General features: G+C 35.6%; 4 protein-coding genes and 2 pseudogenes across 6 annotated transcripts in view; 4 read left to right on the forward strand and 2 right to left on the reverse strand.

The window, feature by feature from the left end:
* The first annotated feature begins 10,710 nt into the window (after positions 1-10,710).
* On the forward strand, positions 10,711-15,948 carry LOC142609799 (uncharacterized; annotated as a pseudogene).
* A 1,790-nt stretch (positions 15,949-17,738) lies between these two features.
* On the reverse strand, positions 17,739-26,376 carry LOC142634781 (polygalacturonase-like). The gene is made up of 12 exons (XM_075809047.1): positions 26,295-26,376; positions 25,901-26,034; positions 20,956-20,997; positions 20,735-20,860; positions 20,484-20,621; positions 20,029-20,199; positions 19,481-19,507; positions 19,054-19,261; positions 18,848-18,929; positions 18,318-18,426; positions 18,092-18,217; positions 17,739-17,992 (listed from the first exon to the last, which is right to left on the reverse strand). Exons 1-12 carry the CDS (start codon positions 26,374-26,376, stop codon positions 17,762-17,764), a joined length of 1,476 nt encoding a protein of 491 aa, XP_075665162.1. The 3' UTR covers positions 17,739-17,761.
* On the forward strand, positions 26,267-30,691 carry LOC142622142 (uncharacterized; annotated as a pseudogene).
* Positions 30,692-33,206: 2,515 nt separating this feature from the next.
* LOC142622354 (polygalacturonase-like) lies at positions 33,207-42,101 on the reverse strand. 3 transcript variants are annotated; one of them, XM_075795805.1, is made up of 12 exons: positions 41,946-42,087; positions 39,481-39,542; positions 36,845-36,912; positions 36,620-36,745; positions 36,369-36,506; positions 35,895-36,065; positions 35,336-35,362; positions 34,919-35,126; positions 34,717-34,798; positions 34,182-34,290; positions 33,957-34,082; positions 33,207-33,854 (listed from the first exon to the last, which is right to left on the reverse strand). In XM_075795805.1, the coding sequence occupies exons 3-12, from the start codon at positions 36,854-36,856 to the stop codon at positions 33,624-33,626; spliced, it is 1,230 nt and encodes a 409-aa protein (XP_075651920.1). In that variant the 5' UTR covers positions 36,857-36,912; positions 39,481-39,542; positions 41,946-42,087; the 3' UTR covers positions 33,207-33,623. The 3 variants fall into 3 exon arrangements, with proteins under 3 accessions (XP_075651920.1, XP_075651919.1, XP_075651918.1); XM_075795804.1 differs by having other exon boundaries at positions 39,457-39,542; positions 41,946-42,068; XM_075795803.1 differs by lacking the exon at positions 39,481-39,542 and having other exon boundaries at positions 41,946-42,101.
* A 15,715-nt stretch (positions 42,102-57,816) lies between these two features.
* On the forward strand, positions 57,817-58,910 carry LOC142634786 (uncharacterized). The gene is made up of 3 exons (XM_075809051.1): positions 57,817-57,906; positions 58,230-58,322; positions 58,434-58,910. The coding sequence occupies exons 1-3, from the start codon at positions 57,817-57,819 to the stop codon at positions 58,908-58,910; spliced, it is 660 nt and encodes a 219-aa protein (XP_075665166.1).
* Positions 58,911-67,101: 8,191 nt separating this feature from the next.
* Positions 67,102-72,089, forward strand: part of LOC142622183 (uncharacterized) — a 6,422-nt gene continuing 1,434 nt past the window's right edge. The window contains exon 1 of the mRNA XM_075795614.1: positions 67,102-68,056. Within this exon, the coding sequence (XP_075651729.1) occupies positions 67,442-68,056 (615 nt within the window). The 5' untranslated portion in view covers positions 67,102-67,441. The remainder of the gene's footprint in view (positions 68,057-72,089) is intronic.

Raw genomic sequence — 72,089 nt, forward strand, 5'->3', positions numbered from 1 at the left:
ATGAAAATATAGTTATAATGCACACGAGATGCAATGTATGAAGTTTTTAAGATCAAATCTTCAAAACCCATTCCAAAAATTTTGTAAAAAACCTCTTTGATTTTTGAAAAACCCCAAAACTTTCAATAATCCAAAAAACTTTGGTTATAAATCATGAGATGCATGAATATGAGGGATTTAGACACTTACCAATTGAAGAAAACTTGATTAAGGTCGAACAATCCTTGAGGAAGAGGTTTAGGGTGAGAAAGAGAGGTTTTGGGAGGTAAAGAGGTGAAAGGAATCAAGAGAGATCGAGAGAAATGATGTCCGAATCACGCTAGCTCTATATATAGAAGCTCAGTAGATCTCGACAGATCAAGAGGTCTTGAGAGGTTTCGAGCTTTAAAAGGGTTGACAGATGCAGCTATCAAGCAAGTGTCCAAAGGTGTCCATAGCAAAACAAGCTTGATGGATAGAGGAGCTATTGAGGAGACAAGAACTTTCTCAATGGATCGAGGAACTATCAAGAAGCTATCGAGATTGCGATAAGAAAAAGCTGAGGAGCTCGATAGATAAGCCAGGTGTTGAGAGGAATTGAGGAGTTGTCGAGATTGCTTAAAAACAGTTTTTCCAAGAGGAGAAAAACACAGATATAAATGCAATCAAACATGCAACTCAATCAAAGATCCAAACAACATTTTGATCTCTCAAAAACATCTCTCAACAAAAATTGTTAAGCACATAAATCCCAAAACACACACACACACACACACACACACACACACACACACACACACACACACACTAAACACGTCTAACCAATTTTATATTTCAAAAATAAGTCAAGATAGTTTAGTGAGCACACATTAACACATGTAAACCTTGTGATGACCAAATCACATTGTACCTACACATGTATCAAAAGTAGCAAAGAATATTGCGTGTTGTATATGAGAAACATTGCGAAATTTCATAAATTTCTCTATGTTATGATGATTTGAGATATGAGTAAATCAATTTAACTCACACACAATCATAACTAATTGATGGGGACTATCGCATTCGAGGTACATCCTATAACTCCCACATTTCCTAGAATACATGCTTGCAATCATATATAAAGCATTTTGATCTTTTTGCTTTTATTGTTTCTTTGTATATTTTTTTTTATTAAGCATGTTGGGAAATTTAGACCCCAGTTGATAGAATTAATAAGTTTTAAACCCAAGTTATTAATTAGACTTATTATGCATAAAACTTGTTCAAACAAACAATTATCAATATCATGTCAAAATCAAATGCAACAGAAAAATAAATAAGACAAGATATGATGACTCAGGAAAACCAAAGAAACAAACTAATTTCACAGTAAAAAATCTAGGGGAAAACCTTCCTGAAAAGCAATCCGCTATAGTTAAGAGAAGTTTCAGATCTAGTATCAAACCTTTTTCCCTAAACTCAATAATCCACGTAGATGAATTCACAGCAGAAACCTTCTACCACTTCAGAACCTCTGAACTCTTCAATATATGAACGCCACCCTTTTGATGCACGGATTCCAGTACGTGACTCACTCCTTTGCACAAATCTCAGTACGTGACTCACTCACCAACTTTGAGGAAGAAGAATATTGGCTGCAAAGTCCTTCACTTCATTAACAATGAAGATCAAGAAGCACTTGATTACAAAACTCTAAGGCACAAAGACGCAGTAGCTTCTTTTTGAGAGAATAAGACTTCAGTCACCTTTTGCATGTGTTTTCCTTGTATTCTCTTATGTGACGGCCTTTAAAATAAGCCTTATATATATTTAGAGTTGTGAGAAAAGAAACCTTACACATACATGTCAGCATGAGCTGAAAATCAGATTTGGAAATCTGAATTTCATAAAGCTCGATAGATACAGCTGTCAAGACCTCGATAGATAGCTATCTGTCGAGCAGCTATCGAGCTTTAATGAATCAACATTTCTTCACTTGTTTTTTGGACAGATTTTCATCGTTTCAATACTAGACTTGAACTCTTGTTCTTTGGAGTATTAAACACATTCTAGATCTACCCAAATACAAGTAAAATGCATTTTGTCAAAGGATTAGCCAAGTACATAAAATATGTCCTTAACAATCTCCCCCTTTAGCCATCTGTGACAAAACCACAATAACAAATGAACATATGAGAGGAGTTATAAATCACTCAACTCATACTCACTTGTTAAGTATAATAAAATCTATCATAACACAAACTCTTGAAAAATTTTGTAAAAAGAGAGCTCATGGCAAGTAAGCTTTGACAACTTGTATTTTTAAAACATTTAAACATAACTCATCAAGGCATCTTTGTGTGAAGCAGAAATAATAGATTGCATAAAAATAAAGAAACATGTGTATAAAGAGAGAAAAGAAACAACACATGTAGAGATAGGTGAAGAAAACATACATCATCACATATATATCAAAGATAAGTACAATGTATGTAAACATGGTCACTAGACCTAAGGTACAAGAACAAGGAAGTAAACACTCCCTCTAACAAGATGAAATATATCTCCCCCTTACAATGACATGTATTTCTCCCCCTAACTTGTAGAATCTTAAAAAAAAAAAACCAAAATTTCTCCAATTTCTTCCCCTTTTTGTCATGATTGACAAAGGGTACAAGAAGCTATAAAACTTCACCCGAGAAATATAAAGATGATCAAGGATGATCAATGGAGCACAAAGAATCCATAAAAATGCATGAATGTAATGAAATAAGATTCTATGAATGGAAAGATCAAAGAAATATGCAAAATATGTGAGAAACAATTCATGCAAGAGAATCTCGATTGATCGAGAGGTGTCGAGCAGCTATCGAGCAGACCTTGATGGATCGAGAAGCTATCAAGGAGATAAGAACTTTCTTGATGGATCGAGAAACTATCAAGATTGCAATGAGAAAAAGTTAAAGAGCTTGATAGATAGCCTAGTTGTCGAGAGGTGTCGAGGAGTTGTCGAGATTGCTTTAAAAACATTTTTTCAAGAAGAGAAAAATACAGACATGAATGCAACTCAACCAAAGATCCAAACAACATTTTAACCTCTTAAAAACATCTCTCAACAACAATTTTAAGCTCATAGATCCCAAAACATACACACACACACACACTAAACAAGTCTAACTAATTTTATATTTCAAAAACAAATCAATACAGTTTAGTGAGCATACATTAACACATGTAAATTTTGTGATGGACAAATCACATTGCACCTGTACATGTATCAAAAGTAGCAAAGAGTTTTGCGTGTTGTGTGTGAAAACATTGCAAGATTGCATAAGTGTCTCTATGTTATAACGATTTGGGGTATAAGTAAATTAATTTAACTCACACATGATCATACCTGTTTGATGTGGACTATTACCTTCGAGGTACATCCTATAACTTCCACATCTCCTAGAATACACACTTGCAATCATGTTTTATAGCATTTTTTTTTTTACTTTTATTTTCTTTGTATATTTTTCTTTTTATTAAGCATATCATGCATGGGTATATGAAAGAGAAAAAAGAAATATCGAATTATGTTAGGCTTTTTGATATTGCACTTTTGCTATGCCGAAGCATACAAATGTCATTTCATGATTGGCGAGTAACAGTGGTGAGATGATTATTTATGCTTTCTCTTAAGATTTTCTAGTCATTCTCGTCAAAAAGAGTGATACAAGTGTTAAGTACAAGAGATCACTTAACCTTACTCATCACAAACAAAGAGCCACAAAGCTTACTTAGTTATGCATAGAGATGCTCATCTAAGCTACAAGAGATACAAAATTTAGAGAACTCTGTTTGAATGGCCATTTTAAGGTTCACAAGAACCAATGTACACATACACACACTGTTTTTATATTTTTCTGATTTTTATTTTTATTTATTTTGAACACAAAATAAAATAAAAACTAAACAACCAGACAAAAACAGACAAACAACAGGAAAGCATGAAAGAAAGATGCAAATACATGAAGGCATGACAGAAAGGTGCAAATGCATGAAAGCATGATTCCAAAGCAAATAAGAAATCAAGCAAAGAGAGTCCTACTGTAGATAGAAAAAATTAAAGCAAAGGATAAAAAGAAAAGACAATTAAGTCTTAGGCACTTTTCTCACCCACACAGCACGAGCTTTTGGCCATGAAGATGAAAGGCATGTTTTCTAGTATGTCTACTAAAAGAAATAGAAGAATTAAAATTTTCCTGAAATTGAGTTAAAAAGCTCAAAACTTTTAATAACTCTCCAAACAAAGGTATAGGTCCTTGAGAGGAAACCTGTGACCGTTTGGACACTTGCTTTTGAGGATATAGCTTAAAGCAATTAGGACGAATGTGTCCAGATACACCACAATGGTGACAAACATGAGGTCTAACAAAGGATTTAGAATTATCCAGATCAGTTTTGGATTTCATACCTTTATTACCTTTGTCAGATTGGGGCACAGAGACAGTCTTTGAACCAAAAACCGTGGAGGAGGAGGGACCGGAGGAAACAGAATTTCCTAAGCCAGTCTTATCAGAACTAAGCTTTTGAGCACTCAATATCTCATCAAGCTTTGCACTAGACATCTTCTCTATTTGAGTTCTAGCTTGACTAAGCTCAACCTCGAGATTCTTGACCTTCTCTTCTAATAAGGTGTTCTCTACAACAAGAGTCTCAACTAACCTTGTAGTCTCATCTAGTTTGATTAATAGATCAACTTTTTCAGTTTTTATCTCATTAAGCTCTTTTCTGCAAAGATGAGAAGTATTTTCAGATTTTATGAATTTAGTGCATAGCTTATCGTAGGCTTCCTGAATGGTCAACTTCTTGGGTACTTCATCATCAGAAAAATCCTCATTGTCACTAGTGCTCTCCACAATCACCTTATCGGTTGCGACAGCAAAGGCCATAACGTGATCACATTCATCCACATACTCATCAGAAGAGTCATTCTTAATGTCACTCAAAGTAGCAACCAACCCTTTATCTTCTGACTTCTTAACCTTTTCCCTCATAAGGTAGTTTGGGCACTCTATCCTTATATGACCAAAACCCTTGCACTGATGGCATTGGATGAGGGGTTTCTCATTCTTACCCTTCCTAGAGGATTTAGATTTCCTAGGAGGTTCACCCTTATCCTTTTTTTTAAATTGAAGAAGCTTGATAATCTCATCAGTTATGAAGGTCAGATCTTCATCCTCATCCTCATCCTCATCTTCATCTTCATCTTCAAAGTCCTCAATCTTTTCCTCTATACCCTTAAGAGCCAAGCTTTTACTCTTTCCACCTTTTCCCATTAAGCCTAATCCCATCTCATAGGTTTGAAGGCTCCCTACAAGCTCAGTCAAAGGAAGTTGATCAATGTCCTTTGCTTCTTCAATGACAATGATCTTGGCATAGAATCTTTCAGGTAATGACCTAAAAATTTTCCTAACAATTTTGAATTCTGCTATAGGCTCTCCAAGATTGAAGATAGAATTCACAATATCCTTAAGTTTAGCATAGAACTCATCAAAAGTCTCATCCTCCTCCATCCTTATTTCTTCAAAACTACTAGTGAGGCTTTGAAGCTTCACAGTATTTACGACCTTAGTACCTTCATAGGTGGTCTTAAGAATGGTCCATTCTTCCTTGGCAATTTCAGTGGATGATATTTTCTTGAATTCCTCATTGGTTACCCCACAAAACAAAGCATTCAAGGCCCTACTATTGAAATTTGCCGCTATGATTGCTGCATCATCCCAATCCACCAACAATTTCTTTGGCTTAATCCAGCCAACCTCAACAGCTTGCCATACCTATTCATCTAGAGCCTACAAAAAAACTTTCATACGAAATTTTCAGTATGCATGATTAGTGCTATCAAATAAAGGAGGAATAAAAAGAGATTGTCAACGATCCATGACAACGGGGGTCAAGGATCACACTCAGGAAATTAATCCAATCAGAGTGTACCCGCTCTGATACCACTTGTTGGGAAATTTAGACCCTGGTTGATAGAATTAACAAGTTTTAAACCCAAGTTGTTAATTAAATTTATTATGCATAAAACTTGTTAAAACAAAAAAAATATCAATATCATGTCAAAATCATATGCAGCGGAAAAGTAAACAAGACAAGATATGATGACCCAAGAAAACCAATGAAACAAACTAGTTTCACAGCAAAAAACTTGGAGGGAAACCTTCCAAAAAAAAAAAATCCACTATAGTAAAGAGAAGTTTCAGATCTAGTACAAAAATTTTTCTCCTAGTCTCTACAATCCCCGTAAATGAACTCACAGCAGAAACCTTCTATCGCTTCAGAACCTCTGAACTCTTCAATATATGAACGCCACCCTTTTGATGCATGGATCCCAGTACGTGACTCACTCCTTTGCACAAATCCCAATACGTGACTCACTCATCAACTTGAGGAAGAAGAATGTTGGTTGCAAAGTTCTTCACTTCATTAAGAATGAAGATCAAGAAGCACTTGGTTACAAAACCCTAAGGCGCAAAGACGCAGTAGCTTCTTTTTTAGAGAATAAGGCTTCAGTCACCTTTTACATATGTTCTCCTTGTATTCTCTTATGTAACGGCTTTTAAAATAAGCCTTATATATGTCTAGGGTTGTGAAAAAAGAAACCCTACACATACATGTCAGCATAGGCTGAAAATCAGATTTGGAAATCTGAATTTCGTAAAGCTCGATAGATACAGCTGTCGAGACCTCGATAGATAGCTATTTGTCGAGAAGCTGTCGAGTTTTAATGAATTAGCACTTCTTCACTTGTTTCTTGAACATATTTGCATGATTTCAATACTAGACTTGAACTCTTATTCTTTGGAGTATTAAACACATCCTAAATCTACCAAAATACAAGTAAAGTGTGTTTTGTCAAAGGATTAGCCAACTACATAAAATATGTCCTTAACAAAGCATATTATGCATGGGCATACAAGAGAGAGAAAAAAAATATTCAATTATGTTAAGCTTTTTGACATTGCACTTTTGCTATACCGAAGCATACAGATGTCATTTCATGATTGACGGGCAACAGTGGTGGTGAGATGGTTATTTATGCCTTTCTCTTAGGATTTTTTAGTCATTCCCATCAAAAAGAGTGATATGTGTGTTGATTACAAGAGATCACTTAACTTTACTCATCACAAATAAAGAGCCACAAAGCTCACTTGCTTAGTTGTGTATAGAGATGCTCATTTAAGCTATAAGAGATACAAAGTTTAGAAAATTTTATTTCATTGGCCATTTAAGGAATATAAGTACCAATATACACAAACACACATTGTTTTTGTATTTTCTATTTTTCAATTTTTTTCTTTATTTTATGAAAACAAAATAAAGCAAAACTGAAAATAAGCAAACAAAAACATGTTAAACAAAACAAAACAATGCATAAAACTAGACTGACTCAAAATAGTAAAGTAAAGCACACAAGCAATGCATAACCAAAAATAAGAAGGTGAGAGAAAAAAAAAGTGACAGAATCACTTAGAGCCCTTTTCCTTCCACACCTTGGAAGAACATTTCCTTTTAGTAAGCCTTGAATCGGCGGTGAGGGGGAAGAATTAAAACCGTTCAAGTTCGAAAGGAACATGAGGGTTTTGAGAAGATCTCCAAGAGGAGCAAAAGAGGATGGAAACTGATTTTGGTTTCCCGATGTGATCATGCTATTGCTCTATTGAGTGGCTAACCATTTATAGCAATTAGGTCAAGTATGACCGGTTGCTCCACAGTGATGATAGAGATGCTGCTTCTTCTGTTTAGGCTTTTGAGAGTTAGCTTTCTTAGCCCTAGGGTTTTTAGCTTCTTTCCTATCCTGCTTAAGGGGTGCTCCTAAGATAGATTTACCTTGTCTATGCTCTTACTAGCTACATCAGTTTTGACATTAGTGTTCTCAATATCAACATTATCACTAGGAGGAACAAAAAGAGTACTAGTAGAAGTAATATTAGAAGAGAAATCATACCCTAATCCAATTCGATCGGAAGCAGATTTCGGAAGACTGAGCATCTCATCGAGCTTAGCGCTTGAAGTCCTTTCCAGCTGAGCTCTAACTTGGAACAGTTCTTCCTGAAGTTTCTTGGTTTGCTCAGCCAGGAAGTTGTTCTTAAACCTCAGTGCTCTTATAGTCTAATTGGCTTCATTAAATTTTGTGGAGAGTTCTTCACGTTTAAGCTCTACATCACTGAGCTTCTTGGTAGTCAACCTATACAACTTTTCATGTTTCTCCGAGAACTTGTATAGCTTTGCATATGCAGTGTGGATCTCATCTTGCTCATCCATCTTCTCAAATTTTGACTCCACCAAGTTTTCTTCTTTTTCCACATCTTCTACAATCCCTTCAGTAGGATTGACAATGGGGGTGAAAGCATGCAGGATTCCGTCATCCTTATTTTTGGAATCATCCTTAGATTCAGTGTCGCTTAATGTAGCAGCAAGCGCCTTGCTCTTCCTAATGGTCTTGAGATATGTGGGGTACTCCTGTTTCATGTGTCCAAAGCCTTGACATCCAAAACACTTAGGTCTTGAGGAAACAGTGAATTGACCACCATCCCTTGCATCCTTTTTTCCTTTGTCTTGGCTCTTGAATTGAGAAGAATTGGATTGCCTACGGTCCTTGTCGAAGCCCTTTGCATTGGCATTCTTCATGAACTTCTTGAACTGCCGGGTGATGTAGGACTTCATTTTAGAATCTTCATCATTGAAAGACTCATTAGTGTCACTACTCTTGGCCTTCAGTGCCATACTCTTGCTCTTGCTCTTACTCTTACTCGATTTTCCGATCCTTGTCAAACCCAACTCATAGGTCTGCAAATTTCTAACAAGTTTTGTCAAAGGAATTTTATCAATATCCCTTGATTCCTCAATGGCAGTGATCTTGGCATGGAATCTCTCGGGTAGAGATCTGAGCACTTTTCCACACAATCTTGTGTTCAGGAATGGCTTCCCCAAGATTAAAAGCTAAGTTCACTATGTCCTTGAGCTTGGCATAGAACTCATTGAACAACTCATCCTCCTCCATCTTAATCTCTTCGAAGCTTGTAGTGAGCCTCTGAAGCTTCGAATCCTTGACAGCCTCGGTTCCCTCATAGGTTGTCTAAAGGATGATCCATGCTTCCTTAGCAGTTTCAGTAGAGGATATCTTCTTGAACTCCTCATTAGTGACTACACTGACTAAAGCATTCAATGCCCTGCTGTTAAAGTTTGCCGCCTTGATCTTAGCATCATCCCAATCAGTCGGCGCTTCCTTTGGCTTGGTCCAGCCAATCTCTATAGCTTGCCACACCTTCTCATCTAGAGACTGTAAGAAAGCTCTCATGAGTACTTTACAGTATACATAATTAGTACCATCAAATAATAGAGGTATAATAAGAGATTGTCCTCTATCCATGACAAATAGGGGTCAATGGATCACACACAAAGATTAACCCTAATCAGAGTGTGCCTACTCTGATACCACTTGATAGGCCAAAAATGTATTGACCCTTTGTGATGAATTAATTGATTAATCAGCCAAGTTTATTAATTAATCAAATTAACATGCAAACGCGTGGTAGTACAAACAAATCACCAATTAACTAAAGTATGCAGCGGAAAATAAATTGACACAGTGATTTGTTTATGAATGGGGAAAACTTACACTGCAAAAACCTCACCGAGTGATTTTAAGATCACCATTCCCGAGAATTCACTATTATCACAACAAACGATTACAAGTAAAGGAATCCTAGTACCTTATACCAACCTACAGTTGAACCCTTACCCCAATATCCAATTGGACTTGTTCTGTAGTGACAATCTCTCCTTTTAATGCACGGCTCCCAATACGTGACTAACCAATTGCGTGGATCACAATACGCGACTTCAATCACCAATTAAAGAAGATTGTTAGCTGCAAAGTTCATCAGTTCATCAGTTCATCATTCGATGAAAATCAAGAAGCTCCTTGGTCGCAAAACCCTACGATGCACAAACACAACAACTTCCTTACAAGAAAGATGAACTAGGACAAATTCTGTCTTCGGTCACAATTTGTATGAACAAACTTTGCTCAACACTTGTGCAACTTGTGTCACCTTTGACGGCCCTTAAAATAATTCTTTTATATGTCTAAGGTTGTGAGAAAAGAAAGCTCAAACATACAATCACAAATTGGATGAAAAACAGACCAGAAATTCTGAGTTTCATAAACCTCGACAGATACCCTAGCTGTTGAGCCACGAGTTGAAACAATTCTTTTAATCTTCGATAGATACTAGCTATCAAGTTTTAATGAACATCACTTTTCACACTTGAATCTTGGACAAACGTGTATGGTTTCGATACTTGGAGTTGAAATAAGGTTTCTTGAAGTATTAAACACATCTTAAAACTACTCAATTATAAGTAAATTGCGTTTTGTCAAAAAATTAATCAATTACATAAAATAGTAATATATGTTATTAACTTGAATCTCATATGTCCTAACATACTGAATTAGTATGTTTTTGTTTTTTTCTACCACGAAAGTAAGAACAACTCAAATCCAAAATAGACATTAATAAATTGATAAATATATGTACCTTCTATTCTTCAAAATAATAATAATAATAATAATCCACAAAATTAAGAAAAACTGAATTGACACGTTTCTGCTTTGGGACCCAACGTCTTTTCCCTTGCCAATTGCCACCCATAATTCTATTCCCCATTTCCCAAACCCGTTGTATCATTTCATTCCTTCACTTTCAGGCAATGTGAGAAACACTGGCAGTGTCGTGACAGCCCTCTGACTGACACTGACAACAGAAAGTTTCTCTTACCGAACTACAAAAATTTGCAAAAAGAAAGAAGCCCATCCCATTCCAATTATCAAAGCACCAGTCATAATCTTCTAATTCCATAAAAAAAAATAAAAAAAACCCCCAACAATTCCTGAGAGAGATTAGAGATATGAGTAGTAGGAAGAGAGTTTTGGTAGTGGGAGGCACTGGCTATTTGGGACAACACATATTGCAATTTGCAAGGCTTTTCAGAGATCCAAGGCACCCCATTGAATTTGATCTTGCATTCACCTACCACTCTAACCTTCCTCAACCTCTGCTTGATGTCCTTCCTCATTTGCTTGCTTTCCATGTTGATTTGAAACTGGGCAAGGATTTGAACCCATTTCACACTCATTTGGCCAGGTCTGGTCTGTTCTGTTTTCACCCCAAAACAGCAACTATGTTCGCTATTGTTAGTCTAGTTTTGATTTCTGGATTGCAAATTAGAGAAATTTATGAATTTAGTTGGTGGGTATTTTTGTTCTTAACTTCATAATGTGGTCTAGGAGATCTGTTTTAAGAAAAAAAATGTCTTGAGCTTTTTTTAGCTTATTAGAATGGATTATGGGCATTTTCTGCATGCTGCATTATGTGTTTAAAAGTGCACGTGAAACAAACAACACAAAGTACCTGTACCTGGGAATCTTTAGTCGTTTTTATGGATTCTATTGATTCATACTTTTTTTTTGGCCCCAGGAAATTTATTGGAAATCATGAAAGTAGTATAACTGAATTGCCATCTTCCTTTTTCATTGTCAAGTTCAGAATTGAGAATTATCCAACTTTTAGTTACCAAAAATGATGTCCATATGTCTTAGTCATTAGTGGTCTAGGCAGAATTCAGAAAATCTGAAATTCTAAAAAGCTTTGTCTGCTGACAATTACCATATATGTGATATAAATCTAATTTGCTGTTTCTGATTTTTTTTTTTTTTTAAATTTATATAAAAAAAAGAACAGATTTTTAAATTTTAAAAACAGATGAACTTCTATCTATATTTTCAAGTACTTACAAGTATGTCATGCTTGGAATGCCAGCCTGATGTGGTCGTGAATTCTTCGGCACTCTCGGTACCTCATGTCTGTGAAATGGATCCTGCTGCTGCACTCTCTGTTAATGTGTCATCTTCTCTTGTTGATTGGTTATCAAACTTTAAAGAGGGTAGTACCCTTTTGATTCACTTGTCAACTGATCAAGGTAAGTACTGCTGAAATTACTGGAGGATATAAAAGTAGAAAATGTAATTACTATGAATTGTTATGTATTCTTATTGTTTGTATATATGGTCCTGAAGTCTTAAGATACCAAGAGTGCAGACCTATGGCTTATAAGAATTAATATATGAAGCTTGATCTATTTATCAAAAAATATCTGAAGCTTGAGTTTAAGCCTTATTAAGCAATGCTGCAACACAAACCTGTCACTACTGAGTTTTTTTTTTTGTTTATAAAAAAATAGCTTAAGGGATAATTTAAATTTCATTTTAGAGGTGGCTGCAATTCTTTAGTCAACTCAAAAGCCTAAACACCAAACATGGCAAGATTAAAGTACTTTCATAGGCCTTTATTGCAATTGAGTGAATTGACCACAACACTTTTTGGCTTAATTCCTCTTTTCTCAAGTCTCATCTTGTACTCATTTGATTTAATTGACCCTACCTTTTGAAATAGCTCTATTAGATATTGGGGCAGTTACGAATTATGATTTTTTTTCCATGTCATTGACAGCATGCACATAAGTTATGACAAACCAGTGCAAGTAAATACAGTAAATAACCTTTCTTGTGTTCTGGTCCAGGCATTTTCTTTCCATTATTATTAGTCATCTAAGCTTAGTTTCTCACACCTGAAAAATTGTTAGTACCTTGACTAGCTAGATTGTGAAATTACACATGCACCTAGTGGATCTTGAATCCTTGTCCTCACCCTCCACCTTATTCTTATGGCAAGAGAAAGTGCTATTTGAGCTCTAAGTCATTGACCTTTTCTATTTTTTATTTAGCTGGACAAAACAAATCTCAGATACAGCTATTCCCTATCTTATCCATTTATCTTTCTATCTGGCCTTAAAATATTTGTGGCTAGATTGTCTATGCTGTAAGTTCCCAAACAGTTTATGAAGGGGTAAAGTCCTTCTACAAGGAAGAAGATGAAACTGTCCCTGTGAATGTTTATGAAAAATCAAAAGTGGCAGCAGAGCAGTTTGTTTCTGAATTTTGAGAAGCAGTATCATTTTTGGGCCACAGACTAGCTCACCTGTTCCAAAATCGCTTCCAATTTAGGTGTGCACGTAGAATGTAGACCTTATGTTGTACATCACAAGTTTATTGGCTATTATCTTAGCTGCATCTGATTAGAGACTGCTAAATGTACATAGCGGCTTTATAAGTGAATGGAAGAATACATTGTCTTTCTCGCACCAGGTCTGAGTGCTTGTTACTGATGGCTATGTTCTAAGAAAATGCATTCGTTTTAAAGTTCTCTTATTGTTGCTTTCAGTATATAGTTTGCCCATATTGTTCTGCAACCTGCCAAATCCTTGCTCTGAAAATGATCCCTTTCTTTATGAAAGTGTCATCCATTCCTTGTAGTCGTCATTCCCAGGTTTAAAGTTTAAACACTTCTGTGTTAAAATTTTGCCTCTTTATGGTTTATAAAATTGGATATAGCATTAATAGAATGATTCGAAACTGATCTTGTTTGCCAGTTCACTGTCTTAAAATAGAGAAATACCAAAAATAAAATAAATTTGCAACCATAGGTAATCCGATTGATTCACCTACTTAACTTGATCTTATAGATGCTATTACAAGTTGTGTTTACTGGCTTTTGACTGATTTATAAACGATTTGTGGGGAATTCTTCCTGCTTTGAACTGAATTGCACAAACATGCAGAGTTTACTCCATTGACGTGTTGCACACCAAAACTAAATTATACTGTTCACTATTCTTGGATAACATTTTTGCGGCCAACATGACAAGTGACAACATAACAAAAGGTTGGAGTTACAGATAGTGGAATTGATTTGTTGGAGATAGGACTAATAATAATATAAGCACTAGCAATTTTTCATGTAATTGGAAATTACCATCCAGTGGAAACATCAAAAGCAAGTACTTGGAAAATGTTTTCTTTTTTTACCAAAATTATTTTAAGTGGTCTAAGGAAATTGAAGCTATAGTTTTCAGTTTACGTAATGTGTGAGACGAGTCAATAATTTTTCAAAGTCGTATATTGTTGTTACTGACTTTTCAACTGACAGGTTTAAATGTGTGGCCATGAGACAGGTCTGGCTTGGAGAGAGAGATAGGGGAGGGGGGGGGGGGTTACCTTTTTATAGGATGAGTACACTACAGATATAGAAAGTTTTATTGGGATGATTATATTTTTACAGCCTTAGAAAGCAGTTGATAAATGGGATATTATGATTACTTTGTACATGACCAAAGGAGAGGCTCTTAATTGATGCAGTGGATTGATGATGTCCTCTCTAAAGGAGAAAAGATGTACTTCTTCCATGACGAGTTTGGCTGCCCAGTGTATGTCAAGGATGTTGTAACAATCATACGAGCTTTGACAAGCAGATGGATATCAGGTATAATTTTACAGTATCCAAGTTTAAATACTGGTAATATAGATGATAAACTGCAACATGTTATTTTTTCACCTCATCATTCATTTGGTTCTTACATTCATGATAACCATCTTCTGGTAAAGGACAGTCTTCATTAAGGTGTGGGCGATGTAGCAATATCAAAATTGCCTTCTGTTGCGAAGATAGCACCCCAGGACTTAAATCAATAACAGTAAATAAGCGGAAATTAAATAACAAGTACACACAAAGAACACAAGAATTTACGTGGTTTGGCAAACTGCCTACTTTCACGACGATGACGGAGAAATTTCACTATAAAAATAAGGAGATACAATAGTACACAAGAACACTCTCAAGAAACCCAAATCCCAATACACCCTAGCACTCTCTCACCCACAAGACAAGAAAACACTATTCTTCTTCTTATGCGGCTGCTGCTAGGTTTTTAGGAATTACTCTAATTCTCTCTCTTACCGTACAACACAAACCTAATATATATATGTGTGTGTGTGTGTGTGTCATAGGTCGGCTGTACTAGGATTCCAAATGCAACTTGTATTCGGTTTACATGACCGATTTGGGCTTTGGCAATTCAAGCCACATGGGCCTAGCAACAACACCTTCTGTTCTATAATACCATGCTAATGATACTTTTGAATGCTTTGTTTGTGGAAGAGTATCGCTATGAAAGGAAAGAGTGTCCAAATCTGGAGCCTTTATGTTTTATTTGTGGTTATATTTTATGGATGTTGCCAACCTTCTGCTTTTTCTATATGCTTCGACTTCTCTCTCTCTCTCTCTCTGTGCTGAATTGTATGTCTATTAATGATTTTGACAATCAAAATTGTTGAACCAGTCGGTAAGCAAATGCAATTGCTACTAAATGTTGGTGGACCAGATAGGGTATATCGGGTACAAATGGCTGAGGCTGTGGCGGATTTCAGAGGATACAACACGTCGTTAATCAAAGCAGTGTCTGCATCTTTGGCATGTATAGCATTTAAGATTTAATCCTTAATTTTTTAAATGCCTGAGAACCAGGTGTTTTACCTGCCTTTTCTTCATTTGCTGTCTTGATCATTGTGCACCATCTCTTCATTTCATCCCCTAACCATCTATCAGCTCACCTGTTGGATCCACATTTCTTATTATATTTACTAGCTTATGATTATTCACTTCATTGGATCATGCAATCACATTGATTATTATGTATACTTTTTGGTGATTTTTGTTTTTAAATAATTCTCCAGGTTGATCTAGGCATCAAGTCCCCAGCTGACATATCCCTGAATATAACCAAACTAATTCAGACCCTAAAATTTTCTCCCACTTCATTCACAGATGGAGTCAAATTGACACTCACTACTGGGGCTAAATCTAGAGGACGTGAAGATGTTGTAATTTCTGTAGTTTCTAGTTTGTACAAGTGCTATTGCCAAGGGTTGTATGAACGATGATTCTCAATACTAGGCCCCAACTGACCCCGAGTATCTTTCCAAGTCCACTGCTCTTTGTGGAGATCACAGATGCTTCCCATAATTTTGTTTTCCTTAAGGGGAAAAATGCATGAGTGTTACTTATGGATATGTGTCTATTTGGTATAGTCTCTTTTTCAGCCTTTTGCAAATAGGTTGTATGAATAAGTTGAAACCTTAAAAAAAATTACTTTCAAATTGCTTGAAAAAATTATTTTCACATATTAAAAAGCTTTTTTTTTTTTTTTTTTTTGAACTCTGTCAAAACTGCTTGAAATTGATTTCATTTTTAAACCTCTCTAATATTATACTTTTTATTTTTGCTAAACAAACCTTTATTAAAATTATAACTATTATAATCATTCTTGACTCTCTTGGGAGATAAGGCCAGTACTAAATATAAATATTAATGCAGGCTATGCATCAATATAGGGGAGTGAACAAATTGGGGCTAGGTAATAAAGAGCAATAAGCAATGAACGATTTGCTCGGGCCACCAAAGACTATGGGCTAGTTCTTTTTTGAGATGCTACTTTCTTAAGCTCTAGGCCCAATACAAAGAATCGAACACTTGGGTCAATATTTGTCCTAGTTGTACAAGCTAATTATTTTACACGTTGAAAAAGTATTAAGGAATGGTTTTGTAAGAAGGTGGTCTCTTATAGTATGCATAGATTTCACATGCTGTAAAAATGTGATCTCATGAGATACATTCTCCTTGCTTAACATAGGTGTGTGGATGCACAAGCAAGTTACACTCACCTACAAATTAATTTGTACATATACAATATTCTTTATTATTATTATTATTATTATTATTATTATTATTATTTGGGAAATTGCAATTTCTCCTCCTTGTGGTAGTAACTTTCCTAGTTCTCATTCTATAATCCGTAGACCCCAATAAGTCTTTCAGAGTCTTAGTGATTAAAAAAAATAAAAAGAAGTATTATACAAATTTCGTGGGTTTAGGGGATGGTAAAAACTTTCCTCCCTATGTTACTTTGTCCTACTTGACTTTTCTCTACCATGAAAAAGTAATGACAATAATAGGTTTTGCTTGCTCCACTCTACCCCTATTTAAAATGGTCAAATCAAGCGGTAGATTTACTTTTCAATTAACTCTAATCAACTCATGGACAACCATACCTACTTTTTCTCTTTCTTTTGACACTCTCATAACTTCTCCTTGTTTAGTTTCATTTTAATCTCATTATTGCTAAAACTATCTCATTAGAAATGATAAAATAGTTTCAATTTACCTCGCCCTTGACCAATCTTGCTCTTGCCTCGTGCAAATTTTGTCCATCCCAGAAAGGGATTGAGACACCCCTAATCTGACCCCATCACGCTCATTGCCATCCTCACATATATAGATATATATATATATATATATATATAGAGAGAGAGAGAGAGAGAGAGAGAGAGAGAGAGAGAGAGAGAGAGAGAGAGAGAGAGAGAGAGGCCTAGATGAAACGAGGCCGATCCAATTGGCCCATTTAACTCGTTTAGAAGCGCTGGTCCATGAAATGCGAAGTCTCACGCGAGTACACGACCAAAACAAAAATAGAAAAGCTAGAGATCTCCACGTGCGGAAGCAGTTGTAAAAGACCAAACATAAAAGAGTCCTCCATTTACACTCAAGTTGCACACCCATTTAGTAACAAATACCACACTACTCTCAATTACTTCACTAGGTTTTATTAGCAAAATTTTGTAGTGGCTGTTCACTATTTTTCTAACCAGTAGTACTGAATCTGGCACAACGCAAAATTATTAAAGTGAAAAAATCAGTCACTAACTTACAATTTTGCTACTTTTTCTTGACATTTTCGGCACATATATATGAGAAAAATTTCATAGAGTGCCTTGAATGATGTCCCAAATCTGTCAAGATTGTAGGCAGGACTTAGGTTGAACCACTCCAGAATTAGTGCCATGGGCATTAGTACACTCAGAGATAACTTGCTTTCCAGATTTATCCGATTCAATCTTTATGCTGCTCAAATGTATTCCAGTGCAAGCAACAGATTGACTGCAATTGAGGTTAATTGCTGTATTTGAGCTTGATGTTCCAACTATGTCATCGTAGGTCACTTCGCTTATGTGAACTCCAGTTGACTGTAGTTAAAGTTAAATTTAATTAATATGCATCACATATATCTTACAAGAAATTAACTACTATTCGTTCTAAATATAACAGGATTTTGTATGATTTACCTTTGGTTCACAATTACCTCTTGTACCATTAATATCGCAGTAATTTTGATCGATATATATTGGGTTCTTTACTGATTCTAAGGTGATGTGCTCGAATGAAATGTTTCGAACGTAACCTAGTCCAATCTTTTTACAAATATTGTAAAAGTATTAGATATAAATAGCATAACACTATAATTATTTCTATAAAAAAGAAGAAGAAGAAGAATTGGTCTAGATTTACTACCTGCCATGTCTTGATCCGAACTCCATTTGTTGTTCCCTTGAAATTAATTTTCTTCACATGAATGTCTTCGACTTTGACAGAATTTCCATACTTGCCTAAGCTTCCAATGCTGTTTTGAAACAAACGGGAATATAAGAAATTAATCACTTGTTACAAACATACATGCCTAGATAAATTAATATGGTAACCGACACAAAGTTAAGAAATTGCATTCTAGCTAGCCTTTTGTTTTATAGTAGCCAAGAAGTTTCACTTTCAACAACAAATCTTAGACCCTTTTTTATTCATAATTTGAATGATTATCTTATCTAATTAAATGTAAAAAATATATTAGTCCTTGATGTGGAACTGCTTTTTTATCACTTTATTTTTAAGATCCTAATTATTAGCATATTTTCTCCGACAGAGCGTGGGGTTGTGTAGACAAAGTAGTATATGATAAATATTTGTTTCCAAAATCAAAAGAGGATTGGGTTGAAGAAATAAAGGATTTTTAGCATGGAAAGAAATGTAGTAGATAGATGACCCACCTTACTCCATGACCTGGACCACATGTAATATATGATACGGTTATATTAGATGACAATTCTCCAATGGAAACACAATCGTCACCTGTTGATAATGCAATGTTGAGTTAGATTAGTTCATATATCTTTGTCATGTCAGTTTATAAATCTTTTATAATTGATTGCATATTAATTAGTTTGATTGAACAAAAGTGACTAAAATTTCTTACCTGTAGCTATGACAGAGTTGTTGACAAGGACATTTTGAGAGAGTTCAACGTGGATGCCATCAGTGTTAGGGCTACTTTCTGGAGCTGTTACATGCACATTCTCAACCAAAATATCACTACTCTGATTTACCACTACATGGAATTTGGCACTGTCAATGGTGTAAATGTCACTAATAGTACTTTGCTTGCAAGATATGATATTCAATGCCTGCAATACACAGTACAGATAGATATTATATATAGCAAAAAATGTTTTAAAAAAATTGTACTTATTTAATTAATCATAAAAATACCATTGCATATAACAAATTAAAGAGTAATCAACATAGAGCAGACATTATAGATTTGAATTCTATCATATCTATAAATAAAAAAAATACCAATGCATATAATACAAAAATAAAATTAACAATAAAATGATACTTACCATTGGTATTACTGTAGCACATCCGGCCTGGGAAGAAAAAAGAAGAAGAAAGAATTAGACATGAAAAAAAAAGACATGTGGGACGGTAAATTATAAAGATTAATTTTTTTTTTTTTTTGTGTGGAGAAAATACGAAGATTAATTATGATTGAACATTAATTTAAAGGTGATTAATACTAATCATTATATATATATATATACACACACACACACATATATACATACATACACTATTAATAACAGGATTCTCTATTTGAGTTTTATCGTTCTTAAACTCTTTAAAATACTCATTTTTTTTTAGTTAAATAATTTTAAATTTAAAAACACATATTGGTTAAAAGAGTAATTTTATTTATTTTTTAAAATTCTTAAGTTTTAGACTTCAAAATTTTATCAATTCTTGCATTAAAAAAAATCCTATAAATTAAGATACTATTTTTACCTCATTTTTAAATATTAATTAACTAAATCCAAGATTAAAAAAAAAAAACCTAATTACAAAGCGTGTATGACGATATATATAGGATTTGTATCCAAATATTCCGTACCATATTAGGGTGATCGGTACAAGACAGGTCCCACCATTCCGAGCCATGGCCATTAAAGGTGCCGTTGCCAGTGATTAGGAGTCCGGTCACACCATGAAATATTAGCCACCTTCTTGAGTTACGCCCCCTCCATACGCTTGGCGAGGATGGCGCATTAATTGTTCCTATTACCTGTACAAATTTCAATCATTTATATTATTTTCATTATTGTTTAATAGACTATATATATATATAAAAAGAAATGAGAAAAATTAAGTACAATATTTTAGATTATTCAATTGAATTTAAAAACCCAATTGTATTAAATTAGATTTTTTTTTTAAAAGATAACATTACATATATTATTGGTTAATACAACTTGGTATTTAAATATAATTAAAGAATATGCATCTAGTAATTGTATCTAAATTTTATTGTAAAGTAATATATTCTGCACTATACATCTTTCTCGTTACCTGAAATGAAATGTTGCTAGATTTGCATGGACCATGAAAAGTAAGAGGATAAACCAAAAAATCCTTGCTTCTTGGCACCACGACTGTAGGATTTTGAGTTGCTGCGCTACATGCAGCCTTCCATGCTGCCGAAAATGCCTGTACGTAGTACATAATTTTTAGCAATTTATATATACCAGCTAGGCTTTATATTTATTAAAAAGAGAGGGAGAAAAGAAACTAAAATTCACAAGGAAATTAATAAAATGTACATTGGAATCATCTGTTTTCCCATCTGCCTTAGCACCATAATCTAACACGTTGAAAATCGTTTGGGCACTTGAGAAAGGCAAATCAGCAGAAAATACCCCAAAAATTAGCATCAAAGCAAACACAACCTGCAAAGAGAAAAGTTAATATTAATGTTTATAGTTTTAACCAAACCTAGTATTATTATCAAAAACCCCAAGGGTACAAGCTTCTCAGTTCTCACCATGGCTTTCATTATTGATTCCGAGACGTACGTACAGCTCGACTAACGTTGTAGAATTAGTGGGTCTTCTACAAGAAAAAACAAGGAAAATTGAAGATTAGTCATAACTGGGTAAATTAATAGAGAAGTAATAACAGTTAAAATATTGTTGGTAAATAAAAACCTAAATAAAAACCATAACTTTATCTAGGTATGAGAATGTGGATAGTGGATACCAACATTTTTTTTAAAGGGAATCTATATTCTCACAAAAATGACATTACGAGAAAATTTATATCTTTATTTTTTATTTAATTCCCGTGTAAAATTTGCAACCAAACCTAATAATCATTCGACATTCTCAAAACTCTTAAAACGTTACTAAGGTTTGCATTTTATTTGTAAGAAACTCCACCGAGGGGTTTTCATTTTATTTTGTAGAAACTCTCAACTAAAAAGAAAGAGAAGCAAAATCCCAGAGAGAGAGAGAGATGATTGCAGCTAAGGTCTAGAGAGAGAGAGAGAGAGAGAGAGAGAGAAGGTCTAGAAACATTTAAGGGAGAAAAAAAAGTTTCTAGGAACATAACAAATTTAAGGGATAAGTACAACATATTATTACTAGGAATATAACAAATTTTATCCTGCAAAAACGGATTTGTCTATCTGTAATTTGTAAAGGTAAGTCAAAAAAGGAAAATGATGAAAATAGAACAAATAAAAACTAACTTACTAATCAAAGAAAATAATTCATAGTGGTTGTAGGGGGCAAATCTATATCTTTATTTTTTATTTAATTCCCTTGTATAATTTGCAACCAAACCTGATAATCATTTGATATTCTCAAAACTCTTAAAACGTTACTAAAGTTTGCATTTTATTTGTAAAAAACTCCACCGAGGGGTTTTCATTTTATTTTGTAGAAACTCTCAACTAAAAAGAAAGAGAAGCAAAACCCCAGAGAGAAAGAGAGAGATGATTGCAGCTAAGGTCTAGAAACATTTAAGGGAGACAAAAAAGTTTCTAGGAACATAACAAATTTAAGGGATAAGTACAACAGATTATTACTAGGAATATAGCAAATTTTATCCTTCAAAAACGGATTTGTCTATCTGTAATTTGTAAAGGTAAGTCAAAAAAGGAAAATGATGAAAATAGAACAAATAAAAACTAACTTACTAATCAAAGAAAATAATTCATAGTGGTTGTAGGGGGCAAACTTGCAGCCTTGCCCAAAGTTGGAATTGGGTTGGGTTGGGAAAGGGGCCCAATACAATTAATTTGTAGAGGTAAATGGTCAATGTTAGCCTTTTAAGCCCTAGTAGCCACGGTTTAGTAATTTAAAGGAAGAAGGTTAGCAAGGACAATAGTTGTAGCAAAGAAATACCACAAAGAAATAGAGATTCTTAATCAAGTTCTTCCTCAAGCTAACCGAGGAGCAATGATTGCTTAAAGATACAGTCCTCAGTTTTACAGTGATTACTTTCTCTCTCTATTTTTCTCTCTCTTTGAACTTTTTTCAATCCTTTGGATGGAGGACCTTCCTTCCTATATATAAATGTTTGGATTGCATCTCAACCCTCCACTTAGCTAGTCTTTGATCTTTCATTAGATACTTGTCTCATTATTGCATTGCTGGTGGCAATAGAGTAGGCTACAAGCCGTGGAGGTATTGTTCAAGGGTCATTGCTATTAATGCGGCAGACTGAGCTGGTATAGTGCATTAAATGTCAATGTAATAAGTGTTTCATCTGGAAGCTTCCTTATGCTCTTGCTTATATGTCACTACTGACTTCCTCGATATTCAACCTTATAATCTCGGTGGTTTATTTCTAGTCTCCCGAGAAGTATCTGCTCCTTGGGCGAGTTTTCCTTCTCGGTTTCTCAAACTGGACTTTCCAGGCTAGACTGGGCCTGATTTGATGAGTAGTTGGCCCCAGTTGCCCCTCAGATGGATTCCACTTGATGATTCCCTCTCTTCAGACTTTCCCCTCCCACAGTGGTGATGCAAATGTTTAGCTTACATATTCGTTATCTAATTTTCTGGGATAAATGGATAAGTTGCAAAGTTGATTGAACATGATATCAATATTGAGAGCTATTCCACATGATTATTGTTTTGTATAACAATTAAGTTTGTGTGTATGTGTTTGTTTCTCAAAAAAAAAAAAAAAAAAGGTATAAATTTAATTGTTATACAAAATATAACCTACTTCCATATTGATATTAATTCGTTTAGGGTTTGATTGACATTTTCTGTGTTCTCTATTTTGTTAGAATGCCTATAAATCATAAATTCAAGTAACTTGTTTAGGATTAGATCTTAGAGTCTTTGAAGTGCTGTAGACATTGCTCAAGTTGATATAAGTTAAGATTCAAGAACGTACAAGCTACAGAAACAGGAATTCAGAATTTGTCAAGATCGATTAGTCGAAGAGAAGGCTTGACTAATCGAACTGTGATTTGCAAAATTTTAAAAAAGGCTCAACAGCCCGTGAAATGTTTAGGGTTTGAGTCCAATTATCACGCCCCGAACCCAATTAGGTTCAAAGCATGAGAAAAGAACCATTAAAATAAATTGTAAGGGGGTTTTTTTTATAAAAAAAATAAAGATAAATAAACATTGTGAACTCTTCACAATATAAGTTAGAGCTCTATGAGACATTTACAAACAATACAAATTACAAATCATGTCTCTAAATATACATGAAATTCCGAAATTCCAAATGGATCAACATAAAATCACAATCCTTCCTAGGATAGGCAACCTCAACAACAGAATTTAGGCCTACCATGCCCAAGGCTAACAAACCTCAAGAGTCCAACCTCCAATAAAATTAGCTATAGTCTCGATAAAATTAGTAAGTTAAGTCACCACCCAACCATAGCATAAATCTCTCAATTAGCATAATGCTCCAATCACCACTAATAAAACAAGCTCCATGCTCGAGGCATAGCAAATTTATCTGAAAAACTGTTGGAGAGTGGAATAAGCTAAAGCCCAATAAGTAGCATAATTAATGAAGGTGGGGGAATTGCGAGACTTATGATAATGAGCATTTTACAAAACATTTCATAATTTAGGAATTTCCATTTGGATCATGCAAAACCATTTTCTTAAATAAATGACAAGAATGATTAAAAGAATGTAGCACCAAGCTTTCTCAAAATATTTCAACATGAAAGTACATACTATTTATTGTGAGCTATCAAAACACCCTTTTAAAACCTAAAAATTCAACCCAAGGCCACATGACAAGCCACCATAAAGACGTTAGATATGCCACGAAGACATCAGTAATGCCATGAAGACATCAGTCATGCCATGAAGACATCAATCCGCCACAAAGATGGGCTGCCAAGATACCAATATCACAAAGACTACGGCATCTGGTTGGGTAATCACATGTCATGGCCCAAAGGTAAAAACATGAAAAGCTCATAGTTTATATGAAATCAAAACACGGTTTAATTTCAAGTAGTTTCACAAAAACCTTTGAAATACCCAATATATTCACAAGGTTCTCAAATTTTCTAAAATCAGTTCTTGTCAATAACATTTTCTACCAATTTCCCAAATATCACAATTCACAAGTCAAGATAAAACATCTTTAGAATTTGCAAATAATGCAATAAATCCATAAAATCCATTCCCAAGAATTATATCAAAGATGCTTATCTCTTCCATACTAACAAATCATGCATTTCCCCATATGCAATATTAAACATGATGCGCTTTTCATATATAATCATATATAACAAGGTCATAACACAATACTGTTTAAGAAAACATAGTTCCACAAATAATTTTCCAAAATATGTTTGATCGAAAAACAAAGTTTATGCAACATGGTTATTTTTCAAAAATCTCATTAAAAAGCTACTTACCTCAGCAATCCAACCCAAATTTACCTCAACTGGGCACCACATTCAACCAATCAAGTTATTAGTTCCATTACCAAAAACCTTGGAACCTAGAACACAAGTATAAGCCTATTAATAACAAGGCCTACTACAAATTATACTATCAAATTTGTCTCCATAAATCGGAAAGAATTCCCTCAAAAATCAAACTTAAGGCCCTAAAGCCTAGCTTGACCATCCCAAGACAAGTACCCCTACCCAAGTGGGAACCAAACAAGCATACAAGAAACTTGTAGGACTATAACGCAACCAAAGCCTTTAATTTTCCTACCGCAAACAATGTGCATTTACCAACATGATACAAAATATGTCGCTACCAATTTATGATAAAATGAGCTAAAGTAAAACACTTATCAAAGAAAACACATATGAACTTACAAGCTAAATCACACAACAAAAGCTTGGAGTAATTTCCTTAAAGTCTCAGCATCCTAATCACACTTTCAGATAACTTACAACATGTCAACCGTTTTTATAAAATTCATTTGGTCCACTTAGTGTTATCTAAAAAGCTTGAAATTAAATATGGAGAAGCCTTTATACGTCTAGTATGTACCACCAAAAATTTGGATCAAAATTATTTTTCTATAATTTATTAAAAATCACATAATGCAACTTACTCAAATGTGTTAGGGATAGATTTTCAATCCCAAAATAAAATTACTATAATCTAAATTCTTAATACTATGTCAAAAACTTTCAGACTTGATTAACCTTAAAACTACATGTTTTGGCACATAATACCAACCAAAGATGCAATCCATAAACTTATATAACAATCATCAAAATACAAGTCAAGAAATTCGATCCTCTAACTCATAAGCAATTTATCTAACACTTGGCATGCAACAAGCACATGCCCACATTCACATATATCAAAGTCATTCAAATGCAAAGGAAACACTTTGAAATCAACTCGTGCAACAACAAAACCTATATAACTGCTCTAGGAAACCAGACCTCAAATACCCATTAGTAAAATAGACAACCAAAATGGGTTGAAAATTTCAGATTTAAATGAAAACCTTGCTGCCCAAATTGTCACCCTTAATTCTATCCCTCGTTTCCCAAACCCACTGTACCATTTCATTCCTTCACTTTCAGGCAATGTGAGAAACACTGGCAGTGTCGTGACAGCCCTCTGACTGACACTGACAACAGAAAGTTTTCCTAACCGAACTACAAAAATTTGCAAAAATAAAGAAGCCCATCCCATTCCAATTATCAAAGCACCAGTCATAATCTTCCAATTCCATAAAAAAGCTTAAAAAACAACAACCCCAAAAATTCCTGAGAGAGAGATTAGAGATACGAGTAGTAGGAAGAGTGTTTTGGCTGTAGGAGGCACTGGCTATTTGGGACAACACATATCGCAAGGCTTTTCAGAGATCCAAGGCACCCCATTTGAATATGATCTTGCATTCACCTACCACTCTAACCTTCCTCAACCTCTGCTTGATATCCTTCCTCATTTGCTTGCTTTCCATGTTGATTTGAAACTGGGCAAGGATTTGAACCCATTTCACTCATTTGGCCAGGTCTGGTCTGTTCTTATTTCACCCCAAAACAGCAACTATGTTCGTTATTGTTAGTCTAGTTTTGATTTCTGGATTGCAAATTAGAGAAATTTATGAATTTAGTTGGTGGGTGTTTTTGTTCTTAAGTTCATAATGTGGTGATAAGAAAAAATATGTCTTGAGCTTTTTTAGCTTATTAGTAATAGATTATGGGCATTTTCTGCATGCTGCATTATGTGTTTAAAAGTGCACGTGAAACAAACAACTCAAAGTACCTGTACCTGGGAATCTTTAGTCGTTTTTATCGATTCTATTGATTCATACTTTTTTTCTTCTTTTTTTTGTCCCAAGAAATTTATTGGAAATCAGGAAAGTAGTATAACTGAATTGCAATCTTCCTTTTTAATTGTCAAGTTCAGAATTGAGAATAATCCAACTTTTAGTTATCACAAATGGAGGTCCATATGTCCCAGTCATTAGTGGTCTAGGCAGAATTCAGAAAATCTAAAATGCTAAAAAGCTTTGTCTGCTGACAATTACAATATATGTGATATAAATCTGATTTGCTGTTTCTGATTTTTTTTAATATATATAAAAAAGAAGAATAGATTTTTAAATTTTAAAAACAGATGAACTTCTATCTATATTTTCGAGTACTGACAAGTATGTCATGCTTGGAATGCCAGCCTGATGTGGTCGTGAATTGTGCGGCACTCTTGGTACCTCAGTGTCTGTGAAATGTATCCTGCTGCTGCACTCTCTGTTAATGTGCCATCTTCTCTTGTTGATTGGTTATCAAACTTTAACGAGGGTAGTACCCTTTTGATTCACTTGTCAACTGATCAAGGTAAGTACTGCTGAAATTACTGGAGGAAATAAAAGTAGAAAATGTACTTACCATGAATTGTTATGTATTCTTATTGTTTGTATATATGGTCCTGAAGTCTTAAGATACCAAGAGTGCAGACCTACGTCTTATAAGAATTAATATCTGAAGCTTGACCTATTTATTAAAAAAATATCTGAAGCTTGGGTTTAAGCCTTATTAAGCTGCAACACAAACCTGTCACTACTGGTTTTTTTTTTTTTTTGGTAAATAAAAAAATAGCTTAAGAGATACTTTAAATTTCATTTTAGAGGTAGCTGCAATTCTTTAGTCAACTCAAAAGTCTAAACACCAAACATGGCAAGATTAAAGTACATTCATAGGCCTTTATTGCAATTGAGTGAATTGACCACAACACTTTTTGGCTTAATTCCTCTTTTCTCAAGTCTCATCTTGTACTCGTTTGATTTAATTGGTTCTACGTTTTGAAACACCACCATTAGATATTGGGGCAGTTACTCATTATGATTTTTTTTCCATGTCAAGGACAGCATGCATATAAGTTATAACATACCAGTGCAAGTAAATACAGTAAATAACCTTTCTTGTGTTCTGGTCCAGGCATTTTCTTTCCATTATTATTAGTCATCTAAGCTGACTTTCTCACACATGAAAAATTGTTAGTACCTTGACTAGCTGGATTGTGAAATTACAGTTGCACCTAGTGGATCTTGAATCCTTGTCCTCACCCTCCACCTTGTTCTTATGGCAAGAGAAAGTGCTATTTGAGCTCTAAGTCATTGACCTTTTCTATTTTTCATTTAGCTTGACAAAACAAATCTAAGATACAGCTATTCCCTATCTCATCCATTTATCTTTCTATTTCGCCTCAAAATATTTGTGGCTAGATTGTCTATGATGTAAGTTCCCAAACAGTTTATGAAGGGGTGAAGTCCTTCTACAAGGAAGAAGATGAACCTGTTCCTGTGAACGTTTATGGAAAATCAAAAGTGGCAGCAGAGCAGTTTGTTTCTGAATTTTGAGAAGCAGTATCATTTTTGGGCCACAGACTAGCTCACCCATTCCAAAATTGCTTCCAATTTAGGTGTGTACGTAGAATGTAGACCTTATGTTGTACATTCACAAGTTTATTGGCTATTATCTTAGCTGCATCTGATTAGAGACTGCTAAATGTAGTGGCTTTATATGTGATTGGAAGAATAAATTGTCTTTCTTGCATTAGGTCTGAGTGCTTATGGCTATGTTCTAAGCAAATGAATTCGTTTTAAAGTTCTCTTATTGTTGTTTTCAGTATATAGTTTGCCCATATTGTTCTGCAACCTGCCAAATCCTTGCTATGAGAATGATCCCTTTCTTTATGAAAGTGTCATCCATTCCTTGTAGTCATCATTTCCCAGGTTTAAAGTTTAAACACTTCTGTGTTGAAATTTTGCCTCTTTATGGTTTATAAAATTGGATATACCATTAATAGAATGATTCGAAACTGATCTTGTTTGCCAGTTCACTGTCTTAAAATAGAGAAAAACCAAAAATAAAATAAAATTACAATCATAGGTAATCCGATTGAATTACCTTGATTTTATAGATGCTAGAACAAGTTATGTTTACTGGCTTTTGACTGATTTATAAACAATTTGTGGGGAATTCTTCCTGCTTTGAACTGAATTGCACAGACATGCAGAGTTTACTCCATTGATGCGTTGCACACCAAAACTAAATTATACTGTTCACTATTCTTGGCAAACATTTTTGTGGCCAACATGACAACTGACAAGTGACAACATAACAAAAGGTTGGAGTTACAGATAGTGGAATTAATTTGTTGGAGACAGGACTAATATTAATATAAGCACTAGCAATTTTTCATGTAATTGGCAATTACCAGCCAGTGGAAACATCAAAAGCAAGTACTCGGAGAATGTTTTCTTTTTTTACCAAATTGATTTTAAGTGGTCTAAGGAAATTGAAGCTATATTTTTCAGTTTACGTAATGTGTGAGAAGAGTCAATAATTTTTTTAAGTCGTATATTGTTGTTATTGACTTTTCAAGTGACTGGTTTAAATGTGTGGCTGTGAGACAGGTCTGGCTTGGAGAGAGAGATGGGGGAGGGGTACCTTTTTATAGGATGGGTACATTACAGATATAGAAAGTTTTATTGGGATGATTATATTTTTACAGCTTTAGAAAGCAGTTGATAAATGGGATATTATGATTACTTTGTGCATGACCAAAGGAGTGGCTCTTAATTGATGCAGTGGATTGATGCTGTCCTCTCTAAAGGAGAAAAGATGGACTTCTTCCATAACGAGTTTGGCTGCCCAGTGTATGTCAAGGATGTTGTAGCTATCATACGAGCTTTGACAAGCAGATGGATATCACGTATAATTTTACAGTCTCGAAGTTTAAATACTGGTAACATAGATGATAAACTGCAACATGTTATTTTTTCACCTCATCATTCATTTGGTTCTTACATTCAGGACAGTCTTGATTAAGGTGTGGGCTATGTGGCAATATCAAAATTGCCTTCTGTTCTACAATACCACGCTAATGATACTTTTGAATGCTTTGTTTGTGGAAGAGTATCCCTATGAAAGGAAAGAGTGTCCAAATCTGGAGACTTTATGTTTTATTTGCGGTTATATTTTATGGATGCTGCCTACCTTCTGCTTTTTCTATATGCTTTGACTTCTCTCTCTCTCGCTCTCGCTCTCTCTCTGTGCTGAATTGTATGTCTGTATTAATGATTTTGACAATCAAAATTGTTGAACCAGAGGGTAAGCAAATGCAATTGCTACTAAATGTTGGTGGACCAGATAGGGTATCTTGGGTACAAATGGCTGAGGCTGTGATGGATTTCAGAGGATACAACACGCGGTTAATCAATGCAGTGTCTGCATCTTCGGTGTGTATAGCATTTAAGATTTAATCCTTAATTTTTTAAATGCTTGAGAACCAGGTTTTTACCTGCCTTTTCTTCTTTTGCTGTCTTGATCATTGTGCACCATCACTTCATTTCATCCCCTAACCATCTATCAGCTCACCTGTTGGATGCTGATTTCTTTTTATAGTTACTAGCTTATGATAATTCACTTCATTGGATCATGCAATCACATTGATTATTATGTATATTTTTTTGGTGATTTTTGTTCTTTGAATAATTCTCCAGGTTGATCGAGGCATCAAGTCCCCAGCCGACATATCCATGAATATAACCAAACTAGTTCAGACCCTAAATTTTTCTCCCACTTCATACACAGATGGAGTCAAATTGACACTCACTACTGAGGCTAAATCTTGAGCACGTGAAGATGTTGTAATTTCTGTAGTTTCTAGTTTGTACAAGTGCTATTGCCAAGGGTAGTATGAACGATGATTCTCAATACTAGGCCCCAATTGACCCCGAGTATCTTTCCAAGTCCATTGCTCTTTGTTGAGTTACATAGATATGCTTCGCATGCCTTGAAACAAGGAGAGAAATAGAGAATAAAAGTGTTTTTCTTTTATCATCCTTCCCATAATTTTGTTTTAAGAAATGATATGTCCACAACATTTTTACAACATTTTCATAACTAATCTTAAGTGACAGGTTGTTACAAGTTGTTATTGTTGAAGGCAAAAAAGTAATTTTAGTGTTAGGTTCAAATTTAAACCAATAACAACTAACCACCTATGATTTGTTGTGAAAAATATTGTAAAAATGTTGTGGACGTAGCATCTCTTGTTTGTTTTCCTTTAAGGGGAAAAAAATGTATAAGTGTTACTTATAGATATGTCTATTTGGTATAGTCTCTTTTTCAGCCTTTTGCAAATAGGTTGTATGAACAAGTTCAAACCTTAAAAATAACTTTCAATTGCTTGAAAAAATTATTTTCATATATTTAAAGGTTTTTTTTTTTTTTAACTTTGTCAAAACTGCTTGAAATTGATTTCATTTTTAAACCTCTCTAATATTATTTATTTTTGCTAAACAAACCTTTATTATAACTAGTAAGTTACCCGTACGATGCACGGATAATATTATAATATTTTATGTAAGATGGTATTAGAGAATGTTGTATATGTATTATAGCATAATTATTATAAAACTCTATTAGTAATGAGATCATCATAAAAAACAATTATAAATTACACATACATATCCATTATAATTATTCAATTGAAGTAATGAGAAATAATATATAAAAAATAACTTTGGAGGAATATTATAAAATAAAAGTTGATATAGAATATGTCTTTCTTTTTCTCTTTCTCCTTAATTCTAAAATAAAATACACAACCCAAACATCCACAGTCAATCACATCATTTACAAAACTCGTAAATCACCTTAACATCAAAATCGTAACTACTGTTATCACTCAATATAAAATGTAAGCCCTCATTCCTTGGTTGTAACCAATTCATACGGATTAGGATTAGATGAAACAACAATGTTAAAGTTAGGTAAGTGTTGTCGAAAGATTGAAAGTAAATGACATCGTTTTTGGTTTATGTGTATTTGATATGGGATAACATGAATGGCTATGGGTAGGTATACATAAAATAGTAGAAGTGCAAGAGGCGAAATTGTGAATTAAAATACAAAGAGTTTTATATCTCTATGTGAATATTGAAAAGTCTAGAAATATTGAACTAAAAGATACAAAGAATATTTATTTTTTAATTAGAATAGTCTTGAAATATTGAATCACATGAAACAAAAAGTTAATATTTATTTTGTTCTCATCTCTGATGTGGCACTTGAGAATATTTCAATTCTCTTTGCATAGAATGCGTCACTTGGCAAAATTTTATGTTTTACCACATGAGATTTCTGCTTTTATATATATATAGATTATAACTATTATAATCATTCTTGACTCTCTTGGGACATAAGGCCAATACTGAACATGGAGTAGATACTAATGCATGCTATGCATCAATATAGGGGTGTGAACAAATTGGGGGGCAGGGAATAGAGAGCAATAAACAGTGAATGATTTGCTCATGGCCACCAAAGACTATGGGCTAGTTCCCTTTTGAGACGCTACTTTTTTAAACTCTAGGCCCAATACAAAGAATCGACCACTTGGGTCAATATTTGTCCTAGTTGTACAAGCTAACTATTTTACACGCTGAAAAAGTATTAAGAAATGGTTTTGTGAGAGGGTGGTCTCCTATAGTATGCATGGGTTTCGCATGCTGTAAAATGATCTCATGAGATACATTCTTCTCACTTAATATAGGTGTTTGGATGCATAAACAAGTTATACTCAGCTACAAATTAATTTGTACATATACAATATTGTTTATTATTATTATTATTATTTGGGAAATTGCAATTTGTCCTCCTTGTGGTAGCAACTTCCCTAGTTCTCATTCTATAATTCATAGACCCCCATAAGTCTTCCATAGTCTTAGTGAATAAAAAAATAAAAAGAAGTATTATGCAAATTATGTGGGTTTAGGGGATAGTAAAAACTTTCCCTCCTATCTTACTTTGTCCTACTTGACTTTTCTCTACCTTGAAAAAGTAATGAGACAATGATAGGCTTTGCTCACCCCACTCTACCTCTATTTGAAACAGTTAGATCAAGTGATAAGTTTACTTTTCAATTGACTCTAATCAACTCATGAACAACCATACTTACTTTTTCTCTTTCTTTTGATATTCTTATAACTTCTCTTTGTTTACTTTCATTTTAATCTCATTAATACTAAAACCATCTCATTAAGAATGACAAAATGCCTTCAATTTACCTCGCTCTTGACCAACCTTACTCTTGCCTCATGCAAATTTTGCCCATCCCAAAAAGGGATTGAGACACCCCTGATCTGACCCCGTTACACTTGTTGCCATCCTCTCTCTCTCTCTCTCTCTCACACACACACACACACATATATATATATATATAGAGAGAGAGAGAGAGAGAGAGAGAGAGAGAGAGAGAGAGAGAGAGAGAGAGAGAGAGAGAGAGAGAGAGAGAGATAGAGAGAGAGAGAGAGAGAGACGAGACCGATCCAATTGGCCCATTTAACTCGTATAGAAGCGTTGGTCCATGAAATGCGTAGTCTCGCACGCGTACACGACCAAAACAAAAATAGAAAAGCTAGATATCTCCACGTGCGGAAGCAGTAGTAAAAGACAAAACACAAAAGAGTCCTCCATTTACACTGCGAGTTGCACACCCATTCAGTAACAAATACCACACTACTCTCAATTTCTTCACTAGGTTTTATTGGCAAAATTTTGTAGTGGCAGTTCACTGTTTTCTAACCAGTGGTACTGAATCTGGCCCAACACACAGTGAAAAAATGATAGTCACTAACTTACAATTTTGCTTCTCTGCTACTTTTTCTTGACATTTTCGGCACATATATATGAGAAAATTTCAGAGTGCCGTGAATGATGTCCCAAATCTGTCAAGATTGTAGACAGGACTTAGGTTGAACAACTCCAGAATTGGTGCCATGGGCATTAGTACACTCAGAGATGATTTGCTGTCCAGATTTATCTGATTTAATCTTTATGTTGCTCAAATTTATTCCAGTGCAAGCAACAGATTGACTGCAATTGAGGTAAATTGCTGCATTTGAGCTTGATGTTCCAACTATGTCATCATAGGTCACTTCGCTTATGTGAACTCCAGTTGACTGTAGTTAGAAAAGTTAAATTTAATTAATTTGCATCACATATATCTTACAAGAAATTAACTACTATTCTTTCTAAATATAACAGAGTTTTGTATGATTTACCTTTGGTTCACAGTTACCTCTTGTACCATTAATATCGCAGTAATATTGATCGATATATATTGGGTTTTCTACTGATTCTAAGGTGATGTGCTCGAATGAAATCTTTCGAACGTAACCTAGTCCAATCTTTTTACAAATATTGTAAAAGTATTAGATATAAATAATAGAACACTATAATTATTTCTCTAAAAACAAAAACAAGAAGAATTGGTCTAGATTTCCTACCTGCCATGTCTTGATCCGAACTCCATTTGTTGTTCCCTTGAAATTAACCTTCTCCACATGAATGTTTTCGACTTTGACAGAATTTCCATACTTGCCTAAGCTTCCAACGCTGTTTTGAAACAAACATAAATATAAAAAATTAATCACTTGTTACAAATGTACATGCCTAAGGTGATAAATTAATATGGTAACCAACACGAAGTTCAGAAATTGCATTCTAGCTAGCCTTTTGTTTTATAGTAGCCAAGAAGTTTCACTTTCAACAACAAATCTTGGACCCTTTTTTATTCTAAATTTGAATAATTATCTTATCTAATTAAATGTAAAAAATATATAAGTCCTTGATGTGGAACTGCTTTTTTCACTTTATTTTTTAAATCCTAATTATTAGCATATTTTCTCCGACAGAGCGTGGGGTGAATGTGCAGACAAAGCAGTATATGATAAATATTTTTTTTCAAAATCAAAAGAGGATTGCGTTGAAGAAATAAAGGATTTCTAGCTTGGAAAGAAATGTAGTAGATAGATGACCCACCTTACTCCATGACCTGGTCCACATGTAACATATGATACGGTAATATTAGATGACAATTCTCCAATGGAAACACAGTCGTCACCTGTTGATAATGCAACGTTGAGTCGGTTTATATATCCATTGTCATGTCATTTTATAAATCTTTTATACTTGATTGCGTATTAATTAGTTTGATTGAACAAAAGTGACTAAAATTTCTTACCTGTAGCTATGACAGAGTTGTTGACAAAGACATTTTTTGAGAGTTCAATGTGAATGCCGTCAGTGTTAGGGCTACTTTCTGGAGCAGTTATATGCATATTCTGAACCAAAATATCACTACTCTGATTTACCACTACATGGAATTTGGCACTGTCAATGGTGTAAATGTCGCTAATAGTACTTCGCTTGCAATGTATGATATTCAATGCCTGCAATACACCGTACAGATAGATATTATATATAGTAAAAAAAATTTTAAGAAAATGCACTTATTTAATTAATCATAAAAATGCCATATATGACAAAGAGTAATCAACATAAAGCAGAGGTTATAGATTTGAATTTTATCATATTTATAAATAAAAAAATACCAATGCATATAGTACAAAAATAAAATTAACCTTATACTGATACTTACCATTGGTATTACTGTAGCGCATCCCATCTGGGGAAGAAAAAAGAAGAAGAAAGAGTTAGACATTGAAAAAAAAAAAAAAGATGTGGGAGAGTGAATTATAAAGATTAATTATTTTTTTGGAGAAAGTACAAAGATTAATTATGATTGAACTTTAATTTAAAGATGGTTAATATTAATACTAATCATTATATATATATATATATATATATATATATATATATACTATTAATAACAGGATTCTCTGTTTGGGCTTTATCATTCTTAAACTCTCTAAAATGCTCTTATTTTTTAGTTAAATAATTTTAAACTTAAAAACACAAATTGGTTAAAAGAGTAATTTTCTATTTTAAAAAAAATTCTTAAGTTTTAGACTTCAAACTTTTATCAATTCTTGCTTAAAAAAAGATTCTACAAATTAGGATACTATTTCAATTTTATTTTTAAACATTATTTAACTAAATTCAAGATAAAATAAAAAATAAAAATAAAAACCTAATTGCAAAGCACGTGTGTGTGTATGTATATATATATATAGGATTTGTATCCGTATATTCCGTACCGTATTAGGGTGATGAGCACAAGACAGGTCCCACCATTCCGAGCCATGGCCGTTAAAGGTGCCGCTGCCTGTGATTAGGAGTCCGGTCACACCATGAAATATTAGCCACCTTTTTGCGTTACGCCCCGTCCATACACTTGGTGAGGATGGCGCGTTAATTGTTCCTATTAACTGTACAAATTTCAATCATTTATATTATTTTCTTTTTTGTTTAATAGAATATATATAAACATTTTTATAGAATATATATAAAGAAATGAGAAAAATTAAGTACAATATTTTAGATTATTCAATTGAATTTAAACACCCAGTTGTATAAAATTTGATTTAAAATAAAAAAAAAAGATAACATTACATATATTATTGGTCAATACAACTTAGCATTTAAATTTAATTAAAGAACATGCATCTAATAATTGAATCTAAATTTTATCGTAAAGTAATATATTCTTCACTATACATATTTCTCGTTACCTGAAATGAAATGTTGCTAGATTTGCATGGACCATGAAAAGTAAGAGGATAAACCAAAAAATCCTTGCTACTTGGCACCACAACTGTAGGATTTTGAGTTGCTGCGCTACATGCAGCCTTCCATGCTGCCGAAAATGCCTGTACGTAGTACATAATTTTTAGCAATTTATATATACCAGCTAGGCTTTATATTTATTAGAAAGAGAGGGAGAAAAGAAACTAAAATTCACAAGGAAATTAATAAAATGTACATTGGAATCATCTGTTTTCCCATCTGCCTTAGCACCATAATCTAACACGTTGAAAATCGTTTGGGCACTTGAGAAAGGCAAATCAGCAGAAAATACCCCAAAAATTAGCATCAAAGCAAACACACCCTGCAAAGAGAAAAGTAATTAAATATTAATGTTTATAGTTTTAACCAAACCTAGTATTATTATCAAAAACCCAAAGAGTACAAGCTTCTCAGTTCTCACCATGGCTTTCATTATTGATTCTGAGACGTACGTACAGCTCGATTGAAGTTGTAGAATTAGTGGGTGATCTACAAGGAAACACAAGGAAAATTGAAGATTAGTCATAACTGGATAAATTTTAAAAGAAGTAATAAGAGTTATAATATTGTCAGTTAATAAAAACCGTAACTTTATCTAGGTATGAGAACGTGGATACCAACATTTTTTTAAAGGGAATCCATATTCTCACAAAGAGGGCATTACGTGGAAATTTATATCTTTATTTTTTATCTGTTTCCCTTGTGTGATTTGCAACTAAACGTGATAATCATTCAACATTCTCAAAATTCTTAAAACATTACTAAGTTTTGCATTTTATTTGTAAGAAACTCCACTGAGGAGTTTACATTTTATTTTTTAGAAACTCTCAACTAAAAAGAAAGAGAAGCAAAACTCCAGAGAGAGAGAGAGAGATGATTACAGCTAAGGTGCTCACGTTTGGGACTGTATGTGTAGCAAGTGCAATTTTTTGCAACAAGAAAGAAATTGGTCAACATGGGTATTATTGTTGGAATAACAGCAAATTAATAACGTCGACAGGTCTAGAAAAATTTAAGGGAGAAACAAATTTTTTCTAGGAATATAACAAATTTAAGGTAGAATAACATATTATTACTAGTAATATAGCAAATTTTATCCCGCAAAAACGATAAGACAAATAAGGAAAATGATGAAAATAGAACAAATAAAAACTAACTGACTCATCAAAGAAAATAATTCATAGTGGTTGTAAGGGGCGAACTTGCGGCCTTGCCCAAGGTTGGAATTGGGCTGGGTTGGAAAAGAGGCCCAATACAACTAATTTGTAGAGGTGGATGGTCAAGGTCAACCTTTTAAGCCCTAGTAGCCACGGTTTAGTAATTTAAAGGAAGAAGGTTAGCAAGGACAATAGTTGTAGCAAAGAAATACCGCAAAGAAATAGAGATTCTTAATCAAGTTCTTCCTCAGGTTGATCGAGGAGCAATGATTGCTTAAAGATACGGTCCTCGGTTTTACAGTGATTACTCTCTCTCTCTCTCTCTCTCTCTCTCTCTCTCTCTCTCTCTCTCTCTCTCTCTTCGGAAGTTTTTTGATCCTTTGGATGGAGGACCTTCATTCCTATATATAATTGTTTGGATTGCATCTCAGCCCTCCACTTGGCTGGTCTTTGATCTTTCATTGGATATTTGTCTCATCATTGCTTTACTGGTGGAGATAAAGTAGGCTGCAAGCTATGAAGGTATTGTTCAGGGGTCATTCTGCTATTAATGCGGTAGGCTGAGCTGGTATAGTGTATTAAATGTGGAGGTGATAGGTGCTTTATCTAAAAGCTTCTTCCTGCTCTTGCTTGTATGTCACTACTGACTTCCGCGGTATTCAACCTTATGATCTTGGTGGTTTATTTATGGTCTCCCAAGAAGTATTCGCTCCTCGGGCGGGTTGTCCTCCTCGATTTCCCCAACTGAACTTTCCAGGCTGGACTGGGCCTGATCTGATGAGTAGTTGGCCCCAGTTGCCCTCGGGTGGATTCCACTTGATAATTCCCTCTCTTTGGACTTTCCCCTCCCGCAGTGGTGATGTAAATTTTTAGCTTACAGATTCGTTATCTAATTTTCTGGGATAAGTGGATAAGTTGCAGAGTTGATTGAACATGATATCAATATTGAGAACTATTCCACATGATTATTGCTTTCTAAAAACAAAAGGGATAAATTTAATTGTTATACAAAATATAATCTACTTCCATATTGATATGAATTCGTTTAGGGTCTGACTGACATTTTCTATGTTCTCTATTTTGTTAGAGTGCCTATAAACTATAAATTAAGTAGCATAATTAATGGGGGTGAGGGAAATGCGAAACTTATGATAATGAGCATTTTACAAAACGTTTCATAATTTAGGAATTTCCGTTTGGATCATGCAAAACCATTTTTCTTAATAAAATGACAAGAATGATTAAAAGAATGTAGCACCAAGCTTTCTCAAAATATTTCAATATGAAACTACATACTATTTACTGTGAGCTATCAAAACACCCTTTTAAAACCATGACAAGTCGCCATAAAGACGTTAGGTATGCCACAAAGACCTCAGTTATGCCATAAAGACATTAGTTATGCCATAAAGACATCAATCCGCCACAAAGATGGGGTGCCAAGATACCAATATCACAAAGACTACGACATCTGGTTGGGTAGTTACCGAGTAATCACATGTCACAGCCCAAGGGTAAAAACATGAAAACCTCACAGTTTACATAAAATCAAAACACGGTTTAATTTCAAGAAGTTTCACAAAAAACCTTTGAAATACCCTATATATTCACAAGGTTCTCAAATTTTCCAAAAAATCCATTCTCAAGAATTATATCAAAGATGCTTATCTCTTTCATATTAAAAAATCGTGCATTTCCCATATGAAATATTAAACATAATGCACTTTTCATATATAATCATATATAACAAGGTCACAACATAATACTTTTTAAGAAAACATAGTTCCATAAATAATTTTCTAAAATGTGTTTGACCGAAAAACAAAGTTTATGCAACGTGGTTATTTTTTAAAAATCTCATTAAAAAGCTACTTACCTCAGCAGTCCAACCCAAATTTACCTCAACTGGGCACCGCATTCAACCAATCAAGTTACTAGTTCCATCACTAAGTACCTTGGAACCTAAAACACAAGTATCAAGCCTATTAATAACAAGGCTTATTACAAATTACACTATCAAATTTGTCTCCATAAATCGAAAAGGATTCCTTCAAAAATCAAACCTAATGTCCTAAAGCCTAGCTTGACCATCCCAAGACAAGTACCCCTACCCAACTGGCAACCAAACGAGCATACAAGAAACTTGTAGGACTATAACGCAACCAAAGCTTTTAATTTCCCTACCGCAAACAATGTGCATTTACCAACATGATACAAAGTATGTCGCTACCAATCCATGATAAAATTAGCCAAAGTAAGACACTTGTCAAAGAAAGCACATATGAACATACAAGCTAAACCACACAACAATAGCTTGGAGTAATTTCCTTAAAGTTTCAGCATCCTAATCACACTTTCAGATAACTTGCAACAAGTCAGCCCTTTTTATAAAATTCGTTTGGTCCACTTAGTGTTACCTAAAAAGCTTGAGATTAAATAAGGAGAAGCCTTTATACGTTTAGTATGTACCACCAAAAATTTGGCTCAAAATGATTTTTCTATAATTTATTAAAAATCATGTAATGCAGCTTACTCAAATTTGTTAAGGATAGATTTTCAATCCCAAAATAAAATTACTATAATCTTAATACTATGTCAAAAACTTTCAGACTTGATTAACCTTAAAACTATACATGTTTTAGCACATGATAACAACTAGGGTAGGAAGAAGAATATCTACTTTGTATCATATTATTGAATGTGTGAATATTTGTCTCTCCAAATCGTCCACATCATGCAAATAGGGATAACCTCAAATCTTACTTTTCTCACTATGACTAGTGTCTTCGGAAAGTTAAGGGGCTGTTTGGATTTTGGTATTTTCATCACCCATCACTCTGTTTTCATTACTCATTACTCAAAAATAGTGGGACCAACACAGAGAAGACTGTTTGGATTTGTTTTCAACTCTTGTTTATATCACTCAATTCTCTGATATTTTAGTAATGAGCTAGCAAAACTGAAAACAAGTTTTTGGTGTTTTTGAGTTATAGAAACTGAGTTATGATGGCATTCTTGTAAATACACACACATTGAGGGACCCAGCAGCTGCAACTTTTGACTTCACACCAATGGCTCACACACATTAAGGGACCCACCAGCCGCAACTTTTGAATTCACACTAACGGCTCCTTCATGTGTTGAACTTACATGATCATTTCACACCACAAGAAGTGATGATTGGGTCCCACAAAAAGTTTGGATTTTGGAGTTATCAGAAGTTGGAAATAAGTACCAAACATGCCAACTTAAGAAGTTGGAGTATTTTCAGTGATGAGTGATGAAAATTAAGCGATGATTGAGGACTTCTTTAAAACCAAACAGCCCCTAAGATTGTGGACCATAACTCGAGCCACGTTACTCTGTGAAGGAACAACTAGACATTGTTTCTAAGTTTGGAATAATGTTTTTTTAATGAAATTTTATCTTACCTACCAAAAAATATTCTTTTAGGTTGCTTTATGTTAGAAAGATTCATTTTTATTTAAAAATTATCTTAAGAAAAATTAAAGCTTTGGTAAACTAAGGAAAATTAGGAAGCAAGGTTATTTTGAAGTCTCTTGGGGATCTCGATCTGCTTTTTAAGAGCTATAGATTGTTTTGTCTTTAGAGCACAAGAATCTGTATATACCATAAACAACATCAAATAACAAAACCAAAATATTTTAATGGAAAGAATTGAGAGAAGTTATATTTTTTTTTCTTTCCTCATCTATTGAACTAGCCACGCCTAAAGGGTAGGAAGAAGCCTCTAGAACTCTTGGTGGTGGCCAATGTGTAAAGAAGAGCCTTCCATGGGTCGGCCACGAGAGAAATTTAAGAGAAATAGGATGAGATTCACGAGGGGGTGAGGGAGGACTGAGGAGAGATTCGGGAGAGAGAGGTAGAGGGATGTGTGGTTGTGTTTGAGTGTAAAGAATGGGGAGTAGCCGGTCAAAAGGGAGGGAGATATTTGTGGGAAGCTTATGGAGAATGAAGTTACATTTACATTATAACTACCTATTTTTTCAGATAGGCTTTACATAATACTTTTTATTTTTTTATTTTATTTAAATATTATTTCTTCATTATTACTTTAATCTTTATTTATTATTTTTTAATCTTTCTTTATTCTTCCCCTTCAAACAAACTCAACATAATCCAAAACTCAGACCTAGAAGCCCAGATAGCAACAAATGTCAGGAACATGAGCAAATCTTAAAAGCAGCAAATCATCAACTCATACAAAAATCAACAAATGCAAATATCGGTGGCCATGGGCCCATGATGAAATCTAATACATTATGATGGGAAAACCCATATGATGAAATCTAAAGATGAAAAAGCCATGCAATCAAATTTGAGTACTTGAGCTGATGTTCTTACTTGTGGTTGAGGCGAACTCCGATTGCAAGCCACCGTCGTCTGGGAAATTCACTTGAGAGGAGGACTAGTTTTGCTGCCTCCTTTCCTTTGTTTTGTGAGAAGAAACAGAGAGACAAAAAAATCCAGAAGAAAGTGAAAAAAAGTAATGTCATATTCGGTGGGGCTGTAATACTATTGAGAATGCCATTCAAATTCAAAGTTTGAAGTATCTGGCCTTCAATCTTTCTTTTTTGTCTTTTAGGTGGGTCCCTAGAGAAGCCAATTAGGCCACCCACTCTTGCTAAATGGAGTTTGATGTACAGTATGTTTGGTTCTTTTCACTTTGGTCCCTTCCTTTTTTGTTAAGGTTATTAGGAAGGAGGTTGGGTGACTTGTTGGTTTGTAGTTTTTACTCTTTGAATAAAATTATCCATTCATCAACAAAAAAAAGAAGATAAATTATATTGCTAATGAATAGTGATTAGTGATCCATCATGTTTGGAGAGGTACTGCTCATAGGCAAAAAAACTTTTTAACATACAGAGAAATTGTTAGAGCATTGTTTTTAGTTATACGCTTTGTTACATAGAGTATTTTGGTTTTGGCCACATCATTGGATATGCTCTAAGAGTTATTTTTGTGAGATCTATGAAGTTTTGTACTTTCTAACTCTATCAAGCGCTTATCGAAAATCATACTTATATTGCTAGTACTAGAGTAAAAATTGCAGTCAAGCTTTAACTATCAAACGTACTGAAAATCAAGACATGTTTTGCTGCCTCCTTTCCTTTGTTTTGTGAGAAGAAACAAAGAGAAAAAAATCCAGAAGAAAGAGAAAAAAGTAATGTCATATTCGGTGGGCTGTAATACTATTGAGAATGCCATTCAAATTCAAAGTTTAGTATCTGGCCTCCAATCTTCCTTTTTTGTCTTTTAGGTGGGTCCTTAGAGAAGCCAATTAGGCCGCCCACTCTCTTGCTAAATGTACAGTATGTTCGGTTCTTTTTGACTTTGGTAACAACCCTTCCTGTTTTGTTAAGGTTATCAGGAAGGAGGTTGGGTGCCTTGTTGGTTTGTAGGTTTTTTCTCTTTGAATAAAATTATCCATTCATCAAAAATAAATAAATAAATTATATTGCTAATGAACAGTGATCCATCATGTTTGGAGAGGTACTGCTCACAAGCAAAAAACTTTTTAAGATACAGAGAAATTGTTGGAGCATTTTTTTTAGTTTTACGCTCAGTTATGGAGAGTATTTTGGTTTTGGCCACTTCATTGGAGATGCTCTAAGAGTTATTCTTGTGAGATCTATGAAGTTTTGTACCTTCTAACTCTATCAAGCGCTTATCGAAAATCATACTTATATTGCTAGTATTGGTGGAGTAAAAGTTGCAGTCGAGCTTTAACTATCAAACGTACTGAAAATCAAGACATGAACTGGAGATTCATGTGAGAGCAGATCCAAATCAAAGAAGTCTAAGGGGTTCAAAACTGAGTTTGGTAATTGTGTTAGATTTATTACGAATTGGTATTAATCTTGATTGTAAATCTCAATTTTATATAATAGATTGTTCTCTTGTGATAGTTCCCCCTAGGTTTTTTACCTTGAAACAAGTTGTTTTATTAGTTTTCTTAGGTCGTCATATCATTGTGTTATTTACTTTTTTGTTGTGCATGATATGTGTGATGGATGTTTAATCTAGATCTACATAATTAACCTAAAACTTAAGTCTTTTATATACATAATGTAATATTGTTATTAACGATGTTTCTATTGACCAAAAGGCCAATAAGGACTATGCAGCATGGCATGAATTTTTCCAATTGTTTGGCAAAAACTTTTAGCCTTCAGTTTTTAATTACAAATTTATCATAAAATCTTCCAAAAACTTTATATAATTTGTATCGTATTTAGCAAATAAACTACCCAAAACCACGGAATACTCAAACAGATAATCTAGTATAGAACAATTGAAAAAGTGAACGAGGTAGAGAATAACAATGAGAACTGAATCAAGAAGCGTGGCGTCAATGTTGGAATTGCCTTGAGTGTTGTTGGTCAACAACATTATCATCGTATGTATTATTATTCGGGCAGAGCTTGTGTCCAATAGAAATTTTCACTGGATACGGCAGGATTTGGACACGTGTCCAAGAGTGGACATGTGTCCTCAATCCAATGTGTCCAGTGAAAACTTTCACTGGACATAAGCCACACCCTTATTATTCTACCTAAGGAATTTATTTAAAATGAAAGGAATTTTTTCCTTCATGTAACTTGTATAAGTCATATCCTTAAAACTCTTTGGAACTTAAAAATATTTTTTCTTTTTGTTCTTTTAGTTGGGTTGGGGTGCTAAATTGAATAGCCCGTGTTGTAGTCATATGCTCCTTTGAAACCAAGACTCTTCTGTGTTGTAATAACTCTTCCCTCCCAGTTGCTATCTGGCATGTTCATAGCCTTTTCTATGGGAAATTCATAGCCTTTTCTAAGAGGCAGTAGTGACCTTTTGTAATGCATGTATGAATTACTGAGCATTATCCTGTAATCATCTCATATGATTTTAAACATTGTCTTTGCATTTTGATGTGAATGCACCGATGGACAATTTCTTCACTAGGTTTTATTCACAAAATCTTACAGGGGCAGTTCACTATTTTCCTAACCAGTGGTACTGAATCTGGCACAACATAAAATTATTACAATGAAATAATAGTTACAAACCTACAATTTTGCTTCTTTAATTTGCTGCTACTTCTTGACATCTTCTCGGCACATATGAGAAATATTTCATTGAGTGCCTTGATGTCCCAAATCTATAAAATACAAACCCTGATTATCTGGTCAAGATTGTAGACAGGACTTAAGGTTGAACCATTCCAAAATTGGTGCCATGGGCATTAGTACACTTAGAGGTGCCATGTCCAGATTTTTCTGATCTAATCTATATATATGCTCCTCAACATTATTCCAGTGCAAGCAACATATTGACTGCAATCGAGGTTAATAGCTACATTTGTGCATGATGTTCCAACTATGTCATCGTAGGTCACTTCACTTACGTGAACTCCAGTTGACTGTAGTTAGAAAAGTTAATATAATTTGTATTATATATATTACATTTATCTTACAAGAAATTAATGACTATTCTATAATGGGGTTTTGTTTGATTTACCTTTTGTCCATAGTTACCCCTATAACCTCCAATATCGCAGTAACTTTGAAAAATAATTATTGGGTTTTGTACTGATTGAAAGTTGACGTGCTTGAACATAACCCTTTACAACCTTTTTACAAGTATGGTATAAGTATTAGATATAAATAACAAAAAAATATATAATTACCTAAAATTATTAAAAAAATAGATAAATTTCTAAATTTAGGGAGAGCCTTAGGTCTAGTGTTTTATGTACACTGGACCAGATGGGATGCTACTATGTGACAATTTTAGGACATTTGACAGCATTAATCCCACCTAGTCCAGTTCACTAGACACTAGACCCAAGCTGAACCCCTAAATTTATTACCTATCATGTCTTGATTAGAGCTTCATTTGTGGTTCCCATGAAATTAACTCTCCTCACATGAATGTTTTCGACTTTGAAAAAATTTTCACTCTTACCTATGCTACCAATGCTGTTTTGAAACAAACGTGAATATAAGAAATTAGAAATTAAATTCTATAAAAATGTGATATAAAACCCAAGTTTTACTCCCTCCAATCCAAACATGTCAAATTATTTTACACATATAAAAAAACTAAGCACAACCACACTCAATCAATTCTAATACCAATTTGAAAATCTAACAAAATTAAGAGTTTGTTAAGATGTTATTAAGTGTAGTAGGATGTATTGAGTTTTAAATAAAAAGTTAATATAACAATTTCTTATTTGATGGTGTAAAACATGAGATTTACACCACATCTTTGACCATGCCTAAGGTGATAAATATGGTAACCAACGCAAAGTTAAGAAATTGCATTGTAGCTAGCCTTTTGTTTCATAGTAGCCAAGAAATTTCAACAACAAATCTTTGACCATTTTTGTTCTTAATTTGAATGATTATCTGATCTAATTAAATGGTAAAAATTGACTAGTCATTGATGTGAGAAATGCTTTTTCCATAAGTGGATTGTGGATTATCGATTATATATATATATATATATATATATATATATATATATATATGTATGTGTGTGTGTGTGTGTGTGTGTATATGTATGTATATGTATGTATGTATGTATGTATCCTAATTATTAGTAGATATTCTTAATTAGAGTGTGGGGAGAATGTGTAGACAAAGTAGTATTTGATCATTCTTTTTTCCAAAATCAAAAGAGGATTGGGTTGAGGAAATTAAGGATTTCTAGCATGGAAAGAAATTTGTGGCCCAATTTTCTTAGATAGATGACCCACCTCACTCCATGGTCAGGTCCACATGTAACGAATGAGATGTTAACATTAGATATCATATCTCCAATGGAAACACAATCATCACCTATTAATAACGCACTGAAAAGTCAGTTCATATATCCGTTGTCATGTCAATTTCTAAATCTTTTATAATAAGATTGAATTATTACTGAGTATTTGTTGCATACTAATTAGTTTGATTGAACAGATATGAATAAAGTTTCTTACTAGTGCCTATGATAGTGTTGTTGATAAGCACATTTTGAGAGGCTTGAATGTGAATGCCATTAGTGTTAGGACCCAGCCCTAGAGCTGATATGCATATTCTTAATCAAAACAACATTACAATTATATATCATTATATGGACTTGGGCCCTGTTAATAGAGTGTATGCTGTTGATAGTGCTTTCCTTGCAAGATAAGAGTGACGCTGCACTTATCTACTCATTAAAATATTATGTGCATAATAAAGTGTAATCACTATAAAGCGAATGTTATATATAGGTTGAAATTTTATTGTATCTATAAAAAAAAAAAACATACATACCTATATACATACATACACACATAAATATATATATATATGATTTTTTTTTATAGATATATATATATATATATATAATACTATGTATATATACATATAAGTATATATAAAAGAAATACTATGCATATATTATACTTTAAAAAAGTGACTTGTTTTTTTTTTGGGTTAATTCCTGCATGCAACGCAAAAATTAAACTTCAATAACTAGTCCCATTCCACCACTAATTATGAGTTTATACTAATAATTATTTACAAATTATTAATTACTCTCAAAATATGGTGACATGGTATATAATCACACCAATAAAAATAAACCATATAGTACAAAAATATGATATAATTATCTCAACAAAAAACAAAAAAAAAAGGCATGTAAAAATTAACCACAATGTATATTGATACTTACTGCTGGTGCCAATGAAGTGCATCCCTTCTGAGAAATAAATAAATAAAATTAAGAAAATGAATTAGACAAAGGAAAAAATTAACAGATGTCCTAATTAAACACATTATCTTATGAAATATTTTTAGAATCCTTTTTTAGGAAAAAAAATAAATAAATTTTTATATTTTATAGTAATAGTAAAACTTTCGTAAATTTGTTCATTAACAAATGCCCTAAGGGCACTGTTAACCAGATCCTTAGACAAACATGTTTCTCTCATTTGACAATGTGATTCTCTCCTCTCTCTCTCTCTCTCTCTCTCTCGCTCCCCCCCCCCCCCCCTCCCCCATATTTAAGCAACGGGTTGAGTTTGAAGCAAAACAAAAACAAAGCCTTTTCAAACCAAACACTCTAAATATGTGCATACTAAATCTTGATAAATTCAAGAATATCCAAAATTTTTGTACAATTAACATATAATTGGGACTGTTAAACATAAATCCATGAGTTGGGACTGTTAAACATATAATTTTTGTACAATTAACATAAAAGTGAATATCCAAAATATTATTTTACAAAATTTAATTAATAATTAATTAATAATTTTATTTTTTGTCCCTCAAAAAAAATTAATTAATAAGTTTTGAGTAAGATTCGAAAAATTACTTACAGTTTAAAAATCAAACCCTTCAGCCCTAAACCCTAACAGTATAAAACTGCGAATTCATACTCATCTCATACCTATTTCAAAAATGTCAAACTCTTCCTATTTGGGTTGGAAACTCCCACTAAATACAACTGATTGCCATCCCTATCTTTAAACATGTGATTTTTATACATGAAGGGTATCTAAGATAAGCAAGTACTATTTTTGCAACAAGAAAAAAAAAAGTCAAGATGGGTATTATTGTTTGACTAGCAACAAACTAATAACATCTAAGGTCTAAAAAAATTTAAGAGGAAAGTAACAGATTAATAGTAGGAATATAGCAAATATTATCCCGCAAAAACTGATTTTGTCTATTTGTAATTTGTAAAGATAAGATAAAAAAGGAAAATGATGAAAATAGAACAAATTAAAACGGAACTTACTAATCAAGGAAAATAATTCAAAGTGGTGATGCAAATGTTTAGCTTACAAATGCACTTTCTTTTCTGGGATAAGTTGTTAAGTTGATCTGCTCAATCATGATATCAATATTGAAAACTATTCCACATGATTATTATTTTGTATAAAAATTAAGTTTATTAAGTATAAATTTAATTGTTATACAAAATATACTCTACTTTCCACATTGATATTAATTCGTTTAGGGTTTGACTGACACTTTCTATGTTCTCTATTTTGTTAGAGTGCCTGTGAATTCTAAAATCAAGTAACCCTTCACTAGCTTCAACTATATTAATGTTGATAACAAATAAAGGTCAACATTCGATCTATTTAAGAATGTTGGCCAAAATGGGCTTTTGCCCTTTTTGCGAAAAAAAAATCAGTTTGTTACCCCCTTTTCCAAACTAATTAGGGAAATACCCCTCTTTTCAAACTTGATTTTCTCAAAATCGAGTTAAGCCCTATAGCGACATTTTAAGGAGTCTATAGTGACGTTTTTAAGGACCTATAGCGGCGTTTTGTAACTCGAGCTCCATGAAGTCGAGTTATAGGTTAAAAAAAAAACTTGCATGTAACTCGATTTCATGGAAGTCGAGTTACAAAACGCCGCTATAGGTCCTTAAAACGTCACTATAGACTCCTTAAAACGTCGCTATAGGACTCCATAAATTTTTTTTTGAAACTCGATTTTGAGAAAATCGAGTTTTAAAAGAGGGGCATTTTCCTAATTAGTTTGGGAAATGGGGCATTTGCCCTTTTTTTTGTGCGAAATTGGCATTTGCCCATTTTTGCCTAAGAATGTTAGAAAAGTCATTTGATCAGTATTTAAAAGTGAATAGTTTCTAAATAATAATAAAAAATGTACACATTAAGGTGGCATTATTTCAGCAAGTAATTAGTGGAAAATAAATAATTTGATTATCATGATCAAATTTGGAGAGATGATTCTAGTTGAAACACTCCAAAAGTATAGTCATGGTCATTACAACAACTAGAGGTAACATCCTGTCCATCTCTTGCTAATTGTATAGTCTCCAAAGAATAATCCAATGCGAGCAACAGAATGATTGCATGCAGTTGAAGTTAATTGCTACATCGATGCTGGATGTTCCAAACATGTTGTTGAAGGCCACTTTACTTATTTGAACTCCAATTTGTTTTAGCCAGTGAATTTAGTTTGCATTATATAACATTTATCCAACAAGTAAGTAACAGGGTAATTTGGTTTATCAATTAATCTAAATATAAGAATTTTAAACAAGTAATTTGGTTTATCATATTTGAAAAATAGATTCAAATATTGTTTTCTTCTTTAAAATTTACTAAAAGTTTACTTTTTGTCCTTAAACTTTAAAAGATTTGTTTTCATCACTTAACTTTTGTAAATGTTTTTGTGGGGTGCAGCAGCTTGGTAAAGTGGCATTGCCACATGTCATGCCAAGCATAGAGGAGGCAAGGGCAATTCCGAGGAGATCCCACCCTCGGATGGGGGCCACGTCAACAGCACGCCACCTGAGAAAGACGCACTGTAGAGAAATGGGCTGGGAGTGGGGGTTAGCCCTGACGCACTGAGAGGATGGTGGCTGTCACCCCATTTAATGCATCCCACCAAACCTCCTGGCCTCATTTATGTGGAGAAGACCCTTGAACAGTGCTGCCTTAGTTGCCGCACCTCACAGGGGTTTTGGGAAGGTGTCGGATGGGACTAGCACTTGAGTAATGGCCTGCACGATCAACAAATGGAAGATCAGGATCATTTGAGAGGGTTTATATAAGATAAAAGGTCCCCTAAAGAGAGGGGATCGAAAAAATAACAAAAAAAGATACTATAGCACAAAGAACTGAAACTGTAAACAAGTTCAAGTCTGAGGAGAATTTTCTTTTACAATATGGTGGTTGCCTTCTGTTTTTTCTTGTCTCCTTGTTATTTTTGGCCCATGGTAAACGTTATCTAACCCATAAAAGCTTAGTTTTAGAGCCCACTCTCTACAAATTCATTGTATTGGGCTATTTAGGCCTGGGTCCTCCAGTCATTTGGGCTCAGGAGCTAAATCAAGTCCTTACAATTAGCACCGTCTGTAGGAAAGACTTGAGTTTTAGGGCGTTCAACATATAACTATGATAGGCTCGGGGCCACACCGGGAGGAGTCTATGGGCTCTCAACGTTAGGACCGCTTCCTCAACCTTGAATGAAGAGGGGATAAGGAGGTCAGCGTGCATACTACACATACTAGCCAGAGCCAATCTCGAGGAGGGAGCTACATTTCTCAAGAGGAAAATACCAGAAGCATGCAACTAGAAATAGACTACCTTCGCAAGAGGCTGCGCTATGAAAAGCAAAAAAGGACTCCTTCACGCTCCGACCACTCTTCCGAAGATGACTGAGATAGCAGCTATAGGCCCAGATCAAGGACTCCCCTTAGTGAGTCTTTCTCAAAGGATGAGAAGCATCATTATAGGCGCAAAAACAAGAGCTCGTCCCGTGAAGGCTTGGGGAATGACGTTATGAATAGAGTGTTGAACCAAAAACCCAAGTCACTCTTCACGTGAAGAATCGAGGCAGGAAAACTCCCTCGCTGATTTGCTCAACCCACATTTACCATGTACAACGGTAAGATAAACCTCGTAGAGCACGAGCGACTTCAACCAGAGAATGACTGTGCATTTCAAGAACAAGGCCCTAATGTGCAAGGTGTTCCACTCCAGTTTGGGGCCTGTGGTGATGAGATGGTTTAACAGCCTGAAGGAGCACTCTATTAGCTTCTTTAAGGAGCTCACTCAGGCGTTTGGGGCTCATTGTGGGGTGCAGTAGTTTGGTAAAGTGGCATTGCCATACGTCATGCCAAGCGTCGAGGAGGCAAGGGCAATTCTGAGGAGATCCCACCCTCGGATGGGGGGCCACGTCAGCGGCACGCCACCCGAGAAAGATGCACTGTAGAGAGATGGGCTGGGAGTGGGGGTTAGCCCTGATAGGAGTGGGTCCTCCAATCATTTGTGCTCAGGAGCTAAATCAAGTCCTTACAATTGGCGCCGTCTATGGGAAAGACTTGAGCTTTAGGGCATTCAACGTATAACTATGATAGGCTCGGGGCCACACCGGGATGAGTCTATGGGCTCTCAACATCAGGACCACTTCCTCAACCTTGAACGAAGAGGGGATAAAGAGGTCAGCATGCATACTACACATACTAGCAGGAACCAATCTCGAGGAGGGAGCTACATTCTCACGAGGAAAATACCAGAAGCATGCAACTAGAAATAGACTACCTTCGCAAGAGGTTGTGCTGTGAAAAGCAAAAAAGGACTCCTTCACGCTCCGACCACTCTTCCGAAGATGACCGAGATAGCAGCTATAGGCCCAGATCAAGGACTCCCCTCAGTGAGTCTTTCTCAAAGGATGAGGAGAATCATCATAGGCGCAAAAACAAGAGCTCGTCCCGCAAAGGCTTGGGGAATGACATCATGAACAGAGTGTTGAACCAAAAACCCAAGTCACTCTTCACGTGAAGAATCGAGGCAGGAAAACTCCCTCGCCGATTTGCTCAACCCACATTTACCATGTACAACGGTAAGACAAACCCCATAGAGCATGAGCCACTTCAACCAGAGAATGACTGTGCATTCCAAGAACAAGGCCCTAATGTGCAAGGTGTTCCACTCTAGTTTGGGGTCTGTGATGATGAGATGGTTTAACAGCCTGAAGGAGCACTCTATTGGCTCCTTTAAGGAGCTCACTCAGGTGTTTGGGGCTCATTGTAGGGTGCAGTAGTTTGGTAAAGTGGCATTGCCACATGTCATGCCAAGCGTCAAGGAGGCAAGGGCAATTTCGAGGAGATCCCACCCACAGATAAGGGGCCACGTCAGCGGCACACCACTCGAGAAAGATGCACTGTAGAGAAATGGGCTGGGAGTAGGGGTTAGCCCTAATGCACAAAGGGGATGGTGGCTGCCACCCCATTTAATGCATCCCACCAAATCTCTTTGCAGCATTTATGTGGAGAAAACCCTTGAACAATGCTATCTTGGTTGCCGCACCTCACAGGGGTTCTGGGAAGGTGCTAGATGGGACTCGCGCTTGAGTAATGGCTTACACGATCAATAAATGGAAGGCCAGGATCATCTGAAATGGTCTATATAAGATAAAAGGTCCCCTAGAGAGAGGGGATTGAAAAAATAACAAAAAAAGATAATGTAGCACAAAGAACTGAAACTGTAAATAAGTCTGACAGTGATATATTCAAGAACTAATCTCCTCGGACTTGGCCAAGGAGAATTTTATTTTACAATACTGTGGTTGCCTTATGTTTTTTCTTGTCTCCTTGTCATTTTTGGTCCATAATAAACGTTATCTGACCCATAAAAGCCTAGTTTTAGAGCTTACTCTCTACAAATTCATTGTATTGGGCTATTAGGGTTTGGATCCTCCAGTCGTTTGGGCTCAAGAGCTAAATCCAGTCCTTATAGTTTTACTTTATCATTATATGTTTTTTTTTTCCCTTAGTTTATATCATTATTTGTTCTAAGTTGGATCAAACCAATTTCATTTTAAAAAGGTTGAACACATGGCTTGTAATTATTTATCACATGTAGAAAGAAAATTAGACAAAGAACAGATTACCCTTTGTCTCTTGATCAATTTAGGTCTATTAGGTTGAGTTAGTGCCTCATGAGACAAAACCCAGGTGCCTCGTATGTCAAATCAATTTTTGTCTTTCTTTTATGAAATTAATTAGTTCATTTTTCCTCCCTAACCTAGGCAATTTATGTACCTGCCATAGCAAATGAGTCTGATACAAATTTCATCACTCATCACTGAAAATACCCCAATTTCTTAAGGTGGCATGTTTGACACTTGTTTCCAGCTTCTGATAACTCCAAAATCCAAACTTTTTGTGGGACCCAGTCATCACTTTTTGTGGTGTGAAATGATCATGTAAGTTTAACACATGAAGGAGCCGTTGGTGTGAAGTCAAAAGTTGCGGCTGGTAGGCCCCTCAATGTGTGTGTATTTACAAGAATGCCATTATAATCCAGTTTCTATAACTCAAAAACACCCAAAACATGCTTTCAGTTTTACTAACCCATTACTCAAAAATCAGATAATTAAGTGACGAAAACAAGAGTTGAAAACATATCCAAACAGCCTTCTCTGCGTTGGTCCCACCATTTTTGAGTAATGAGTTATGGAAATAGAGTGATGGGTGATGAAATCACCAAAATCCAAACAGCCCCTAAGCTTTCATGGGTGGGAATAAAAAAACACCAATCTCCTTATCAACCAAAAACGGACATTCCCACACAAACATGTCAACAGTTATGGAGCAATAGTTTTGCACCCAACACCATTATAATAATTTGCATCAATCATAATTTGGGATTACTACTAATTTTTCATCATACTCCTAACTTTTTTTTGCTTGTGTGTGATTGAAAAATGTAGTAATCCCAAATTATAATGAATGCAAATTATTAATTTTTTCCCAAAAAATAGAAGAGCCTCTGAGCACGCACGTGAAATGTTGTGTTTTAATTCTAAAATATAGCCATGTACTACACATCCATAATAAAAAGCTAAAAAAAAACATAAAATTTAAAATTTAATCACTACCCTTTTTTTTTTGGTTAAAAGGCTAACATTTTTTTTTTTTTGTGTTGTTGTTGTTTTTTTTTTTTTTTAAATTTTATTTATGACAGTTATCAAGTTGTATTTAATCCTAAAATGTAGTGTTTTAATCCTAAAATTTAGCCATGTACTACACATCTATAACAAAAAGTTAAATAGGGCTTATATTTAAAATTTAGCAACTAACATTTTTTTTTCTTTTACAGTATAAGACTCAAATTTTTTTTTTTTTTAAGGAAAGGCTCTAGATGTGCATCCACCTTTTTTTTTCTTTTTCTTTTTTCTTTTTAGTGGTGTTGTTGTTGTTCTTTAATTTACGGCAGTTATCAAGTTGTGTTTAATTCTAAAATTTAGCCATGTACTACACATCCATAACAAAAAGTTAAAAAGAACTTATATTTACTGTACGGGATATGATCCGAGACCCATTGGGCCTTGGGCCTTGGCCTGAACACTACCTAGGACCACAACTGGGCCAAAACCGCATAGTGAGCCCACTTCATTTCAAATACCTAGTAGACAAGTCTATGCCGATCAATTATGACCTAAATGAGAATGTGCCTCGGACTGGCCCATGCCCTCGGTAGCTCGGTATTGCCTTGGGGAATATCGCTGCTAAGCAGCCTTTTGGAGGCAGGATTCAGTTCCAATGCCATTATCGCTGTTTCCAATAGAGCATATTCCTTATCAGGAATAATCAAATTAGACCCCACCCACACGAGTGAGACCAGAAACTAATCATAAGCATCTCACCAACGTCAAGCTATAAACTTAGAGGTTGAATGAGAAAGGGGGGGTTGGCCAGTAAGAGTAACAAAAGAGAGTGAGAAAAATGAAGAACGTACTACCAAAAGAAAGGAACTAAAATGGAGAGAAAACAGAAGTCAGTGAAAGCAGAGAGGGATAATTAGGCCATTTGGCAAGGAATTACCCTTGGTAGGAAACTCTAAACCCACTATACAAGTAAGTTGTGAGCCCAATTCTAAGCTTGACCCATTAAGTAGAAAATTAGGTACGCACAATTGGCACCTTCTGTGGGGATCTCCTACGTAGCTGTAGTTTTGCCAAGGAGTGACTGGGAAAGATGTCTGAACATCACTCAGCCAGTTATGCCGTTAGTGATTCGAGAGGATTTTCTCGGGGTTCGAGCTAGTTGGAAAGGAGGCATAAGAGGAATGAGGACTGGCGTTAGAACCAAGAAAGGGGGACATACTAGTTCCGGGGAAGGATCGTCACAAACGTATCGATCAGCGTCAAATGTTTCTAGCAATGAACATCATAACAGGAGAGATTAGGAGTTAGACTGCATGCAGAGAAGGATAAGAGATTTGGAGTTATAGTTATAAGAGAGGCGCCAGCGAAGGCACCGTAATGAATATGCTAAGGGGTCTGAAATAGCGAGGAGAAGCCATGGAGAAGTATCCCCCCAGTCAGGCTCGCACCGGTCGAGGGATCAGTCGAGGGGTTATGGTGACACACATTTCGTTTCCCCTAAGCATCGGAGGCCACAAAATGCCGCTTTAGATGCTATGAGCCGGGCATTACACAGAGCTGCTCAGTCACCATTTTCGCAAGAGATTGAACGGGGCACCAATGCCGAGCAGATTTACCAGACCCCCATTTATTTCTTATGATGGAAAAATAGACCCGGTGGAGCATGTAAGTCATTACATCCATATGATGTCTTTGCATAATCACAATGATGCCTTGATGTGTAGGGTGTTCCCCTCAAGTCTCGGGCCCACTACTTTAAGGCGGTTTAATGGAATGAAGAAAGGCTCGGTTTATGACGTGTAGCCATGTACCACAACCCGTGGACGCTTTGCTATCCATGAACATGGGAGCTAGGGAAACTCTTCAGAGTTATGCTAGTAGGTATTAGGAGCTATATAATGAGATTGGTGGGGATAACGAGAAGGTGGCGACGAGCACATTTCGGCTGGGGTTGCTCGAAGATTCTGAGTTACGGGAGTCATTGACAAAGAGACTGCCCTAGGATATGAGACAGCTCATGAGGCATATCAAGGAATACAAAAGACTAGAGGATGATCAGGAGCAGAATAAGGGCAAGGCTCCGATCACAAGTCAACTTAGGCAAGGGGGTTTCCAGTCAAGACCCACGAGGGAATTAAGAATTCAGGAGCTGGGCATTCAACCCGGGGAAATAAATGTGACATTCAAGGAACCAATGCACAAAATAGTGGAGCAAATTAAACACGAACTGTAGATGGCCGAAAAAAATGGGGGTGATCCTTCGAGGAGAAATCAGAGTTTGCATTGCAATTATCACAGGGAAAAGGGGCATACTACTGAACAATGCAAGGTGTTAAAGGATCATTTGGCGCAGTTGGTTAGGGCAGGGCATTTAAAGGAGTTTGTGGCAAATCTAAAAAGTCAAGAGACTGGTCGAGGTGCCTGGCTAAGGGGGAATCCTCTTCCACCCCCCTTAGGAGTAGTAGAAGTCATTCATGCTGCTTCAAGAGGTACATTAGTAACCCGAAAGAAGGGGGTATTGACCGTGGTCCTGGTAGAAAACAACCAGGACATACAACCACCCGAGAAGAGGTTGAAATATACTCGAGAGCCCATTGCCTTCGATGAGGATGATCTAGAGGGAATGACACAGCCCTACGATGACACGTTGGTTATAACAGCTAGAATAAGTGGCTTTATAGTAAAGAGGGTGCTGGTAGACCAAGGAAGTGGTGCTGAGGTGATATATCCAGATTTATTTAGGGCACTTGGTTTAAAGAATAAAGAATTGTCTAAGTTTGATACACCTTTGGTTGGGTTTGATGGTCGAATGGTGGTCCCCGAAGGGCAAATTTCGCTTCCCGTGAATATGGAAGGCAATGAAGTAATGGTGACCTTTATAGTGGCCAATACATTCTCACTATATACAGCGATACTCAGCACCTATGTTGTCAGTCCCAGAGCCCGAGGAGGATTTGTTCATGTATCTTTCCGTGTTTGAGCATGCCATGAGTGCTGTGTCGCTGAGGGATCAAGGTGTACAGCAGCTAATATATTATGTTAGCAAGACTCTGGTTGACACCAAGACAAGATATTTACCTTTGGAGAAGTTAGTATTAGCCCTGGTGCATGCCGCACGTAAATTGCCCCACTATTTTCAAGCTCATACCGTCTATGTACTGACCAAGTATCCCTTGCAATCCTTGTTGAAGAGATTTGATTTTACGGGCAGGGTAGCCAAGTGGGGAACTCGGATGGGCTCTTTTGACATAAGGTATAGATCCAAAAGTTCAGTGAAGGGTCAAGTCCTCACTGATTTTTTTGCAGAGTTTTCCTCGAGAAGGGAAGCGGAGATTGTCTGTCATATAGAGATCCAGTCGGGGAGAGTATTTGTGGAAGGCACATCTAGTGCATTGGGGGCTAGAACAGGGATCGTTATCATCACACCAGAGGGGATAAAGTTGGAGCATTTTTTTAGGTTGGGCTCTCAGGCTTCCAACAATGAGGCCAAGTATGAGGCCTTACTTGCCGAGCTTAGAGCTGCTTTGAATTTGGGAGCACAGAAAGTGGAAGTTTACTCGGACTCTCGACTGGTAGTGAATTAGATACAGGGAAGTTTTGAAGCCAAAGATCCCCAAATGGTTGATTATCTGAAACTAGCAAAGTAGACTATGAAGCAGTTTCAAGAGGTGAAAGTCGTTCAAATTGCCTAGGGATAAAACTGACATGTCGATTCTTTGGCTACATTGGCATTGTCGCTGAACGAGGAAGTTTCGCGGTTGATCAAGGTGGAAACGTTGAAAGAGCCTAGCATTGATATTAGGGTGAATGTCTTAGCGATGGCAATGACCGAGCCATGCTGGATGGATCCGATTATCGATTTTTTGGCCGAGGATCGAGTGCCGGCCAATGCAAAGGAAGCAGACAAGGTACGTCACATAGCTGCTCGGTATTGGTTATGACAGACCTCATTTTGTACTGCAGATCTTTTAAAGGGTTGTATCTATGATGTTTGCACTCGTGCAAAGTTGGTGAGCTCTTGACCGAGCTTCATGAGGGGGTTTGTGGTAGGCATGTTAAGGGATGCTCATTGGCCCAGCGTGCGATCTCTCAGGGATTTTGGTGGCCACAAATGCAGAAGGACGCAGCCGAGTATGTCCGAAAGTGCAAGCAATGCCAAACGCACGCCCCTTTGATACATTAGTCGGCAGGGAGTTTAAAGCTTATCAGTAGTCCATGGCCTTTCACTCAGTGGGGGCTAGACATTATTGGTCCATTCCCTCGGGCTACAGGAAACTGCAAATTTGTCTTGGTTGCCATGGATTACTTCACCAAGTGGGCAGAGGTTGAAGCATTAACAACATCCGGGATGTGGATGTTAAGAAGTTTATGTGGAGAAACATAGTAACGAGATTTAGAGGTTCCCGAATCCCTAGTATCTGATAACGGGTTGCAGTTTGATAGTAAAGCCTTCCGCAAGTTCTGCAGCGATCTTGGTGTTAAGAACAGGTATTCCACCTCAGCGTATCCACAGAGCAATGGTCAAGTCGAGGCTGTTAACAAAGCAATTGTGACCGGGTTGAAGAAAAGGTTAGAGGGCACTAAAGGGATGTGGGTCGATGAATTGCCGAACATATTATGGGCCTACAAGACAACCCCTAGGAGATTCATAGGAGAAACTCATTTTTCGCTGACGTGCGGAGGGGAAGCAGTAATACCGGCTAAAATAAGCTTATGCAGTGCCCGAATTTCAAGGTTTGTCCCTCCCGAGAATGAAGAGCTGATAATGAAGCAACTAGATTCGTTGGAAGAATGCCGAGAATCAATGACCATAAGGTTAGTCGAGTATCAACAAAAGCTGGCTCGTCGATACAACCAAAACATCAGAAGTAGGAGTTCAGGGTTGGAGATTTGGTATTGCGAAAAACAGTAGGGACTACACAAGATCTCAGCGTTGAAAAGTTGGCTCCAAATTGGGAGGGTCCTTACAAAGTGACTGCAATTGCTGGAGTTGGAGCATATTACTCGAAAGATATGGATGAAAGGCCACTCCCCTAGCTACGGAACATTCAAAATTTGAGAAGATTTTATCATTAACCAAGGAATGGGTTACAGGCCGTGTATTATGATTTTATATATATATAAATGATGTTTATGCACATAATGTATAGAAGTTAACTCTATTTCATCTAAGGACAAAGACATGTGCTCAGTTCGATCCTAATCATCGAACAGGTGGAAACCTTACGTATATTTTATCTAAGGATAGAAACCTGTGCTTGGTTCGATCCTAATCACCGAACAGGTGGAAACCTTACGTATATTTTATCTAAGGACAAAAACCTGTGCTCGGATCGATCCTAATCACCGAACAGGTGGAAAGCTTACGTATATTTTATCTAAGAACAGAAACCTATGCTCGGTTCAATCCTAATCACAGAACAGATGGAAACCTTACGTATATTTTATCTAATAACAGAAACCTGTGCTCGATTCTATCCTAATCACCGAACAGGTGGAAACCTTACATCTATTTTATCTTAGAAGCCTGCACTCAATTTGAGCCCGATCATTGAACATGTGGGAACCCGGTGCATATCTTCACTAACGGGAACCCGTACTTGGTGGTGATCAGATCCCCATTTTTCTAACAGAGTGGCTTACCCAAAGTTGTGAATTCCTAATCCCGACTATACTCGGGATAACTATGCTCGATTAAGACAAATCGCCGTCCAAGAATGAATCTTAGTTCAATTTTATGATCGCTATAAATGAAAGAATAAAGTATGTCAAAGATAATCTAATAACAATGCGAAAATCATTTATAAATGTAACCAAAGTAGATGTCCCGTCACCATATCACAGTGACTAAACGAACTAAAATGAAAACAAATTTAAATGAAGTAATTGTTCCGTCACCACATCCCGATGACAAATGGGCAAACCAGGTAAAACGAAATTGAGGACTAAATAAAGAAAGAGGTAAAGTAAAAGATTAAAGTAGGTCAAAAGCTTTCATGCTTGAGTGGCAGGGTCAGTCTCCATGGCAGATTAACGAAGTGCATCCTTGGCAGGCTGAGCGGCAAGTTGCAGAGTTTGTGTGTCCCCGATAGGTTGAGCTCTAGAGTTTAAGGGCAGCAGTGAGGTTGTGTGTTACGCAACATCGAAGGTGCTGGTGACTTCTAGATCAATTGACTCCACATGGGAGTCAATTTCCTGTACTAGCTCCTTCATGCTAGGGGTGTCCTCCTCATCATTGGCACTAAAGGGATTTTAGGCAGAAGGTGGAGGCTCAGGGAAGGGTATTTTCTTGAGGTTCCTCAGCGGAGAATCATCCGGCACTCCCATAGCTTAAAGGGCAGCCATCCAACCTTCCTCAAACCCGAGCCTCCGTGCTTGATGGACAATTGGTTTCGCAAAATTCTAAGCGTCTGCAAAACCAACGTTATACCATTTGCCTTCGCAAGCTTGAAGGGTCGCCTTTAAATATGCTATTTTGTCAACTTGTGCCAAGTTAAGGCTCTCTGCTTCTACCAACTTAAGTTCCGTCCCACTCAGTTTCACTTCCAACTCTGTCAACCTTCGCTCTGCTAGTGCCCGAGCCTTCTCAGACTCCTGAGCCTTCTTCTTGGCAGCTTCAACCGCCGTGCTTTGGTCTTTTGTAGTGGCCACAACAATGTCTTTCAAGGCTTTTTCCCAGTCAGCATCTTCGGCAACTTCCTTCAACCATTCATCTATAACGTACACCAGTTGCGCAACTTGATAACACAATAACAATAAATGTGAAGAGGAAAAGTGTAAATATATTGGTGCAGGGCAGAGAAAGTAAAGAACATTACCGCTATAGTATTCCACTGCAAACGGGTAGCTAAGGATCCATCAGTGCCGCCCGAGAAGAAGTGCACATCCTCGGGTAGTAGAAGACATTGTGTCAAACTCTAAGCGACCCACCCTCCCTCACCTTGGGCCTAGGTCCTGACATTGGCTGTCACAGGAAGAGGCTCATTCTCGAGCCTAAAGACTGTCTCCCAACCTACTTTTGGCCTAGAGGAGGATGCCACGTTAGACCCTACTTGTGTGGTGGGCCGGGCGGTACTAGCAGGCTCCCGGATAAGTATTCCCCATGATGCTCGAGTAGGTGGAGTTTTCGGAGGAGCATCCCCCGGTCTCTTGGATGGTTGGTCAGTTATACGCTGCCTTTTTCGAGAGCGGGCATGAGGAGGAGGAGGAGGGGGAGTCTGACTCTTGCCTTGAGGTGGATGCTGCTGAGCCGATGGACTAGCACCAAGCACAAAACGATCCAAGGTCATTGTTCTTTTAACCACCATTTCGCCTTCACCTTGGCCGGCTTTTGCTTCCGAGGAATTTACTGACTTGGCTACTGCTTGCTCGGCTGTTTGAACTAGGGCTTGGTGCTCCTCAACGAGTCTGTGGACGGAACGACTTTGAGAGACAAGATCTGTTGAGGCATCCCTTAAAGGTATTAAGGACTCCAAACTAGATATTCAGGGACCGAAGTCCCGAGCCTCACCAACAGTTAACTTGGGGGGAAGAAGATTAGGATGTCGCACATTGATGTACAACAACAAAGGACTGTCCACTAATAAGGCTTGTCCGAAGGGCTGCCAAGTGGAGTAAACTGGATTGCAACTGAGTATAAGATGGGATACCAAAGCTACCCGTCAGAATTCACAAATATCTTTGACCGAAGCACTAAATTTAAGTCTCTTACGTGCACTACTCTAATGTCCGGTTTAAACCTTTTGCTGTTTGCACCAAAGTAATATGAAAACTGGTTAGCGCTTGTTTGAACAAATAAGCACGGGTAAAACATGATTGAAAGTAGTTAAAAGTTCTCGGGACCGACCAACATCACACGGTGAAAGTGGGCAGGTGAGCTCGTCGACAAGCCAATTACCGCTCACCTGAACATATTCTCCCACCGAATTTCTGTTAGAATCGGGAAGGCATGATATAATTTGTACCCGTACATCCCTAACCTTTAAGTAATAGTCAGATCTAATGTTGTCACATAAACTGTACATAAAGTTTATGTCATGGTGGTTTAGTTGTAACCTGTATATTCGATTTAATCTACTGACACAACTTACGACTCTGTAAAGATTAGGGGGAAGTTGGTCAGGGTACAAACCATAAAACCTAAGGGTAATAAGTATGAGAGGGTCTACGGGAAATCTAACCCCTCCCTCCAAAATAGCCATCAAAGGAAAGAACACTGTGTTAGAACCAGAGCGTCACTGGAAAGCGATGTCACCTTCGTGACAATAAGCCACCTCTAAATCTCTAAGAATATCATAGACAACTCTAAAATTAGCCAAGGATGCTTCAGTAGAAAGAAGATACGAGTAGCCCATTCTTAACTCTAGAATGAGGGAAAAAATTGAAAAAGAGAAGGACAAAATGAAGAAACTTACTATGGGCTCTAGGGGTTGGTGATCTTGGTTGGAGAACCTATGCACGTGAGGAGTATGCTCGGCAGAGAGAAAGTTGAAGAGGACAAAGAAATAAAAATGGTATGAAGAGTTAGAAGGAACTATTTATAGGGCTAAGGAATTTAATGAAAAAGAAAGTGGGAAATTCTTTTTAAATTCCTTTTCATAACTCTCACACGTGTGGCCTTAGTTCACGAACCATTAGGTCATGATTACAGTTAGATTTGACAGCCTGGCAGAACGCTCCTTTCGAGAGGGCATTAATAACCGTCTTGTTCATTTAATGGCTGACGTTTGAGCTTCCCGACAAATCTTTAGCGCCTACTGGATTGTCCTTTATTCGTTCCCAGTAGCCGAACCCAAATCAAGGGAGGGCTATTGTACAGAATATGATCCCTGACCCATTAGGCCTTGGCCCGAACACTAACTAGGGCCACAATGGGGCCCAAATTGCATAGTGAGAACATTTCATTTCAAATACCTAATAGACAAGTCTATGCTGGTCAATTATGACCTGATTGAGAATGTGCCTCGGACCTGCCCATGCCCTCGGTAGCTCGGTATTGCCTTGGGGAATGTTGCTGTCGAGCAGTCTTTTGGGGGCAGGACTCAGTTCCAATGCCATTATTGCTGTTTCCAATGGAGCATATTCCTTATCAGGAATAATCAAATTGGACCCCACCCACATGAGTGAGACCAGAAGCTAATCATGAGCATCCCACCAACCTCAAGCTATAAATAGAGAGGTCAAGTGAGAGAGGGGGGGTTGGCTAGTAAGAGTAACAAGAGAGAATGAGAAAAAGGAAGAAGTTACTACCAAAAGAGGGGAACTAAAAGGGAGAGATAACAAAAGTGGGTGAAAGTTGAGAGGGATAATCAGGCCATTTGGCAAGGAACTACCCTTGGTAGGAAACTCTAAACCCACCGTACAAGTAAGTTGTGAGCCTAATTCTAAGCTTGACCCATTAAGTAGAAAATTGGGTACGCACATTTACTATTTAGCGACTACCTTTTTTTTTTTTTTTTTTCTTTTACGATAAAAGACTCAAATTTTTGTTGTTTTAGTTTTTCTTTTTCTTTTTTTGTTAAGGAAAGGCTCTAGATTTGCATCCACATTTTTTTATTTTTAGTGGTGTTTTTGTTGTTCTTTTATTTATTATAGCTATCGAGTCATAGGTTTTATCCAAAAAAAAACTACCCTTATTTTGAAAAAAAAAAAAACATAACACTATCCCACATTCTATTAAAAAATAAAATAAAAAACCCTACCTAGCCACCTTTTTTTTTTTTCAAATTCAAAGTTTAAAAACAATAGAAATTTGTGGATAACTACACGTTTAAAAGTTTATCAAAAAATAAAAATACACGTTTAAAATTTTTGAATTAAACTATTTTTTTTATAAAAAAAATCTCACGTTCTATCCAAAAAACACTACCCGATTACCCTTTTTTTAAAAATTCAAAGTTTAAAAACAGTAAATGTTTGTGGATAACTACACATTAAAAAATTTCGAATAAAACTACCAGTCTCCCACATTTCCGTAATTTATTATTTATACATGTGGGTTGAAATAACACTCCCCACGTTAAAACTTTTTATTTAATCCTAAAATAATGTGTTTTAATCCTAAAATTTAACCATGTACTATACATCCATAACAAAAAGTTAAAACAACTTATATTTAAAATTTAGCAACTACCTTCTTTTTTTCTTTTACGTAAAAGGTTCAATTTTAATCCTAAAATGTAGTATTTTAAGCTTAAAAGTTAGTCACTTACTACACATCCATAACAAAAGTTAAAAAGAGTTTAAATTTCAAATATATTTCTTTTATAGTAAAAGGATCAATTTTAATCCTAAAATAGAGTGTTTTAATCCTAAAAATTAGCCACTTACTACACATCCATAACAAAATTTAAAAAGAATTTAAATTTCAAATATAGCGACTACCTTTAAAACTGAGAAAATGTACATTACATTTCTTATGGAGTAGTAAATTAATAATTATAAAAAAAATGTAAATTGAATTTCACTTAGAATTATACAAATGATAAATATATTTTATGTTACAAAAAAAAAAATTTTACAACAATTTCTTAGATAACAACAACTTTATGTGAGATTTGAATCATACAAATAATTCTTGTAAAGTCTCTAACCTAAACTTATCTAATATTCCATTACAATGCCTCTTGATCAATACAATCCAATAAATTTGTACATACATCAACCTAAGAGAGATAGAAGAATTAGAAAAAAAAAACTTTAATAATTTAAAAAAGAAAAAGAAAAAAGAGAGTTTGTATTTGTTTTAAATTGGGAAATCAATTAAGTAGCCTAATCCCCTCAAAAAATTCCTAAAAAAAGAAAACCCAAACCAAGTAGCAGGGCGTGTTATATCATGTTATTTTACAAAGAGAGTAAATTCCTATATAAAAAAAGATCCATGCCAATATTTATGGATTGGATCAATTATGATGAATGGATAGCACTATAGCAGGAAAATTTTGCTCTTATGGATCACAATGTGACACGCTATTGCTTAAGTAGGATTATAATTTATGTGCGAGCCAAGGCGAGGCTTTTCTATTAAAAAACAAAACCTAGTAGATTATGCCGCAATTGAAGACTTGAGGTACTGTAAGTGATGAAGTTGATATATGCAGTTAGTTGAATACACTGGATGTGAGTTTTAGTTCGTCACTTTATTTTACAAAAAGAAGCGTAAACTCCTATATATATATATATATATTTTTTTTTTTAACCAAACCACGCAATCCCCTAAAAAAAAGCGTAAAAAAAAAAAAAAAAAAAAACCAGAAAAGAGTTTGAATTTAATTCTAGGCCAAAAAAAGAAAAAGAAAAAGAAACATCTCTTACCAATATTCTTTTCAAGGAGTCAGATCAAGCACAAACCTTCTTTTTGAAATTTCAAAGTCAGCCACGAGTAATAAGCCACCATCAAACACCCTCAAATTCCTAGTCACATTCACCCACATGTAAGTATTCCTCAAATTATGAATACTTGACAACCATGGCAAGTAAGAACTCAAAAAAATGTCAATGATAATAGAAGAAAAGAAAAGCAAAAAAAGAAGATCTTGCAAAAGATAAAACCTAAAAAGTTGTTGGAGCCTTTGACAATGTCGATATAAATTGTTTAAAAACCAAATCCGAAAGTAGAAGAAAAAAAAAATGATGTAAAGCTAAAATGAATGTCTTCAATCTGAAGAAGAATGAGAGATAAAAAGTGAGATAGAAATTGGCAAAGCGTACGTGAGTTTGTAGGTTTTAAAGCGTAGGAATTTTAATTTACATATTTATCCCCGTTAGTTGAAAACTTGTAAGTGAGTACGATAAGTGTATTTTAGGCATCAAAATTGAGGAATCCAAACAGGAGAAACCCCTTAAATAGTAGTATAGAATACTTAGCAACCATGACAAGTAAGAACTCAAAGAAAGTCAATGATAATAAAAGAAAATAAAATAAAATAAAGAGGAACTTGCAAAAGATAGAACCTGAAAAGTTGTTGGAGCCTTTGATAATGTCGATTTAAATTGTTTAAAAACCAAATCTGAAAAGTAGAAAAAAAAAAAAAAAAGGATGTAGAGCTAAAATGAATGTCTTCAATCTGAAGAAGAATGAGAGATAAAAAGTGAGATAGAAACTGACAAAGCGTACGTGAGTTCGTAGGTTTTAAAGCGTAGGAGTTTTAATTTACATATTTATCTCTGTTAGTTAAAAACTTGTAAGTGAGTACGATGAGGGTATTTTAGGCATCAAAATTTAGGAATCCAAATAAGAGAAATCCCTTAAATAGTAGTATAGATAAAAGAAAGAAGAAAATTAATTCGACTCACGAGGCACATGTGTTTAGTCTCAAGAGGCACTCTATCTCAACCCTAATTCAGCCACGTGTGATCAACAATTACATGTAACATTTCCATCATTTAAAAAAATAAAATGATTTGTGTTAGATTCTATACTTGTATAGTTTTATTCGCAAACACATGAACACAAACTTGTTTAGATATAGCTCATAGAGTCTATATAATAAATTAGACAATACTCAAGAAGCTAGTATTCAATGTCTTGGAAGAGTAACCCTATGGAGCTTTTTTGTGAGAGAGAAGAGTATCTCTTTTGCATCCTATGTGGCTTCCCTAAAAACAAGAAACCTCTTGAAATTTGAAGTGTAGCACGTAACTTTGTTTTATGGGGGAAAATTGCATTGATCTTCATTGAGGTTTTATATTATTTACACTCACTACTTTATTTTAGAAAATGACCTTTTATTACCCCTAAAATGCAAGCTACTATTTATACTAACTACTATTGAATGTTATAAACAAATATTATAAACATACTAACACAATAATTGCAATATGAGAACTGCTGGATCCATAATATTTTTTCAACAAACCATAAATGATATCTTGTTATATGTGATAAAAAAAAAAAGTGTTACTTTAGCAAAATTTTACAATATTTTTTCAATAAATCATAAGTAATAAATTATTATTAATTTTAAATTAAATCCATAACCACCGATAACAATCGTAATATATTTTCTCATAACCGTCAATAACAACAGTCCCTTTAGAAAAGAAAATGTAGTTGGGAAATGTCTTGCCTATAGCATTTCGGTTGCAACTTGCAACATAGTTTTATGCTAAAATACAGATCTAAAATACTGACTGTACCACCGAAGCATTTCTGTTCTCTTTTAGCTGACTCCCAACTCTGCACTTCACCCACTTCACTGATCCAAATTTAATTTCCCCCTTTTTTTTTTTGGGGAAAAAAAAATCCCACATTTTCCCGGAAAATTTATCCTATTCCTTTCACATTTCATTGTCACTCAAATCCCCACTTTCAGCTGAACTCACACCTCCCCAAAAAAAGAGGAGAAACTTTCCCTTTCTACAGAGATCCATACCTTCAATTTCCCGGAAAGCTTAAAAATTATCCCGGAAAAAAAAAAAAAAAAACTTAAAAAAACCATTTTGATGGCAAATGCATGGAAAAGAGACAAACCCACACAGTTTTACCAATCGAAAACCATATGCTTACTAATCACAAGCACCCTCCTTTTTCTCACTTTCTTCGTCTATTTCACAAACCAACCCTCAAACCCTAACCCTAATCCTAACCTTTCCTTCAAAACCCAATTCCCATTCTACCCAATCCCACCATTCGATTGCCTGAAATGCCCTCAATCCCACCCAGTGATCGCCAACCTCGTCGAGGGCCTCAAATACCCTTTTCTCTACTCTCTCTCCGACCTCGGAGCCCTACCCGATAAGCCTCACAAGAACATTGTCAGAATGCTCAAAGGGAAACTCTTTCGCAAACCCGATATCTCAGTCACCATCCAGGAGGTTCTCGCCAAATTCAAAACAAGCGGAGAGAGAGGCAATGGGCTTGTTGTCGATGTCGGTGCCAATGTCGGCATGGCGAGCTTCGCTGCCGCCGCAATGGGGTTTAGGGTTTTGGCTTTCGAGCCGGTTTTTGAGAACTTGCAGAGGGTTTGTGATGGGATTTATTTCAATCGGGTTGGGGATTTGGTCACTGTTTTCAATGCCGCCGCCTCGGACCAGAATGGGAACATTACATTCCATAAGGTATGTTGTTATTATTGTACAAGTACTGTGTTTTTGGGCATGAATTTTGAATTGTTTCTTTGGTTTTTGTTATTGGGGCTATGGTGAATTCTATTGTTGATGAGTCCTAATGTGGACAATTGGGATTATATGGATTAATACTATTATTTGTAGGTTAATTATGTGATTTAATTACATGGTTGTGAAGTTTAATTATGTGCCATTTATTTTGTATTGTTGAGTTAAAAGTAAAGAGTTGTAATTGTGGTGAATTTTTTGCTTTAGTGGTTAATTGGGATTTAATTATATTTCCATGATTTAGATGGTAGGTTAAATTGTTGGTCATTGCATATCTGTTTGGATTCTTTACTACTCCTAGAACTCATTGGATTGAAGTAATGGTGGAGTCAGACAGCGTTCCTTAAGTCTAGTGGAGGGATTTATTAGGCTTACACAATTGAGGTTGTGTGGCAGTGTGAGAACATTGAAGGTGGCTTTTAAGGTCATTGAACACCTGTTAATGAGGTTCACAATCATGCGTTGGCCTTGGGCTAAGGTCTAGGATACTCTAAGGACTGGATTCTATGTTGAACTAAGAGGTGCCTGCGATTGGTTTCAGTTATGTAAATATGGATGAAGGCTACAATGGCCGAAGGACTTGTTACTTTGCTATTTTGTTTGAAGTAGAATTGAAAGAATCAATTTGGGTTTTAGGGGAAATGAACAGGATTGGATGGAATTTGACTTAATTTAAGGTAGTCAGCCTCCAAGAAGTAAAAGAAAGGGAGAATTGAGCTAGAGAGAATGTTGTGACTAATTGCTTAATGATGAATGCTAAGGATTACAAATACATGTTTCCCAGGCTTATTGGCCAAAATAACTCACTCACTCTAACAGCTTGTAACTAGTACTCATCATTACTCTAATATGATTCTTGCAATCTTGCTACTAACTCACGAATAGATTCTTGGCTCTTCCTCTTCATGACACTCTTAAAAGAGTTGCACCTTTTTTTTGTTGCTAAATTTCAAGAATTACACTTGCAATGCTCTATGGGAACCATTACATTGCCCTCCCCTTCAAATTACCCTTCAAGATGGCTTTTGGCTAGGGGAAAACTTCTCCTTACTGGTCAACTAATGGCTGTGTGGGCAGCGGAATAATATGTTTTCCTTTCCCAACTTAGGCTTTAGATAAGAGACATTGAACACATGGTGGGTATGAGTGCTAGGAGGCAATCCAGCTAGGAAGCAACATGATCAATTTGTTCGATGACTTGGAATAATCCAAAGAAACGTGAGAACAATTTAATATTTTTCCTAGCAATCAAGGACCTTTGCCTATAGGGAAGCAACCTGTGGAAGAACCAGTTCCGAACTGCCAATTCTCTTTTAGTTCTATGCTTGTCAGCTTTGGTCCTCATCTTTCCCAGTGTAGTCAAAGGCAAGCCGGGCGAGGCGAGGCGCCACTAAGGTGCCTTAAAGGCTCTAAGGCGAGGCGCCTTTAGGGAGGTGCTTGCCTTTAGAGCCTAGGCGAGCAAAGGCGACCGCCTTAAGCCATGAAAAAGGCACTAAGGCGAGAGCCTCAAGGTTTTTTTTTTTTTAATTTTTAATTTTTTAATAAATTTTTTTTTTAATAGAAGTTTGTTGTGAAACCTAATTTAGATTATTAATTTCATAAGGCATGTTATAAAACCTATTTTTAGTTAAATTAATTTACAAATTTGTTTTGTAAAACTTATTGTTATATAGAAGCTTGTACTAAAACGTATTGTTAGAATTAACTAAAAGAGCCTAAACCATGCTAATCCTATTTTGAAATAATTTTAAAGACCTAATTTCTTAATGCTTCACATTGAAAAACACTTCATTATAATATTATAATACACTAGGTACATATGATTTAAGTTCTATATGTATAATAAATATATTAAGAATTTGGCGCCTCGCTTTACTCGGGCTAGCGCCTTTTTGTCGCCTCACACCTCGGACAAGGCCTTGGCGCCTTAAGGTCACCTTTCGCCTTTGACTACCTTGATCTTTCCTCAAGTAGTCATCAAGTTGTGCCTGAGGAGAGTGACAATCTGTTCTCTGTTCTTCAAGTGCATGTTTACTGCCTCAAGCTTGGTGGTGCCTGGGATGTACTTTAATACTCTTGGTGGTTGAAAACTATAAAGGGTTTCAAATAGAGTCATCTTAGTAGAGGCATGCTTATGAGTGTTCTACCAATACTCTGCCATGGGCAACCAAGTGGATCATTGCTTAGGCTTCTCATCTCCATAGCATCTAAGAAAGTGTTCCACATTCTTGTTCACTACCTCAGTTTGGCCATCAGATAAAGGGTGATAAGCTGAGGACATATCCAAAGAGTTTCCTGTAGTTTGAAGTTTGAACAGCTCACTCTAAAAATTACCAGTGAAGATTGTATCTCTGACCCTGACCATGGTGGATGGCAACTCATGTAACTTGAATACCTGCTGCATGTAAAGCATAACAACCTTGGCAGCCAAAAGGCTGGATACAACCTTTGGCAAGGTGGTAGCAATGTGGCCCTACCCTTTGATAAACTTTTTGTAGTACCCTATTGGGTCTAAGAAAACCCTCAAATACTTCAAGGAGGTGGGGAAGACCATTGCAACATGGTTTTAGTCTTTCTTGCATCTGATTTTATGATTTCTCTAGGGATACATGCCCAAGATACCCCACCTCTCTGCAGTGAAACAGGCACTAAAATCTTGTTGGCATAAAGTTGATGTTGCTAGAGAGCCTCCAAAATGCACCTTAGATGATCCAAGTGCTCCTCAAAGTTTTACTGTAGACCAAGATATCATCAAAGAACAGCTACACAAACTTCTCAAATAGAGCTCAAAGACATCATTCATCAAGCATTGAAATGGGGAAGGGGCATTGATGAGACCAAAGGGCATTACCAAGAACTTATAGTGGTTTGGAACATCTTATCTGATCTGATGCTTCCCAGATTTCAAGCTTGGAGAAAATGGCTGCCTTAGAGTATCTCCAGCAGATGCTCTATCTCTATTTTTAGTCCCAAAAATGCTACTGTTCACCTATTGTTCACCCTCCAACAGCTTCTCTAAACACAAAACTTTTCCAATTTTTTTTTGAAGTTGCTACAGTAATTATCTTAATTTAGAGAACATTGTAGCAACTCCAAATGAATTTCTACACAAAAAATTCATACATCTCAGTAAAAAAAAAAAAAATTCTCTCTCTCCTCTCATCTCTTTGTTTCAGTCTCTTTGCTTCACTCTAAAAAAACGTCTCACATAATCCAAACACAAAACACAAAAAAAAATCCAATTCTTACAATAAAGTTGAATTAGAACAAGCAAATATGAAGAAAAAAAAAAAAAGAAGAAGAAGAAGAACAAGCCGATCTGACCCAGCCTGGTGGTGGGGAGGAGGACAAGCGGCGGTGGGGCAGCAGACGTGGTAGTGCTGCATGGTGAATGCCGATCTCCACCGGCTTTATCCTTTCGGCGACCTCAATCTCCACCAGCCTTGCAGTCTCTCTCTCTCTCTCTCTCTCTCTCTCTCTCTTCTCTGATGTTCAGTAAATGTGAGTTGCTGGAATGGTCTTGAGGAGAAAAAGAAAATAAAAGTGGGTAGGTAGAGATAGGACACTTGTGTGGAGAAAAAAAAGAAAAGAAAAAAAAGAAATGAAACGTATGGATGAGGACGAAATGGAAGAAAGAAAAATAATATAAAAAATAAAAAAATCTTAATTGAGAAATACTATCACAATATCTTCACAATAAATTTTAAATAACAGATTGTTATTAGTTAATATTGGCAAGTAAAAAAATAATTTCAATAGTGGGTTCAAATTAAAACTAGTAACAATTCTCACTGAAAAATATAGTTGTTAAAAAAAGAATAAATGATGATTAAAAAAAGAATAAAAATGAATAAAGAAATAAAATTTAAATGAGATAGAGAATGGGATAGAGAATTTGTTGAAAAGTGTATTTGAAAAAGTGGGTAGGTAAAAGCTAAATGTCACTGTTCATTCTCCAAACAGTACAAAAATTTGG

Source organism: Castanea sativa, chromosome 1, assembly GCF_040712315.1.
Source record: "Castanea sativa cultivar Marrone di Chiusa Pesio chromosome 1, ASM4071231v1".
Lineage (NCBI taxonomy): Eukaryota > Viridiplantae > Streptophyta > Magnoliopsida > Fagales > Fagaceae > Castanea > Castanea sativa.

Coding starts and splice junctions, on each gene's coding strand:
- LOC142622354 (XM_075795803.1), bottom strand. Junction 36,507..36,619: donor GGAAAACAGATGATTCCAAT/GTACATTTTATT, acceptor TACTACGTACAG/GCATTTTCGGCAGCATGGAA. Junction 34,083..34,181: donor TTCGGATCAAGACATGGCAG/GTAGGAAATCTA, acceptor ATTTGTAAAAAG/ATTGGACTAGGTTACGTTCG.
- LOC142634786 (XM_075809051.1), top strand. CDS start 57,817: ATGGCAATGACCGAGCCATGCTGGATGGATCCGATTATCGATTTTTTG. Junction 57,907..58,229: donor ATGCAAAGGAAGCAGACAAG/GTACGTCACATA, acceptor CCTTTCACTCAG/TGGGGGCTAGACATTATTGG. Junction 58,323..58,433: donor ACTTCACCAAGTGGGCAGAG/GTTGAAGCATTA, acceptor AACGGGTTGCAG/TTTGATAGTAAAGCCTTCCG.
- LOC142634781 (XM_075809047.1), bottom strand. CDS start 26,376: ATGGGTTCAAATCCTTGCCCAGTTTCAAATCAACATGGAAAGCAAGCA. Junction 20,200..20,483: donor CTAGCAACATTTCATTTCAG/GTAACGAGAAAG, acceptor AAATTTGTACAG/GTAATAGGAACAATTAATGC. Junction 17,993..18,091: donor GAGGTAATTGTGAACCAAAG/GTAAATCATACA, acceptor CTTTAACTACAG/TCAACTGGAGTTCACATAAG.